Here is a 72,089-nt window from a genome sequence, read left to right on the forward strand (position 1 = left end):
CCATCACTTACGCTCTTTTTGCCCCTGCTAAGACTTTGCCCATTTCTGGATGTGAGTATGTGCTGCAAGCAAATTCAGAATTATGGACGCAAACGCTGCTACATCGAACACAAATCATTTACACATCAGATACAGTAGTTTTCCGAAATAACGAATATACGTTTCAACGAAAACCGCTTAAAACGAACAAACTAATTTGTTACATTGGGTACCTTAAATAAGGAACATCGGGGCATTGTAAGTACTCGGTTTAACGAACAACATGAAGGAGACATATGAAGAAAGAGAAAAAAATCAAATAACTTCGAACCAGAATTAAAAATAAAACTTGAAAAAACTCAAAAGAAATGTACAAACAGAAAAAATTTTGAATTTTACAAAAAATCTTAATGGAAGTATAAGTGTTAGAATTGGTCCATTTTGGAAGAATTTATTGGATTTGAATTGGTTTGTTATGGTTTTTCGTTTTTTTAATAATTAATAAAACAATTTATTAAACTGCAATTTACGAATATTTAACTCATTTTTATTGAAAAACATACCTCTAAGTGAGTACTCGAATTAGCGAAAAATTCAATGAAACGAACAAGCCTGACAATTAATGTGTTCGATATTTCGGAAAACTACTGTATTAGGTTGAATATCACATTTTTTACGTGCAATTATACCATTTGGTCAACACAAGCGCGTGAAGAATTGGAGCGACATGGTTTAGGTGCTTTTATAACCGTTTATCATCGCGACGTGTGTCAACTGTGTTTTGCCAATGAGCAACAGGGCAAAGGAGATAAAGCATTTTTGGACTTATTGGGAACTCAGTTGGTCGTACCATTAGCAGCTAAAACATAGAAATCGGAAGGTAAATTTAAGTTAATGTTTGTGCCCGTGCTAATTTAGAATTCCTGAAGTATAAGATAATTATTATCATCATTTATGTTGCGAAAATTAAAGTTTTACTCTATATTTCATAGAAACCCTCCTCCCAAAAATCGGATCCTACAAAAACTCCTAATGAAACCAAAAAAGTCCTCACATAATGCGCACACTTCCAGGACACACCTTCGTTCGATAGCAAAAATTGTTCAACTATTCAATACTATATACATGTTTAATACATACATATATAAGGTAAATATAATAATAAACACCTAAATGGCATGATATTTTCAATTAATATGTAATATAATTAATGATTTTATTATTAAATTCTCATTTGGGGTTTTGGTAGATCTAACCGAGCATAGTTGCGTAGTTGCGGGGCTTTTGTGAATGTACCAAGAATAGTACTTAAAGTGCAAATGTAGTCGCAGTTTTGTACCAAGATCATTCCACGAATTGTTAAATGATGAATGTAATGTCCAAGAAAGGGATGAACGATCACACGTACCATACGACCTGATCGCTGCGAAGTCAGCTAGCATCTGACCTAACATCGCTTCCACTGTGTAATAAAGATTGCAAGTACATGTGTTTCAATGTATGTACACAAAATACAAGGCTTTCATATATGTATATTATTTTATATTATAAGGTTTCATATATGTATGTATATTATTTTATATTATATATACTAGCAGACCCGGCCAAACGTTGTTGTGGCTAAGGTATACATTAAATTAAGTTGGTCCAATCTTGGCTTCGGCGACGATATTGATTACTCGAGGTCGATTCATGTTACGCAGCATGATGACAACTCACATTACTTTTAATTTCAAAGTGAGTGGTGATAGTACAGACAATTTTAAATAGTTTGAGATAATTGACTACGTCATCCTGGTTTGTAGCTGTGTCAACTCCGAAATTCTAAATTGTCGCATTAAGATCATCGATATCTTTGTTTTTTTTTTCACCACCAATATAGGTCATTCAATTAGTCATTTATGGTTATCATATTGAGGTTTCATGTCAGGAAAACTTCTTTTTCGAGTCAATGAAGTGACAGAAATCTGTTGGAAATGTTATTAATCCATCGAGGTGTCAACTGCGATCATACCATTTCCAACTGATTCTACAAACGCTATTTGATATTGTTGCAAAAACACTCATATGTTAGTTATTAATTGACGATTCTTTATGTTTCGCCACAAATTAAATGATTTTAGGCATGTGATTACCCCGTCAGTAACAGTTGATCCAAGAATAATTGGAAGAGTCTGGCGTAAATCACCTGCTAACCTGGCTCCACCAAAAACATTCATCGACAATCAAGATCTTTTAAAGTCATATGCAGTACCTCCAGCGACTTCTTGAATATTTGGAAAATCTTCGTTATAGCGCTATTTTTGGCGATTTTGCCGACTGGGGTTTCGTTCATTTGCAATTAAGGAGTAATTTCAAGGCCGAATGTGGTGTTTGTTTGCCTACTAACAGGTGCCAAGTTGCCCCTATTCTCGTTAACATTGGTGGTGAAAATGAGTGAAATTGGTTCTGGAATTACATCAGCCCTTATATACTATATATGATGATTTTCTATTAGTCGTTATGCCGAATATATAAGTCAAATTGTGTGTTATCTTAATAAAATTACATCAATAAATTGCGACAGTTTAAAATATTCGGTTGGTCCCGAACTTAGCCTTTCCTTATTTGTTACAAATTTTTTTGGGCTGTCGGCACAACCTTATACAATTAAACAATAACAAAAATATTTTACCAAAGCAACAATGACAACAATTTTTTTGTTTTCTCTTTTTATATTATTATTATATTCTCTTATTATTATCTTCCTCGCAATTTTTCCATATTTACTCACTATCTAATCTTTTCCTGGCCTTCCACGAATATTTCAACACTAAAATTAGCCAGATCGGTTTGGCCGTTCTCGACTTTTTGCGAGACTAACCAACAGCAATTCATTTTTATATTATACATATATATTTTAACTGTAAATTAGAAGTAAAACAAAATGTTAATTATAATTAACAAATAATAATAATAATTATTAAATGTGGAGACGAATAATTTTAATAATAACTATCCTATCATCTAAGTTGGACCAAATTACATGTATATGCCAACTTTCAAGAATATCAGTTGACTCGTTTTTGAGTTCATTCGAAACATACACACGGACACTGGATTTTTATACTCTCGCAACAAAGTTGCTACGAGAGTATTATAATTTTGCCCACATAACGGTTGGTTGTAAGTCCTAAAACTAAACGAGTTAGATATAGGGTTATATATATCAAAATAATCAGGGTGACGAGAAAAGTTCAAATTCGGATGTCTGTCTGTCCGTCCGTTTGTCCGTCCGTCCGTGCAAGCTGTAACTTGAGTAAAAACTGAGATATCTTAATGAAACTTGGAAGTCGTATTTCTTGGCCCCATAAGAAGGTTAAGATCGAAATCGGACCACTGCCACGCCCACAAAATGGCGAAAACCGAAAACACTTAAAGTGCCATAACTAAGCTATAAATAAAGCAATGGAAGTAAAATTTGGTATGTAGGATCGCACTATGAAGGGGCATATGTGGATGTAATTTTTTTTTGGGGAAGTTGGCGTGGCCCCGCCCCCTACTAAGTTTTTTATCTCGCAAACTACTAAAGCTATAACAAGGAAACTTTCTGAAGTCGTTTCTTTTAGGTACTACCTTATACAGTCCAAAAATGGAGAAAATCGGATTATAACCATGCCTACCTCCCATTCAAAGATTATGTTGAAAACTACTAAAAGTGGGTTAACTCACTAACGAAAAACGCCAGAAACACTTAATTTTACATAAGAAATGGCAGATGGAAGCTGCACTCAGATTTTTTTACAAAATTGAAAATGGGCGTGGCATTGCCCACTTATGGGTCAAAAACCATATCTCAAGAACTACTCGACCGATTTCAATGAAACTTGGTTTGTAATAGTTTCCTTACACTCCAATAATTGAAAATAGGCCAAATCACTTCACAACCACGCCTACTTCCTATATACCAGAACTTTGAAGATGATCTGAATCGTTTACTTTACAATATATAAAGAAAGCACTGGTGAAGATATCGGTGCAGAACTTTGCACAAATACTATGTTTATAGTGTGGCAGCCCCATTCTAAAAATCGCCGAAATCAGATCGTTTTTAAGGCCCCATATATCGAACACGAGGACCTCGGTGCTTCTAACCTAATATTATGGTTTCCAACTTTCAATTGACTTTATACAATATACATATATGACGAATATGTGGGTCAAATTGTGTATTATATAATATAAATAAATAAATTGCGAGAGTATAAAATGTTCGGTTACACCCGAACTTAGCCCTTCCTTACTTGTTATATATTAAGATTTTCATAAAACCACCACTATTAATTTTCCAACTCACTTCGCTATTTTAAATGTACTATAATTAAACATTGTGTTGTTTCTCTCGAAATAGCAATTGTAATGCATACGACGCCTAATAAAATTTTTGTTTTCCAATTTTCTTTATTTATTGAATCTGCTTTTACTTTAAGCCTAACAATAAGTTATAAAATCTTAAATCTATTTAAAAAACTAGACAAGCTCAAACAAGTGATTGAGCTGTATTGGTGAAACGTTGCTCTTTAGTACGCAGGCGTATCCCTTCTTTTTAGGAGTGTTTGATCGCAGGAATGTACTAAGGCATTAGCCAATGGGTTTGGGTGATCACGGAGTTTAGATATATATTTCAATTTGCTGTCCTCTACTGCTTTCTTCACCATAGGGATACCAAGATCTTTGTGGATATTTTCATGGCGAATGTACCATGGTGAGCACGTGATTGATCTAAGCAGCTCTTATCTTCATGCACGTTATTTTAATAGATATATGTTTTCTCCACGTAAGCCTTCTATCTAGATGAATACCAAGATAGGTAACTTCATTCGCTTGAGGCACTAGAATATTGTTCATTTTTACTGCCGGGCACATTTTTGGTCTTAGCGAAAATGTAACGTGCTTACACTTTTATTCATTCACATTTATACGCCAGTTGGCTAGCCATTCTTCGATAGATCTTAAGTGCACCGATAATATTCTTGATGCTATAATGTGGCATTTTTACGGCTCACTAAAGCTGTGTCATCCGCGAAAGTTGATGTCAAAACATTATTAGCTGTTGGAAGATCAGCAGTATATATGATGTACAGAGTTGGCCCTAAAACACTGCCTTGTGGTACACCAGCCCTTATTTGTCGTTCATCAGATATGAAGTCTCCCACTTTAACCGTAAATTGTCTATTTCATAAATAAGACTCCAATATTTTATACAATTCTAAAGGTAGAATGTTTTTAATCTTATATAAAAGTCCTTCATGCCACACCTTATCAAATGCCTGAGCTACGTCTAGAAATATAGCTGAACAGTACTCTCTGTGCTCGAATGCTTTTCTTATTTCGTCAGTTATTCTATTTACTTGTTCTATTGTACTATGTTTTGCACGAAACCCGAATTGGTGCGTTGGTATTACATTATTTTCGTGGAGGAAAGGAGACATCTTTGATGGTAACTCAATTAGCAATTTTGGGGTGATATTATCATGTCCTGGCGACTTTTTTGGATTAAGTTCTTTTATGATGCCAATAATTTCAGAAGGTGAAAACTTAAAGCACTCGGGCGACTCATTTGCTGTGTTAGGTAAGATTGACAATTTAAAGTTATTCTTTGGGCAATTTGGTTGAAATACCTTTTCTAGGTGATTTGCAAAACAAGTAGCCTTTTCCTCGTCACTTCGAGCCCAATTTCCACCCAAGTCTCGTATAGGCATGTTTTAGTCGACTGGTGGCTTCATGGACTTTTGGGATTTCCAAGTGAATTTTTTTTTAATTTGCGTACAGCAGATTTCAATTGAAGCTGAGTGGAAGGGGAGCGATTTATCTGCCATTCTCGTCTAGCACGTCTTTTTTATTTACAAGCTGTTCTATTTCTCTATTACTGATTTTTCTGAGGCCAAGTGGCTTATAGCTTTTCTTTGTTGTTGCTAAGACCGCTGCGTTAATAATTATATCATTGAGTTCCCTTATAGTTTCGTCAATGTCTCCTTCTGTATTTATTTTGTATTCAATATTAATGTGGCTACTCACGTATTTTTTGTATTTTAGCCTGTTCGTTTTGTGCGATGTTAGGCCCACTTTCTTTTCAACAAATATGGGTTGTTCACATAAGTTTATTAGTATAGGAGAGTGATCAGAAGATAGGTCAGTACATATATCTACTGTTATGTGCGATTTATCTATATTTTTGATTACTGCAAAATCAATTAAATCTGGTATTTTTTTACGATCTGTAGGCCAATATGTCGGCTTACCCGGGGATATTATATCAAGGTTATTGCGCCTATTTATAATAGTATGATACAGCTGTCGTCCTTTCGGATTAATAAGTCGTGAGCCCCAATACATATGTTTTGCATTGTAATCTCCACCTGCTAGAAATCTATGACCTAGCGTTTCAAAAAAGTCTTTAAATTCACTCTCTGTAATTTTAAAACTAGGTGGACAGTATATAGCCGTCAGGTTTAAGTCTCCGCAACGATTTTTTATAGATATTGTTGTTGCTTGTAACTGCGCTGTAGCATGCGATTCTAATGCGTGGTGGCTTAGTCGTTTTCTAACTAACACTGCTGTTCCACCATGTGCCTTTCCATCTGGGTAACTTGTAACATAGAGTCTATACTCCGCTAATGCTTCCATTTGGCTGGTTTTGGGGCAATTGCATTTGTGTTGTGTTGCCTTTTACCACGTTTGCATAGCTCCCTTGTGCAGCATTATTCTTAAGAATACATTGTTTTGAAATTTGGACAGGGTTTTCAATAATTTCGTTGGAAGGAATATTTATCATTTGATTACGGCGTGTTTGAATTCCAACAGTCAATTTAGTTTTTAAGTCTTTGTATACCGGGCAACCCCTATAGTTTGCAGTGCGATTTCCACCACAATTACTACATTTTTTATTTAAATCCTATTTTTTAAGAGTACATTTTGATGTAGGATGCAGATCACCACACACCACACAGACACTGCGTAGAGTGCAATATGCTTTCGTGTGCCCATACTCTTGGCAGTTGGTGCATTGGACCGGACCATTTCTTTTATGTGGTTCCTCGACGGTGATTCTGCGATGGAGCAAATATTTTAACTTGTAAATTGGATGTGTTTCATTTTTCTTTAGTTGTTCATTATTTGGCATCAATTCAATTTTGAACATTGGCTGAGGTACTTTATTTCTGTTAAATATATTTACTACTGATTTAATACTAAAAACACCTTCTTCAAGAGCTTCTTTAACGTCGTTAGAGTCTACCGACGACTCTATACCTTTTATGACTACCACTAGGCCTTTAGAGCTCTTCAATTGGTACGAGTAGTAATTCTTGTTATTATTTGATAAGAATTTCACTACATCCATGAAACTTTTTTCAGTGTACGTTTGTATTTTCGTTTCATCTATGTTACCTTTTTTTAAAGGCACTATATGAAAATTGTTCGTGCCTATTAAATTGCTCAATTTGGAGACAAGCACATATTTACGCTCACGTAAATAGATTGGAGGAGGTTTGGCATTCACTGTTGCAGTAGTACCCTTCGCATCGTCGTTAGGTTCTTTGCTCAGTAAGGCAAATCTATTGCCAATTAAAATGTCTGGCTTTTTACCATTTGGCGTGCTTGCTTGAAATTTTTTGTTAATTACCGCACCCGCCTCTGTGCAGCAAAGAATGCCCGTCAACAAACACAAGGAAGGTTCGACGTCGAAAAGCTGCAATCGCAACAGACAGCCACGAAATACTCTACTCGACTTGCACTCCTGCTCTCTGAGAGCACTCATCAGCATCTCGGTATAAGGGAACTGTGGAACGGCATCTCAAACTCACTGCGTACCGCTGCAGCCGAAACAATTGGTTTTCGGCAACGACAAAAAACAAGCTGGTACGATGAGGAGTGCCGTCTCGCAGCGGAGAGAAAACAGACTGCCTACCTCGCAACATTGCAAACGACCACAACACGTGCGGGATGGGATAGATACCGAGAGCTGAAGAGGGAAGCGAGACGCATTTGCAGACAAAAAAAGAAAGAGGCCGAAATGCTTGAGTACGAAGAGCTTGAGAAGCTGGCAGACAGAGGGAATGCTCGAAAATTTTATGAAAAAATGAAGCGACTTAACGAAGGTTTCAAGACCGGAGCATCCTCATGTAGAGACCAAGGTGGTAATCTGGTAACCGATGTCCAGGGCATACTGGGATTATGGAGGGAACACTTCTCCGACCTGCTGAATGGCAGTGAGAGTACAACACCAGGAGATGGCGAACCCGATCCCCCAATCGATGACGATGGAACAGATGTTCCATTACCCGACCATGAAGAAATTCGAATAGCAATTACCCGCTTGAAGAACAACAAAGCAGCGGGGGCCGATAGATTACCGGCAGAACTATTCAAATACGGCGGCGAAGAACTGAGGTGCATGCATCAGCTTCTTTGCAGAATATGGTCGGAAGAAAGCATGCCTGACGATTGGAATCTCAGTGTGCTCTGCCCAATCCATAAAAAGGGAGATCCCACAATCTGCGCCAATTACCGTGGGATCAGCCTCCTAAATATCGCATACAAGGTTCTATCGAGCGTACTGTGTGAAAGACTAAAGCCCACCGTCAACAAACTGATTGGACCTTATCAGTGTGGCTTTAGACCTGGAAAATCGACAACTGACCAGATATTCACCATGCGCCAAATTTTGGAGAAGACCCGAGAAAAGAGGATCGACACACACCACCTTTTTGTCGATTTTAAAGCTGCTTTCGACAGCACGAAAAGGAGTTGCCTTTACACCGCGATGTCTGAATTTGGTATCCCCGCAAAACTAATACGGCTGTGTAAATTGACGTTGAGCAACACCAAAAGCTCCGTCATGATTGGGAAGGACCTCTCCGAGCCGTTCGATACCAAACGAGGTTTCAGACAAGGTGACTCACTATCGTGCGACTTCTTTAACCTGATGCTGGAAAAAATTATAAGAGCTGCAGAGCTAAACCGAGAAGGTACAATCTTCTACAAGAGTGTACAGCTCCTGGCGTACGCCGATGATATTGATATCATCGGAAGCAACAACCGCGCCGTTTGTTCTGCTTTTTCCCGCATGGATAAGGAGGCGAAGCGAATGGGTCTGGAGGTGAATGAGGACAAGACGAAATATCTCCTGTCATCAAACAAACAGTCGGCGCATTCGCGTCTTGGCTCCCACGTCACTGTTGACAGTCATAACTTCGAGGTCGTAGATAATTTCGTATACCTGGGAACCAGTATCAACAACACGAACAATGTCAGCCTCGAAATCCAGCGCAGAATAACTCTTGCCAACAGGTGCTACTTTGGACTGAGTAGGCAATTGAACAGTAAAGTCCTCTCTCGACGAACCAAAATCAAGCTCTACAAGTCGCTTATCATTCCCGTCCTGCTTTACGGTGCAGAAGCTTGGACGATGTCAACATCAGATGAGACGACACTAGGAGTTTTCGAGAGGAAAATTTTGCGCAAGATTTATGGTCCTCAGAACATTGGCAACGGCGAATACCGCAGACGATGGAACGATGAGCTGTACGAGTTATACGACGACATTGACATAGTTCAGCGAATAAAAAGACAGCGGCTACGCTGGCTAGGTCATGTTGTCCGAATGGACGAAAACACTCCAGCCCTGAAAGTGTTCGATGCAGTACCCGCCGGAGGAAGCCGAGGAAGGGGAAGGCCTCCACTCCGTTGGAGGGACCAGGTGGAGAGCGACCTGGTTACACTTGGGATCTCCAACTGGCGCCGAACTGCGAAGGAGAGAGACAGGTGGCGCACTATCGTCGATTCGGCTATAACCGGCTAAACGGTTGCAACGCCAATCACATACATACATACCGCTGATTTAATTGGACTAGATTTCCTTTTTGTGTTTATGTAGCGGTCAATACCTGTCTGAATAGATGGTCCTTTCTTGCATTGTACATTCTCACCTTCTTTTGCTTGTTGGTACCTGCATACTTGTCGCTATCAGCGCATTTGTTGTTGCGCGATTGCTGTTTACTTCTGCTGCTGCCGACTGCGTCCTTTGCTTCGGTTCCAATTCAGCTGATCGCTGCGATGACTCATCACCGCCGTTGCTTTTTTTGTTGGCAGGAGTTGTTTTTGTTGGCTCCACAAAACTGAAGTAGGCATTTAAGGAATGCCTACGGCTTTGCTGGTGAGGCTGCGCAGCACTCATTATTGTTTGCTTGATTTTATTGTTTTTATATTTTTGTTTTGTGCACTATTTGTTTATGTTTTTTATGGTAATTTTTGTGCACAGTATTTTGATTTGATTGTTTGTTGACAATTTAACCGATGATATTTATGTTGATGTTTATTTACTTTTGTAAAAAGAAAATATAAAATTAGATTTCACGGAGCGAATTAAAAAGCACGTCCGTACACCTTGAATGCTTCAATTCAAACTTGAATTAACAGTAATTTTAACTGTACTATAATTTAATTATTTTGAAGTATTTATAGACAAAGTTGAAAATGGAAAATACAATGTATACATAAGTAAATATGCATGTGTATATTTTTATTGTAGGAAATATGGAAAATTGTATACAAATGAAGCCATACACGACATATGTACATGTGGTTTCGATCGGCCATATGTATTATATATTTCGCTGTACACTAGTGATGAGCGATATTTCACTACCGGTGATTTTTTCACTGTGATTGAAAAATCGCTTATAGCAACAGCGATCAATTTTTGTAAATATCAGTGATTTAAAATCGCTATTGCAGTAAAGTAATTTGAGTTCGATCCCAGTAGCTATAGAGAAGTTCAGTGCTTTTGTTCGATCACAGTACATATAGGTGTTCAGTAATTCTAATTCGATCACTATAGCAATAACAGTTCAATAATTCTAATTCGATCACTGTAGCAAAAGCAAAGAACGTATAATAATTCGTAATAATACGTAATTATTATACGTTCTTTGGTTCAGTGATTCCAATTCGATCACTGTAACAATATCAGTTCGAAAGTAGTAATCACTGTTCAGTACCAGTATTAGTTCGAAAGGAGCAATCACTGTTTAGTAACAATATCAGTTCGAAAGTAGCAATCACTGTTCAGTGGTCACAGTAAAAATTTTAGTTGTGATTTCGATAATTTTGGATACGGTGATTACAAAAGCAGTTAAATGTACCCAAAATGTATTAATTAGTTCATTGTGGTTAGAAAAGCAGATAAATTTTGGATATTGTTAAAATTAATAAAAATGTATATGTAAAAAATTAAAAAAAATTGGAGTACAAATTCTCATAAATTCGTTTTTTTTGTTGTGATCGCAATAGCAATAAAAAATCACAGTGATTTAAAAGTAGCAATCACTGAAATCACAGTGATTCAAAAATAGCAATATCGCTCATCACTACTGTACACCAAATACAAATCCATTTTACGCGCGTTCATCAATGAATAAACATGGGAGAGATCAAGCAGTTAATAAAGTAACCCTACTTATAATAATGATATAAATTTGTTACATTATCAATTTTATGTACTGTCTATATTTAGGCAACACATTAAAACTTTTTTCTTTTAAATATTAACTGTATGTCATATCATTATTTTCCAATTTACTGCATTTATGTAGATAAATTGCAATATATGAGATATGTTTTACCCTTACAATATCTTATTAAACAGCTAACGCTATATAATGTGATCATATAAATTAAAGATTAAACTATATTTTCAAGTTAGTACAATACATTATTTACTAGATATATGAAAATAAATTCGGTTCTTTGTGCACTTTTTCATTATTAATACGTATTTTCTGCCTCTTTATATCTCGTTCATTTTATTCTTTTGCCACACTTATCCCAATAAAGCTTTAATTATGAAAAGCAAAAAACAACAACTAGGGAAACTGTCAAATAACTTACCACACATTAGATAAAAAGAAGCCAAATAAATGCTTTCATTATTTGTTAGCTCAGGTGGTGGAGTACAATGTGCTTCACGTTTCGTATTTGTGGTTGGCCGTGGGGAAATAGAAGGCGCAAATGATTCCACATAAAGTTTTTCCAAAAAAGAACAAATATTCTTTGTAACAAATATAATTTTATTAAATTAATTGGAATTACACTTACCACGTCTGGATCGGCTGAGATGTCGCAAAGGAAGGGAGAAGTAAGAATAAGCAAAGCAAGAGCGCAACTTCAAATATTTAGTTGCGTTCGAATTAGACTTCGAAAAAGCTTCGAAGTAGTGATCTCTCTTCCGACACAGACGTGGCAGTGAAATTAGGCGGGGGCGGCGTCAACATTATTCTTAAATTTGGAAGTAGAACGTGGTATTGCAACAATTACTAAAAAGGTGAACTCTTTTTTTATCGAAAAAATATTAAATACTTTCAAATAATCGGTATTTTTTGTACAACTTTTCTATACAGTTCGCAAAAATTCTACAATGCAACCATTTACCGGTAAAAAGTCAGCCATCTTGGATGTCAAAAGAAACTCACCACGGGAACTACTTGACAGTTCTCCATGAACCCCTCTCGGCTGCGTATTGTTTACGATTTAACAGCTGATAGATAAAATAAAACAAGTAAGGAAGGGCTAAGTTTGGATGTAACCGAATATCCTCTCGCAATTTATTTCTTTCATTTTATTAAGATGAAATGCAATTTGATCCATATATTCGGCATAAAGTTAACTAGAATTACGAAAATCAGTATGTACAGTATTTGGGGGGCTGAAGTCGCCAGGAATTATACCGATTTCAACTATTTTGCCGCCATGCTACATTATATCAAGAATTTTTTATTGAATTTGGCAAGAATATATCACGTATTAACCAATATATTCTCTATAAAGTCCACCGGAAGTTTTTATTACGAAAATTAGGTATATGGGGGCTAGAGGAAATATTGGCATTAGAAGGAACTCATCTGCGTTGAAGTATTGTACCGATATTTTACCTGGTGCTTAACTTATAAATTGTAAAGTCAACGAATTTGTTTGACTTGGAAATGGTTCTAACAGAATTTCGTTTAAATTTATCGATCAGTTTCTTAGACGTGGTTTTTCACCCAAAAAGCGAAACCACGCCTATTTCAAATTTTGTATATAAATTTGAGTGCTGCCCTTTCTTACCATCTTTACAATGAAAGCACTTTTAGTAGTTTTCAATACAACCTCCATATGGGAGGTGAGCATGGTTATAATCCGCTTTCCTGACTGTGCTAAATAATTTGGTTGATATAGCTTTCGTAGTTTATGAGCAATGTACAAAAAACTTAGAAGGGGTGGTCCACTTTTCCAAATAAAAAAATATATACGAATATGCCCCTTCCTAGTACGATCCTTGGTAACAAATTTTACTTACATATCTTTATCTACGGTTTAGTTAGAGCACTGTATATTTTTTCGGGTTTCGACATTTTGTGGGCGTGGTAGGGGTCCAATTACGCCAATTTACGAAAGCAACCTTCTTATGATTCCTAGGAATACGTGTACCAAGAGCTGAAGCTACGTAGCACGCGAATGCGTGTGTTTGACAGATGAGCTTTACAGGCTTCAAAAAATCGATTTTTATACCCTGAACAGGGTCAGGGAGTTTTTAACACCCAGAAGGAAGCGTCGGAAACCCTATAAAGCATATAAATATATAAATGATCAGTATGTTGAACTGAGTCGATTTAGCCACGTCCGTCTGTCTGTCCGTCCGTCTGTCTGTCTGTATATATGTATACGAACTAGTCCTTCAGTTTTTAAGATATTGTTTTGAAATTTTGCAGATGTTATTTTCTCTTCAAGAAGCTGCTCATTTGTCGGAAATGCCGATATCGGACCACTACATTATATAGCTGCCATACAAACTGAACTATCGGAATCAAGGGCTTGTATGGAAAACTTCTGCATTTTACTACATATCTTCACGAAATATGGTGTGAATTATTGTTCATAGAAACAATTTAATCTCCGAAAAAATTGTTCAGATCGGTTCACTATAGCATATAGCTTCCGAACCGAACGATCGGAATCAATGGCTTGTATGGAACATTTTCGCATTTGACGTATTATATAAACTACTTGTTTTGCAACTTAAAGTCAATTTTTTTCTTAAAAAAGTGATTTTTTTCGGAAAAATTTGGAATTTTCTAACTTTTTCGGTGTTTTTTTAGTTCATAAACTTATAAAAATAAAAAAAAAAATGTGGTTCGACTGATTCATATGTATCGCACGACCTCCATCACCGGCACCGATCTACAATTACAGACTCCAGGCGCTCCAGAAAAATACTTACAACTTTGAAATAAATTCAATATTTTTTAATAATAAATATTGTTTTTAAGCCTTAAATATAGTACACTATCGTCTTAAAATTACCGCAATCATTTCCTTCCCTTTCAAAAAAAAAATGCTAAAAAACGCTTTTTTTCGGCTTCTAAAGCAGACTACTGCCTTAATACACATGCACTTATATTATGGACTTTAATCCGCGAAGTTTAGGCTGTTGAGTAGTTTAAATCACTAAACCGCTGGATTTAACAAGATTTCGCATTCCAAGCTGATTTTCACTACAAATTGTCAAAAAAATGTCACTGCTTCGATCAACACCTGCGAAGAGTGTTTATTTACAGCTAGTAGGCGCTGGCTGCTGCTGGCTTTCAGAAGAAGAAGAGTGTCAACCGTATTATATTTTTCAAATTTATCGATATAATGTTGAATAAATTACTTGGAAAGATATTTTAAACTTAAGCCAATGAATGACAATAAAAAAGTTATTTAATTTTTATAATAGCTGTCATCGATTGGCCAAGCGTTATAGAGAACAGACAGGCAGCAATTATGGTGTAATCTTGCGCTAAAACGTCTCCTTAATCATGCGCAATAGTGCTGAACTATTTTCTTACGTGGAGAAATACCTAAATCTTTACAAAAAGATTTTTACGTGTTATTTAATAAACTATAATGTATTTCAAAGTAAAAACAACAAACATATATATTTGTACTGTCATTTTTGTATAAAATTTGTCCTTTGAGTCGTTTTTACCATTGTGAATAGTATACATATGTAAAAGAAAATTTCGCAGCACTCAGCAAGCGGCAATAGCATTTTTAATGAGGTATCCGCATACTCTCCTGTACGAATTCAACTAGATAACTTTTTTTTTACAGACGAGCAGCGCCCAAAGATAGCGAGCAGAGATGTGACCAATCGAAAACAGGTAATAACTCATAACTTGTGTTTTCATAGTTTCACAGCAGAAACTTTGCTAGCTAACAGTACAGAAACACTCTTACGTATATGAGTCAAAAACAGCTGATTTATAAATTTTCAACCGTAGTGAGAACAGGGAAGTTTTGTGAAGTATTTAAATTTAATCTTATCATATCAAATTTTTTGTAGGAACATGATATTATGCTATAGCTTTCGAAAGTTTACGCTCCGAAATTCGAACTTGGATTCAAAGACGCAAAGAAGTTGTAAATTTTTAAACATTCGTCTGGGATACATAAACAGAACAACCGTCACATTCTTTAGAATACCTACCAACATTTCTTTATTTTTATTATTTAAGCTCGTTTTCTTCGCTGCAATATAATTACCCTGCAAGACAAGTGGAGTTACTTATCCTATGATGTATTGGTTAACAGTAAAAAAAGCTTGTATTATCTATTGGCCTCTCTTGTTCTAGCAGCAGGAAAAAAGTTACAATTTCTCCCCTTTTACGGCATGTCGATGTGATTATTTCGCTCGCTCTCTCTCATTGATTTTGGTGCAAATCTTGCATATGCAAGATAAATTGTATATTCAGCCTAATAATGGCTGCATAATGAAATCAGAAGGAAGATGTAGAACTTCGCTTGAGGCGGCGTTGTTGTTTTTAGAGCTCTGTTATTTATCCTTTGTGTAGATCCAAGGGCATCATAGGAGACACTGCCCTGCAAGACGAGTAGAGTTAATTATCTTATGGTGTATTGGTTACCAGTAAAAAAGATTGTATAATTTTATTGGTTTCTCTTGTTCTAGAGCAGGAAAAAAGTTACCATTTCTCCTCTTTTTCGGCATGTTGGCCTCTTTTACGGCATATCTTGCTCGCTCTCTCTAATTGATTTTGATGCAAATTCTGAATGTGTCTTTCTGCTCTAATTTTTCATTGTTTTGCAAAGGCATTTGTCACTCTGTGGTTAGCAGAGCTCTTTGTAATACTTTTTCTATTTAATCAGCCATCTATCAGTGAAGATTGTTCGATTTATCATTTTCAGGGTTGCCCCTTAGTCACAGGTATTGGTCATTTGTTGGGTCACCGTTTCGTTACTTAAATTTGGTTCATTGGTCTTCATTCAATAGGTCACCTACTTTTTCGTTTAAAAATGAAAAATTGAAATTGTTTTATTTTTATTTATTTAATTGTATGAGGTATTTACATTTATAAATTAGTATGGTATTATACATTTTTAATAATAATTATAGATTAATTTTTAAATACTAGCATTTCAGTAGAAAGTAAACTTTCATTTTTACAAACGTTTTTGCGGCTATAATTTATATAATATATTGACAAAATTTATATATAAAGTTAGTATTAATTATTAAATTCTTATAACTTACAATTTCTCAAAAGTTTTAATTATGGTTTTTTTTTGTGTTGTTATTAATACAAATTAACAGCCCTATTCTGAAGAAACCTCATAACTGAGTTGTGAGGAAAAATTTGTGAGGTTTCTTGTGACGTATATTTTGTGAGTCTATTCTGGCTCGGACCTCATAAGAAAAAAGCTTAAAAAAGTCACCAATTGAGAAAAAGCATTTTGCTGTCAAACAGTTGTTTCAAAAGAAATAAATTCAAAATAAATACAAATTGATGTAAAATTTGTAAACAAATGAAACAAATGAAATTGCGTACTTACAGTCGAAAGTTAAAAAACAAAAGAATTATAAAACAAGTAAGGAAGATATGGTTTTTGACCCATAAGTGGGCGGAACCACGCCCATTTAAAATTTTGTATACCATTTTGAGAGCAGCTCTTCTGTACCATCTTTACAATGAAATTTAAGGTTTCTGGTTGTTTTCCTTACTGAACTTACTGCATTTTTAGTAATTTTCAATATAACCTTTGTATGGGAGGTGGGACGTATGACCCGATTTCCTTCATTTTTGGACGGTATAAGGTAGTACCTAAAAGAAACGACTCTAGAAAGTTTCCTTGATATAGCTTAATTAGTTTGCGAGATATGTACAAAAAACATAGTAGTGGGCGGGGCCACGCCCAATTCCCCAAAAAAATTACGTCCAAATATGCCCTTTCCTAGAACAATCCTTTGTACCAAATTTTCGGTTATCGCCATTTTGTGGGAGTGGCAATGGTCCGATTACGCACATTTTCGAACTTAACCTTCTTATGGTGCCAAGAAATACGTCTTCCAATTTCATTTTCATTAAGATATCTCAATTTTTACTCAAGTTACAGCTTGCACGGACGGACGGACAGACGTCCGGATTTGAACTTTTTTCGTTACCTTATCATTTTGATATATATAACCCTATATCTAACTCGTTTAGTTTTGGAGTTGCAACCAACCGTTATGTAGACAAAACTATAATACTCTCGTAGCAACTTTGTCGCGAGAGTATAAAAATAACCTGGCTGTAAATCTTCGTCTATAGAGGCTGTGCGTCAGTGTCCTTTGCTTTACAAAAATAATGCGTCCTTATCGGATCGTAGAGTTTTAGGACTCTAGAGTTTTAGGACTTAGGCAGCAAATCGCTAACAAATGAAAATGCAAGGTACGTCCAAATTGCTCCAGATTCGGTTAAACACAATTATTCGATAACTGAACTTTTATAGAGGCCATTTTTTTAAAGAACAATTCCTCCATGCTCGTTATACCACGCAAATATTTACACATTTGTTTACAAATATTGCTCAAAACCAAAACAAACACAAATATTTTTGTATTGTGATGGCTGCTTTCACACGTCACAGATATTTGAGAAAATTGTGAGCATTTGAGCTTTTGAATTTTTTCCAGCATAAGGTAATCATCACAAAATCCAAAAACCTCACAATAGTGAGTGTGGTGATTTTTGTGAGGGCATGAGAATGTATGTATGTGGTTGGCGTTGCAACCGTTTAGCCGGTTATAGCCGAATCGAAGATAGTGCGCCCCCTCTCTCTCTCCTTCGCAGTTCGGCGCCAGTTGGAGATCCCAAGTGTAACCAGGTCGCTCTCCACCTGGTCCCTCCAACGGAGTGGAGGCCTTCCCCTTCCTCGGCTTCCTCCGGCGGGTACTGCATCGAACACTTTCAGGGCTGGAGTGTTTTCGTCCATTCGAACAACATGACCTAGCCAGCGTAGCCGCTGTCTTTTTATTCGCTGAACTATGTCAATGTCGTCGTATAACTCGTACAGCTCATCGTTCCATCGTCTGCGGTATTCGCTGTTGCCAATATTCTGAGGACCATAAATCTTGAGCAAAATTTTCCTCTCGAAAACTCGTAGTGTCTTCTCATCTGATGTTGACATCGTCCAAGCTTCTGCACCATAAAGCAGGACGGGAATGATAAGCGACTTGTAGAGTTTGATTTTGGTTCGTCGAGAGAGGACTTTATTTTTCATTTGCCTACTCAGTCCAAAGTAGCACCTGTTGGCAAGAGTGATTCTGCGCTGGATTTCGAGGCTGACATTGTTGGTGTTGTTGATGCTGGTTCCCAGGTATACGAAATTATCTACGACCTCGAAGTTATGACTGTCAACAGTGACGTGGGAGCCAAGACGCGAATGCGCCGACTGTTTGTTTGATGACAGGAGATATTTCGTCTTGTCCTCATTCACCTCCAGATCCATTCGCTTCGCCTCCTTATCCATGCGGGAAAAACAGAACAAACGGCGCGGTTGTTGCTTCCGATGATATCAATATCATCGGCGTACGCCAGGAGCTGTACACTCTTGTAGAAGATTGTACCTTCTCGGTTTAGCTCTGCAGCTCTTATAATTTGTTCCAGCATCAGGTTAAAGAAGTCGCACGATAGTGAGTCACCTTGTCTGAAACCTCGTTTGGTATCGAACGGCTCGGAGAGGTCCTTCCCAATCATGACGGAGCTTTTGGTGTTGCTCAACGTCAATTTACACAGCCGTATTAGTTTTGCGGGGATACCAAATTCAGACATCGCGGCGTAAAGGCAGCTCCTTTTCGTGCTGTCGAAAGCAGCTTTAAAATCGACAAAAAGGTGGTGTGTGTCGATCCTCTTTTCACGGGTCTTCTCCAAAATTTGGCGCATGGTGAATATCTGGTCAGTTGTCGATTTTCCAGGTCTAAAGCCACACTGATAAGGTCCAATCAGTTTGTTGACGGTGGGCTTTAGTCTTTCACACAGTACGCTCGATAGAACCTTGTATGCGATATTTAGGAGGCTGATCCCACGGTAATTGGCGCAGATTGTGGGATCTCCCTTTTTATGGATTGGCCAGAGCACGACCATATTCTGCAAAGAAGCTGATGCATGCACCTTATCAGTTCTTCGCCGCCGTATTTGAATAGTTCTGCCGGTAATCTATCGGCCGCCGCTGCTTTGTTGTTCTTCAAGCGGGTAATTGCTATTCGAATTTCTTCATGGTCGGGTTCCATCTTCATCGATTGGGGGATCGGGTTCGCCATCTCCTGGTGTTGTACTCTCACTGCCATTCAGCAAGTCGGAGAAGTGTTCCCTCCATAATCCCAGTATGCCCTGGACATCGGATACCAGATTACCACCTTGGTCTCTACATGAGGATGCTCCGGTCTTGAAACCTTCGTTAAGTCGCTTCATTTTTTCATAAAATTTTCGAGCATTCCCTCTGTCTGCCAGCTTCTCAAGCTCTTCGTACTCACGCATTTCGGCCTCTTTCTTTTTTTGTCTGCAGACGCATCTCGCTTCCCTCTTCAGCAGGGCATGAGAATAGGGCTGTAAATTTCACTACTGTTACGATTGTAACAAATATTCGTACGTTCGTTTGTATATAGATGCTAATTAACAATATTTCACATTTAGATTAATAAATTTAGTGTTATTGCGTACGTTCAAAATTTATAAATTAACAATGATAATATTGAAAATGATAAATTGTAAGTTCAGCATAGTCAAATCAGAAAAAGGATAAACCACATCTGCGTTTTTTGTTTTTTCGAGCTCTGTTATTATGTTAACTATTTATTGTGTAGATCCAAGGGCAATATAGGAGAATCTGTGTTTAGTACGTCGAAAATAAGTAGGGAAACTGCTACTCCAAAAGTCCGATGTAATTTGTTGTACTGAAAAATATTTATAGTTGGTTAGATATAATTAAAATATCTATATTCGTAGAACAAACCTTGTTATTTGCCAGTTGCGTTGTGCGATTTAGCCTTTATCTGAATTTAAATATGCATTATTTGAGTTTGCTGCAACACTTGTTACACCATGTGGCGATTATCCACCACCCTGCAAGACAGGTACCGGCGAATTCTTCGGTGAAATGCCAGGGAGAGGTACTAGCAGTTTCAATGAAAGTTTCTATGTCATTCTTAAGGGCGAATTGACAAAAGTACCCGAAACTATTGTGTACGTGTGATCGTTCATCTCTTTCTTGCACATTACATTCATCATTTAGCAATTTATATATACATCTTAAACAATTCCGTGAATGATCTTGGTACAATCACTTCCAGTACTGTTCTTGGTACTATCACGGATGAAAGACCCAAAACTGCGAACGAAAGCTGCACGTGCACTTTCAGTACTGCGACCCACAAAAGCCCAGAAACTATACCCGGTATTTTCGGTAAGTTCTACCAAAATCCCAAATGAGAATTTAATAACAAAATCTTTAATTATATTTCATATTTATTTAAAATATCATGCCATTTAGGTGTTTATTATTATATTTACTTTATAAATGTATTATCGTACTACACTATATACATATGTAAAACGTATTGAATATTTGAACAATTTTTGCTATCTGACAAAGGCTGGAGGAAGAGTGGCAAATGTCAAGTACCCCGAGCGGCCTGGAAGTGTAAGCTGCGCACATTATGTGAGAACTATTTTGGTTTCTTTAGGAGATTTGGCAGATCTGTTTTTTCATTAATTTCATTAGTACTAGATTCATCCATTTTCTGGGAGGAGGATTTCTATAAAATATAAAGTAAAATTAGAATTAGAATTAGACATAAAAGTTGGTAATAATTACCTTATGTTTCAGGAATTCTAAATCTAGCACTGGCAACGTTCTAGTCTTAACATCCATGCTCTTGCTGTAGTATTTCCTTTGAACTAATTTCGGTTAATCCATGTCCTTGTAAAGCGATACAACAACGTTATGATTGCTCAATACAAGGTGAAAATGAATCAAAAAAATCCTCATAATTGAACATACAAGAAGTTTTTAAATTTCTATGAACAAACATTCACTTAAATTTACCCTTTAATTTCTGACTTTTAGCTGCTAATGGCACGGTCAACTGAGGGGCCGGTAATTCTAAAAATTCTGCAACTGTTTTGCCCTCTAGCTCATTGGTAAAACCCAGTTTACACACGTCGCGATGATAAACGGTTACAAAAGCACCTAAGCCATGTCGTTTCAGTTCTTCCCGGGCTTGTGTTGAGCAAAAGGTTTAATTGCACGTAAAAAAGTGACATTAAACCTAATATCTGGTGTGTAAATGATTTGTGTTCGATGTAGCAGCGTTTGCATCCATAGTTCTGGATTTGCTTGTAGCACATATTCCATCGATTCGAAAGTTCTACGCTGCTGCCATAAGTGACACCAATTAGGTTTCATACCTTTAACGCGCCGTATGAGGTTTGAAATATCTGTATGGAAAATTTTAGAATTTAAGGAAAGATAATATTATTATATTCAACAATTATTTACGTATTCAATGGTTTCTCCCTTCATGTTGACCATTGTTGGCGTAGCTTCTATTGCGTGTTTCGAATTGACAATGCAATGGTATTACTGTATCACCCTCTTCAATTCCATATTTTGCGTGCTTCAATAATTTAAACTTTAATTAGGCTGCCGATCACTGATTTAAATAAAACACGCAAAATAATAATTCACAAGCAGCCATGATATAGCTCAAAACAAAACTTGATCAAAGACGAGAACTTTGTTAATGCACATTTCACCCTTTGTTGCATATGTGTGTATGTAGTGGTATTATTAAAATTTCTTTGAATGTATTGGAGTTTCAGTACCCATGACTTGCTGGGGAGATTTGCCATTTAACTTTAAAAAGTTACTATTGCGAATGTGTTGAAAAACTTTGCATGTGTAGTGATGTATGAGTTAGTTGCGTGTTGTATGGCATTTTGTTAAATACAATATTTTTTAATTTATTATTAGGTACTGGCTGATGAAATGTTAATAAACGAGGTAGGCAGTTTATATTTTCCTTCCGTTGCTTAATTCGAGTTGTTCTATGTGCACCACTTATAAAAATGAGTATAAATTTAAAATCGCCGTAAGTTTAATTTGTTTGTAAATAAAAAGTGTGTATGTTTTTCAATTTGAAATTTGTCCTGGTTCAGTTATATGTAGTTGAATCGGAACTAGTTCAGGTGCAAAACCAAATTTTTTATATGCAATTAAACCATTTGGCCATCTACATAAACTTGACATCCACGAAGTGCGAGTGCAACAAGCACGTGAAGAATTGGAACGACATGGTTTAGGTGCGTTTGCAACCGTTTATCATCGCGACGTGTGTCAACTGGGTTTTGCCAATGAGTTAGAGGGCAAAGCAGTTGCAGTATTTTTGAACTTACCGGCACCTCAGTTGGCCGTGCCATTAGCAGCTAAAACACAAATTAAGGGGTAAATTTAAGTAAATGTTTGTGATAATAGAAATTTAAAAATATCTTGTATGTTCAATTAGGAAGACTTTTTTGATTAATTTTCACCTTGTATTGAGGAATCATAACGTTGTTGTATCGCTTTACAAGGACATGGATTTGCCGAAATTAGTTCAATGGAAATTCTACAGCAAGAGCATGGATGTTAAGACTAGAACCTTACCCGTGCTAGATTTAGAATTCCTGAAGTATAAGGTAATTATTATCATCATTTATGGTGTGAAAATTAAATATTTACTTTATATTTTATAGAAACTCTCCTCACAGAAATTGGATGAATTTAGTACTAGTGAAATAAATGAAAGAACAGATCCTACAAAAACTCTTAAAGAAACCAAAACAAGGCCTCACATAATGTGCGCAGTTTACACTTCCAGGTCACACGGGGTAGCCTTGGTCCGATAGCAAAAATTGTTCAACTATTCAATACTATATACATATGTATGTAATGTAGTACGATAATATGTATGTATGTTATTGGCGTTCAACCGTTTAGCCGGTTATAGCCGAATCGATGAAAGCGCGAAACTCTTCTCTTTCCTTCGCAGTTCGGCGCCAGTTGGAGATTCCAAGTGTAACCAGGTCGCTCTCCACATGGTCCCTCCAACGGAGTGGAGTCCTTCCCCTTCCTCGGCTTCCTCCGGCGGGTACTGCATCGAACACTTTCAGGGCTGGAGTGTTTTCGTCCATTCGGACAACATGACCTAGCCAGCGTAGCCGCTGTCTTTTTATTCGCTGAACTATGTCAATGTCGTCGTATAACTCGTACAGCTCATCGTTCCATCGTCTGCGGTATTCGCTGTTGCCAATATTCTGAGGACCATAAATCTTGAGCAAAATTTTCCTCTCGAAAACTCGTAGTGTCTTCTCATCTGATGTTGACATCGTCCAAGCTTCTGCACCATAAAGCAGGACGGGAATGATAAGCGACTTGTAGAGCTTGATTTTGGTTCGTCGAGAGAGGACTTTACTGTTCAATTGCCTACTCAGTCCAAAGTAGCACCTGTTGGCAAGAGTGATTCTGCGCTGGATTTCGAGGCTGACATTGTTCGTGTTGTTGATACTGGTTCCCAGGTATACGAAATTATCTACGACTTCGAAGTTATGACTGTCAACATAGACGTGGGATCCAAGACGCGAGTGCGCTGACTGTTTGTTTGATGACAGGAGATATTTCGTCTTGTCCTCATTCACCTCCAGACCCATTCGCTTCGCCTCCTTATCCATGCGGGAAAAAGCAGAATAAACGGCGCGGTTGTTGCTTCCGATGATATCAATATCATCGGCGTACGCCAGGAGCTGTACACTCTTGTAGAAGATTGTACCTTCTCTATTTAGCTCTGCAGCTCGTATTATTTTTTCCAACATCAAGTTAAAGAAGTCGCACGATAGTGAGTCACCTTGTCTGAAACCTCGCATGGTATCGAACGGCTCGGAGAGGTCCTTCCCAATCATGACGGAGCTTTTGGTGTTGCTCAACGTCAGTTTACATAGCCGTATTTGTTTTGCGGGGATACCAAATTCAGACATCGCGGCATAAAGGCAAATCCTTTTCGTGCTGTCGAAAGCAGCTTTAAAATCGACAAAAAGGTGGTGTGTGTCGATCCTATTTTCACAGATCTTTTCCAAGATTTGGCGCATGGTGAATATCTGGTCGGTTGTTGATTTTCCAGGTCTAAAGCCACACTGATAAGGTCCAATCAGTTTGTTGATGGTGGGCTTAAGTCTTTCACACAGTACGCTCGATAGAACCTTATAGGCGATATTTAGGCTTATCCCACGGTAATTGGCACAGTTTGTGGGATCTCCCTTTTTATGGATTTGGCAGAGCACACTGAGATTCCAGTCGTCGGGCATGCTTTCTTCCGACCATATTTTGCAAAGAAGATGATGCATGCACCTTACCAGTTCTTCGCCGCCGTATTTGAATAGCTCAGCCGGTAATCAATTGGCCCCTGTTGTTGTTCTTCAGGCGGGTAATTGCTATTCGAATTTCTTCATGGTCGGGTAATGGAATATCTATGCCATCGTCATCGATTGGGGAATCGGGTTCGCCATCTCCTGGTGTTGTACTTTCACTGCCATTAAGCAGGTCGGAGAAGTGTTCCCTCCATAATCCCAGTATGCCCTGGACATAGGTTACCAGATTACCATCTTGGTCTCTACATGAGGTTGCTCCGGTCTTGAAACCTTCGTTAAGGCGCTTCATTTTTTCGTAAAATTTTCGAGCATTACCTCTGTCTGCCAGCTTCTCAAGCTCTTCGTACTCACGCATTTCGGCCTCTTTTTTTTTGTCTGCAGATGCGTCTCGCTTCCCTCTTCAGCTCTCGGTATCTATCCCATCCCGCACGTGTTGTGGTTGTTTGCAACGTTGCGAGGTAGGCAGTCTGTTTTCTCTCCGCTGCGAGACGGCATTCCTCATCGTGCCAGCTTGTTTTTTGTCATCGCCGAAATCCAATTGTTTCGGCTGCAGCGGTTCGCAGTGAGTTTGAGATGCTGTTCCACAGTTCCCTTATACCGAGATGCTGATGAGTGCTCTCAGAGAGCAGGAGTGCAAGTCGAGTAAAGTATTTCGTGGCTGTCTGTTGCGATTGCAGCTTTACGACGTCGAACCTTCCTTGTGTTTGTTGACGGGCATTCTTTGCTGCACAGAGGCGGGTGCGTATCTTCGCTGCAACCAGATAATGGTCCGAATCTATATTTGGTCCTCGGAGCGTACGCACGTCTAAAACACTGGAGACATGTCTTCCGTCTATCACAACGTGATCGATTTGGTTACGCGTGTTTCGATCAGGAGACAGCCAAGTAGCTTGGTGTATTTTCTTTTGCTGGAATCTGGTACTACAGACGACCATAATTCGGGCCCCAGCGAAGTCGATCAGCCTCAGGCCGTTTGGCGATGTTTCGTCATTGAGGCTGATTTTTCCGCCTGTTCTGCCAAAGGCACCTTCTTTACCCACCCTGGCGTTAAAATCACCAAGCACGATTTTGACATCGTGGCGGGGGAAGCGCTCGTAGGTACGTTCTAGGCGCTCATAGAAAGTATCTTTGGTCACATCGTCCTTTCTCTTCCGTTGGGGCGTGGGCGCAAATAAGCGATATGTCGAAGAACCTCGCTTTTATGCGGATTGTGGCTAGACGTTCATCCACCGGGGTGAATGCCAGGACTCGGCGACGGAGTCTCTCTCCCACCACAAATCCAACACCAAATTTGCACTCCTTTATATGGCCGCTGTAGTAGATGTCACAAGCACCCACCTTCTTCCGTCTTTGTCCCGTCCATCGCACTTCTTGGATGGCGGTGATGTCATTATCCTTAAAACGTTTGCAGGGGTCGTCATCAAAAGGGGGCTGTCTCATCCGAGGCTTTCGATTTTTCATTGATACTTCGTTTTTATGTGGTGGGTCCCAAACCCTACGCACAACCGCAGGAGCGGGTTCGCCTTCTCACTTTAGCTCGCATTCAAACGGATGTTTGTTAGCTACCCAGAGGATACTTGGTCGTGAGTTGCTTGAATCATGTGGAGAAGAATCGTTTCTGGCCACTCCCAAGTGAATGACCATCAAAAACTTTCCTCACTTAAGGTTAGTTTCCAGCTCTCAAGAAAAGCAAAAACTCCATACAAAAAAACACTAAAGAAAAGCTCAAGAAGTTTTCTTGTATTAAATTTTCTTGTGGCAACATACAGCTCTCAAGAAATTCAGTAATTATATTTTCTACTTTTATTTTATAAATTGTGGATAGGCAACACTGGTTTTGCGAAGAAACATAACAGTTTCTATATATTTCTGAAGTAAATTGAGCGGGAAGAAGAAGCAAGTTTGTGGTTTTATTTGAATTTGATTTGAATTTTATATATTCTTTGGCTTAAACATTAGAAATGGAAGACTCAATACCTACAACAAAGCGGCAAAGGCGAATTGGAAATTTCACTACAGGTGAAAAACAAAACTTAATTAAAGAAGTGGAAGATGGCCCCGAATATGGGACATTACTAACGTTTTGCATTCAAATAAAAATACTGTGGAGCAGGCCTGGGTCCACATAAGCAATTCCCTTGGCAAAACTGGTAAGTGTATATAAATTAAACTTTTATTTTATGAATCTCTTAACTTGTTTTTATTTTGTATTAGTTAGTGAGTGCAAAGCTGGGTGGATTAGCTTACGGGAGAGCTATCGCTATCACGCCAAAGTGGCCCGCAAGCACAAAAGTGGTAGCGCTGGTGGAGAAACGCTGGAGGAGCCTTTGTTTTCAGATACTGTTAATTGGGAGTTTGCTGAAGAAATGGCATTTTTGCCAAATGTATCACAGAAACGAAAGTAAGTAAATTTAATATTATTTTAAAATTTCATGAAGTTATGCATTGTTTTCGCAGAACTTTCACAAGTCCAGTTTTTGAAGATTTCGATTCATCTTCCCCCATAAATAGAGCGGATGTGGAGGAGTTAAATGTTCCGCAATATGATTATGTAAGTGTATATCATGTGTATATAATGTGCATGTAAATGAATATGTTTTATTTTTTGTTTGTGCATTTTTCAGAATCCAACACCCACCACAAGTAAGCGGAAATTTAGCGGAAGCCAAAATGATGAGGCATGGAGTCGATTCAATAACATCTTGAAGAAACAAGAGGATTTGGTAGCAGGAAAGAAGAACTCACCATATGCACAAGTCCTTGCTGGTTTTGACTGGTTGTTGAATAAGCTTCCACGGTCAGTTGGTGATGATATGTGTATGGAATTTAACAGTATGCTGTTACAGCAAGTAAATGAACTTAAAACAAAAAAATAGAATAAGGAACAGAAATAAAACTAACAATTAACTTTTTATACACTTTTACCTTATGATTAGTTATGAAATAAATAAACATGAAATTTAGAAACATTAAACTTATTTTTTAATAAAAAACATATATATTGGTATACATAAAATAAATAGTGAGTATTTTTTTATAAATAAACATGAATAATGGGAAATTCAAAGAAATGTTGCATTATTTTGCCATGGAACAGATCCAGATGTAGAATTTACATAATCTTTTATGACATTTCGTACCTATTTGCCATAATCTGATGCTCTTCCCCGGTAGGCACCTAATTCATTTAAAGGGTCTTCTTGTTGTAGAGTTTCCCATTCTCCTGATTCCCATACCCCATCGATGCCTTCGAATCCAGAGAAGGTAGGAGGATTATAAGCCGGTCGACATTTATTGATCAGGTAGTTATGTAGTAAGCAGCATGCTGAAACAATCGATTGTGCACGATCCGGATGACAAAATAATACCTTTCTCAGGCAAAGCCATTTTGCACTTAAAATTCCAAACGCGTTTTCAATACACCGTCTTGCTCTACTTAAACGATAATTTAAAATTTTTTCCTCTTTGGAAAGGTTTTTGCTATTATAAGGCTTCAGTATACGTTTACACAGTGGAAATGCGTCGTCTCCTCCAATGAAATATGGTACTTTTTTGCCATCGATAAAGCCGTCGGCCGGAAATTGGCAGCTGTCATTAAGAATGCTGATACCGAAACTTGAATTCTTCATAATATTGGAGTCTCCTTCACTTCCGTAAGCGCCAATATCCAAGTATGTGAATTTATAATTGGCATCACATATAGCCATTAACACAATGGAATGGAATCCCTATAATAAAAGCATATTAATAACAAGTAAAGAAAGTCTTAGTTCGGGTGCAACCGAACATTTTATACTCTCGCAATAAATTTTTGTAATTTTATTGAGATAACACACAATTTAACCCAGATATTCTTCATAAAGCCCAATAGAATAACGAAAATCGGCATATATAGTATGTGAGGGATGAGGTAATTCCTGAACCGATTTTACTCATTTTCATACCCTAGCGTACGAGGGTATTATAATCTATACATATACAGACATATTTACTTACTTTGTAATTATAAAACACGCTTCCACATTTTGGTGGGGCTTTGATAGATATGTGGTTTCCATCGATAGCCCCGACGCAGTTCGGAAAATTCCATTGCTTTCGGAAGCTATTAGATATTTCCAACAACGTGTGTTCAGTCCACTCTGGTATTTCATTTTTCAATACGCAGCATATTGCCTTACACACGTCGGACACGATTCTTCCAAAATGCTGCTTACTAATTCGGTAGCATTAGGCAATATGGCGTTGTAAATCTCCAGAAGCCAGGTACCTGAAAAAAGAAGGCGGTCAAATCCTATTTGTGCTAATATAATATATTATATATTTTCATAACATACTCTAGTACAATTGCAAACTTGGCTTTAGCTGGGATGAAATCCTTTGGTCTGCTATTTCGCTTTGGAAGCAGATGTGGCTCTAGCATCTCCCAGCTCATCAAAAATACATGGCGGCATGCGGAAATTTTCTACGAAACGAGCTGGATCATTCCGCAAGTTTTCGAAATCGGTGGCAAACCTCCCCTTCTCATTTCTTGCCTTGAGATAAGGGCTCACCCAATGACACATTTTCCTGCGATTTTTCATGTTGCTTCCAGATTCCATGATGGTCATGAAAGCATCACAGTTCATCAATATCATCAAATTTAGCCTAAAATATAAGAAAATATATTTGTATAAAAACTATAATTTGGTGAAATAGTGTATAAAATTTACTCATCGTCTTCCATTCTAGAAACTAAAAACCACCTGAAAAATAAATACAAATAGTTAATCACGATATTTTTAAATAAATTTAAATAACTTACCAATTACTCTTGCTTAAATAAATCTCTTTTTTGTTTGTGTTGAATTTTTCACACTCTTCTTCTTCCATTGTTTAACATTCACGGTGCAATATGAAATGTCAAAATTTCTTGCTTACTACTATTTCATACAAAAGAAACAATACCGATAATTTCTTGAGCTTTTTCTTGAGAGCTGGAAACTAACCTTTACGTGAACTTCTACACATGATCCCATCCCATGTATAAAGTAAATATAATAATAAACACCTAAATGTCATGATATTTTCAATAAATATGACATATAATTAATTATTTTGTTATTAAGTTCTCATTTGGGATTTTGGTAGAACTAACCGAAAATAGCTGAAAGTGCACGTGGAGATATGGTTCGCAGTTTTGGGTCTTTCATCCGTGATGGTACCAAGATCATTGCCCGAATTGTGCAAGAGGTATATATAAATTGCTACATGATGAATGTAATGTGCATGAAAGGGATGAACGATCACAAGTACACAAGAATTTCGTATACTTTTGTCAATTCGCCCTTAAGAATCTCATAGAAACTTTCATTGAAACTGCTACCCTGCAAGACAGGTACCGGCGAATTCTTCGGTGAAATGCCAGGGAACGGTACTAGTAGTTTCAATGAAAGTTTCTATGCCATTCTTAAGGGCGAATTGACAGAAGTACCCGAAACTATTGTGTACTTGTGATCGTTCATCCCTTTCTTGCACATTACATTCATCATTTAACAATTTATATATACCTCTTGCACAATTCGGGCAATGATCTTGGTACAATCACGGATGAAAGACCCAAAACTGCGAACCAAAACTACATGTGCACTTTCAGTACTGTTCTCGGTACTATTACGGGTGAAAGACCCAAAACTGCGAACGAAAACTCCAAGTGCACTTTCAATACTGCGACCCACAAAAGCCCAGAAACTATACCCGGTATTTTCGGTTAATTCTACCAAAATCCCAAATGAGAATTTAATAACAAAATCATTAATTATATTACATATTTATTGAAAATATAATGCCATTTAGGTGTTTATTATTATATTAACTTTATACATATATTATCGTACTACACTAGGAAGACTGGCAAATGTCAAATACCCGGTGCGGGCAGAAAGTGTAAGCTGCGCACATTATGTGAGGACTCTTTTGGTTTCTTTAGGAGTTTTTATAAGATTTGTTCTTTCATTAATTTCACTAGTACTAGATTCATCTGGGAGGAGGGTTTCTATAAAATATAAAGTAAAATTTGATTTTTTATAAAGTTTGTAATAAAAGTTGGTTATAATTACCTTATGTTTCAGGAATTCTAAATCTAGCACGGCACCGTTCAAGTCTTAGCATCCATACTCTTGCTGTAGTATTTCCATTGAACTAATTTCGGTGAATTTATGTCCTTGTAAAGAGATACAACAACGTTCCTCAATACAATGTGAAAATGAATCAAAAAAGTCTTCCTAATTAAACATACAAACAGTTTTTATATTTCTATGAGCACAAACATTCACTTAAATTGACCCTTTAATTTTTGTGTTTTAGCTGCTAATGGCACGGCCAAGTGCCGGTAAGCCCAAAAATACTGAAACTGCTTTGGCCTCTAGCTCATTGGCTAAACCCCGTTGACACACGTCGTGATAATAAACGGTTTCAAAAGCACCTAAACCATGTCGTTCCAATTCTCGTGCTTGTGTTGACCAAAAGGTTTAATGGCACGTAAAAAAGTGACGTTAAACTTAATATCTGGTGTGTAAATGATTTGAGTTCCATCTAGCAACGTTTCCATTCATAGTTCTGGATTTGCTTGCTGCACATATTCCATCGCTTCGAAAGTTCTACGCCATAAGTGACACCAATAAGTTTGCGTACCTTTAACGCGCCATAGGAGGTTTGAAATATCTGTGTGGAAAATTAATTGTTGGCGTAGCTTCTATTGCGTGCTTCGAATTGACAGTGCAATGAAGTACTACCGTATCACCCTCTTCAATTCCATATTTTGGCTTTAGAAAACTTTTATTTTATGTTTTCAATAATTACGTGCTTCAAGAATTTAAACTTTAATTAGGCTGCCGATCACTGATTAAAATAAAACATGTAAATGTTTATGCACATTTCGCCCTTTGTTGCATATGTGTGTATGTAGTGGTGTTATTAAAATTTCTTTGAATGTGTTGGAGTTTCAGTACCCATGACTTGCTGCGTAGTACCGCTCCCTGGCTTTTCACCGAAGAATTCGCCGGTACCTGTCTTGCAGGGTTGTTGCCGTACTATAACCTTTCACTTCAATAAAATTTATATATTTTATTTAAAGTGAATTGTTTTGCTCGAAAAATGTATAAATAGGTCGATTTATTTGTTTTAAATAATCTATTGTAATTACAAATGATATATCAAATGTATTTTACGCTCCTGCTAGCAAAATATTTTATGTTTGTTAGAGTTTTGAATAATTTTGCATTTCACATATTAGTGGCAGTTGTCATTGTTGTCAGTGAAATTAGAAACATTTGTAATTTGGCGGCAGCGACAACTGCAAGCTTGCTGCTATGAAGTAGTGTTGTTGTCCAAATGACGCATGTGGTTTAATATTTGACAGATACTGCACGTTGCTTGTAGTCGTCTATGTGTTCAGAGCATCACAATCATATCGATACTTTATATAAATCGACGACTGGAGCACGTTCTTTACCATCAATAAATGTTTAGTTATCGTTATTGGAATACTAATTTCGGGGAACAACAATATTCAATATTATAATTTAAGTATGTCAGATTGGGCTCAGAAAGCTGAGGATCAAGAAATATCTAGATTGGTATGAAAATCTCAATTTATTAATTCGATAGCTAAAATAATTTTTGTTTAGGTTAATAGTCTAGAAATAAAAAAGGAGGATGACAAGGATAAATTTGAAGAAAACGCTGACGTCGCCAGGTAAAACTTTAACTTTAAGAGTTCTATATTCATGAATATTAAGAGCGAGAAATTAGTTTAGATGTATTTTAGAATGGACACCCACGAATTTGGGATTTATATAAGAATTGTTTGATAGTTGAGTTCTTCGCATTACTATTTATGTTGTTAATTGGTGTTAAAGCAGTGGCAAAAAACATTTGTTTAGGGGGACTATCCTTGATATGATATAAATGCAAGGGCGCTTTCGACTGTAAATCTCTAGATTTAACATTGCAAATAAATATAGGCGGATTTGATGGAATCATTAAGATTCTCAAATTTTTAACACGTTATTTCTCACTGTATATTCATCAGGAACCACAACAGTGTCAATCTATTTAAATGTAGTTAGTAGACACTAGTTTTGTGAAATTGATTGCAACAAATAAATAAATGTTTTTGTTGCGAAATTAATTCGCTCACATAGCCATGTATGCTGAATATAATTATGTCAAATATGTTGTTTGTTTTTGGTAGTTTTTTTGTAATACGTTTAACAATTTCTCCGCTTAGGAGAACATTAATAACACTACGGAAAAATTGTATAAGCTGGACACCTGCGATTCAGCACTTTTTGCCCAAATTACGCGAGTGTCCATGTTTAAATAAATGATTTTTTTTTTTCATTTTACTGACGTTGATAAAAAACGTACATTAAATTCATAAAAATTTACAATAATCAAATAGGCATAATTGTGCCTTAGCCAATCCATGAAATTTGATACATAAAAAATTTCGCAAAAATAACGGTATTGCATCGCTTGTAAAATTTCATTGACATTTAATAACAATTGTATATGAAATATTTTTGTGAATATCAATGTTTTTATTGTTTCTGCTTATTTAATATACAGAAATTATTGGAAAAATTATGAGAAAGTTGCCCGACGCATTTTAAGAGATCGCTCAAATCTTTTAAATAGTTTAGAGTCAGTGTATGTGCATATATAGATGTACGATGCTTTTATTATTTATAATACAAATTTACGTGCACACGGCCGTCCGATTTCAAACCGGAAATAATATGAATGAATTAAAGGAGATATAACGTAACGACATATCCATAACTATAGTCATAACCGTAACAATATTTACTATAGTTGATTATTGGTTTCATAGCTATAAAAGTTTTGTTTCAATTCGAATGTGCCAAATAAATCAAATAATTTCAAAATATCAAGGAACAAATTTCTGTGGCTACAGGGAAAATCAATTTTCAATTGATAGTTATTGTTATGGGCATTGTATAGATATATGTTATTAGGTTATGGCCCTCTAATTTAACCTTTAAATTTCTGACACATGTTAAATCGTTACGGTTATATGTTAGAAAACGGAACAAAATTCAGCATATGGCATCACGATTTCGATGATATTTTCATGCAAAAACGAATTGCAGCACATGTCTGATAAGTAAATACCATTGAAATATTCATACATATTAAACTGCGGCACAAGCAGGCTTACTCCTGGTTTCAAGTCATTCTTTCATTTAACATGACAATGCAAAGTTTTGCTCTCAGCGAACAATTCTAATCAACAACACTCTCAGAGCAGCAAAACCAAATGCTTGCATGACATATTTCTCGCCAAGCATTGTTGCTTTAAAACATTACAGTCGAAGAAGGCACGAAAGGCAATGAAAATCAAGGCTATGACAACGAATACAACAAAATTTTTATGCTAAAATGTAAACTATTTTATGAAAACATTAAGTTTAAGAATATTTTTACTCAAAAATACTATTTCTTTTAGTATTAATGAATTTACAAGATTTGTTTTCATTGCCTTTCAAGTCTTAAAAAAGAGTAAGCATTGCATGGCATTGTGTTGCTTGTTTATGTCTTGTGTGCAAAGACCGTTTTCACACAGGCAATTTTTGTTGCGGCAAGAGAGAGAAATTCTCCTCTCTTCGTCGCCCCCTCTCCTATAAAACTAAGAATTGCCGCAACAAAAATTGCCAGTGTGAAATCGGTCAAAAGGTACCAAGATATAAAGACGGTTTAATGCTTGCTATTTAAAAATTAAGGCAAATTGAGACGGTGTCCAAAGTGAATATATGGATATTTTGTAATATATTAAGACGGTACAGAACATTTTGTCCAATTTTTGCGAAATTATGCGGGTGTCCAATTTTATAAGCTTTATTGTATAAATATATGATCTAATGTTCTTCTTTAAATTTAATTTACTACAATGACAAAAAATCATAATATATTTATTTAGATTTTTTTAAATAAGGAAATACAGTGGAACTTCTCTAACTCGAATCATCCTAATCCACAAACAAAAACCTTCGAGTTAGAGAGGTTTCGAGTTATAGAAATTTTCATTAAAACATACATTTTTGAAAATGCAGTGAAATATAGATCTGTACTGAGTTTTATTTATTTACTTCGCAAAAAGTTTTATGTACATACGTTAAAACATGTATTCAGAGCTGTCCATTCGGACAACATGACCTAGCCAGCGTAGCCGCTGTCTTTTTATTCGTTGAAGTATGTCAATGTCAATGATATCAATATCATCGACGTACGCCAGCAGCTGTACACTATTTAGCTCTGCATCTCGTATTATTTTCTCCAGCATCAGGTTAAAGAAGTCACACGATAGTGAGTCACCTTGTCTGAAACCTCGTTTGGTATCGATCGGCTCGGAGAGGTCCTTCCCGACCCTGACGAAGCTTTTGGTGTTGCTCAACGTCTGCTTACACAGCCGTATTAATTTTGCAGGGATACCAAATTCAGACATTGCGGCATAAAGGCAACTCCTTTTCGTGCTGTCGAAAGCAGCTTTAAAATCGAAAAAGAGATTGTGTGTGTCGATCCTCTTTTCACGGGTCTTTTCCAGGATTTTTCACATGGTGAATGTAGATATTCCAGGTCTAAAGCCACACTGATAAGACCCAATCAGTTCGTTGACGGTGGGCTTTAGTCTTTCACACAATACGCTCGACAAAACCTTGAATGCAATGTTGAGGAGGCTTATCCCACCATAATTGGCGTAGCTTGTGGGGTCTCCCTTTTTATGGATTCGGCAGAGCACACTGAGATTCCAATCGGCAGGCATGCTTTTTTCCGACCATATTCTACAAAGAAGCTGATGCATGCACCTTGTCAGTTCTTCAGTATTTGAATAGCTCGGCCGGTAATCCATCTGTCCCTCCGGTTTGTTGTTCTTCAAGCGGGAAATTGCTATTCGAATTTCTTCATGGTCGGGTAATGGAACATTAATTCCATCGTCATCGATTGGGGAATCGGGTTTGCCATATCCTGGTGTTGTACTTTCACTGCCATTTAGCAGATCGGAGAAGTGTTCCCTCCATAATCCCAGTATGCTCTGGACATCCGTTACCAGATTTCCTCCTCGGTCCCTATATGATAATGCTCCGGTCTTGAAACCTTCTGTAAATCGCCTCATCTCCTCAATAAATTACGAGCGTTACCCATGTCGGCCAGCTTTTCATACTCACTCATTTCGGCCTCTTTCTTTTTACCTCTGCATAGTAGAGTATTTCTTGGCTGTCTGTTGCGATTGCAGCTTTTCCACGTCGAACCTTCCTTGTGTTTGTTGGCGGGCGTTCTTTGCTGCACAGAGGCGAGTGCGTATCTTCGCTGCTACCAGATAATGGTCCTTGGCGTCTACGCACGTCTAAAACACTGGAGACATGTCTTCCGTCTATCACAACATGATTGATTTGATTTCGCGTGTTTCGATCAGGGGATAGGCACGTTGCTTGATGAATATTCTTGTGCTGGAATCTGGTACTACAGACAACCATATTTCGGGCCCCAGCGAAGTCGACCACCCTCAGGCCGTTTGGCGATGTTTCATCATGGAGGCTCAATTTTCCGACTGTTGTGCCAAAGATACCTTCTTTACCCACCAAGCACGATTTTGACATCGTGGCGGGGGCAGCGCTCATAGTTGCGTTCTAGGCGCTCATAGAAAACATCCTTGGTCATATCGTCCTTCTCTTCCGTTGTATGTGTGTGTAAAAATTAAAACTTTTGTTTAAACCCGTGCGAAGCCGAAACGGGTTGTGATAGTTTAAGATAATTGAAAAATTTCTGTTCGGAAGGCTATTATAAAGTCTTTTTAAGGGGCTATACCAGTGCGACATTTTCAAAAAATCGATTTTTATACTCTTGCAACAATGTTGCTACGAGGGTTGGTTATAAGTCCTAAAACTAAACGATTTAGATAAAGGGTTATGTATAGCAAAATGATCAGGGTGACGAGTAAAGTTCAAATCTGGATGTCTGTCTGTCCGTCCGTCCGTGCAAGCTGTAACTTGAGTAAAAATTGAGACATCGTCATGAAACTTGGAAGACGTATTTCTTGGCACCATAAGAGGGTTAAGTTCGTAGATGGGCGTAATCGGACACTGCCTCGCCCACAAAATGGCAATAACTGAAAACATATAAAAAGCTATAACTCAGCCATAAATTAAGCTATTGAAGAAAAAATTGATATAAAGAAATGCACTATGAGGGGGCATATGTGGATGTAATTGTTTTGGGGAAGTGGGTGTGACCCCGCCCCCTACAATGTTTTTTTGTACATATCTTGCAAACTACTAGTGCTATATCAAGGAAACTTTCTGGAGTCGTTTCTTTTAGGTACTACCGTATACAGTCCAAAAATGGCGGAAATCGGATTATAACCACGCCCACCTCCAAAGGTTATGTTGAAAACTACTATAAATGCTTTAATTCAGTAAGGAAAACAATCAGAAGCCTTAAATTTCGTTATAAAGCTGGTATAGAAGTGCTTCACTCAAAATTATATACACAATTTTAAATAGGCATGGTTCTGCCCACTTTTGGGTCAAAAAACATATCTCCGAAACTACTCGACCAATTTCAATGAAATTCGGTTCATAATATCTTCCTAGCTTCCCAATGACATGTTGTGAAAATAGCCAAAATCGGTTCACAACCACGTCAACTTCCCATATACCAGAACTTTGAAGTCGGTCTGAATAGTTTACTTTACAATTTATAAAGTTTGCATTAAGAGTGGCAACGCCCTTCTAAAAATCCCTATATATCGAATTTGAGGACCTCGGTGCTTCTTACAATTTTTTTACAGAAAATATAGGTAAGTTTCTCAGATACTTAAAAGAAATTCAGAGGGAATATGTTTCTTCTAATAATATGTCTCCCTGCCACCAATGACTAAAATCGGGTAATAACTTCATCTATCTCCCATATACTTAATATTAGGGTTTTCAAACTTTCAATGCATTTTATACCATATATATGCCGAATGACCTGAGTCAAATTGTTTGTTATATTAATAAATTTAAATAAATAAATTGCGAGAGTATAAACTTAGCCCTTCCTTACTTTAATAGTTTATGAATGGCAGCGTTCTAAAGAGCAGGTATAAGGCGCTATAGTGGAAATTTCAAACGTGTTTTTCTCGAATTGACTTTCTTCAAAATTTCTGACATCATAACTCAACGAGAAATTAACCGATCGACTTCAAATTTAAACTGAGTATTCTTGCATATATTTACTACATAAAAAAAACGACATTTTTTTCATAGCTACGCCATTTTGATAATTTTTGATATTTTTCAAAAATCATAGGTCATTGTATAGGAAATACCTTCAACTTTAATACCCTTTTGAAAGTAGCGTCAGCTACTCATTCGACCGGAATCATGTCAGCAATTTTGGAACTTTTTTAGCACTTCCCACGACAGCACATAACTCCGTTATTTTTTGATATATTTGTAAAAAAAAATCTTAAAATATAGCTGAAAATATACCTTATTATGTCCAAAAATCATATTTTAAGCAGTAATCCTAGATTTTACTACCTTGGATCGGAACCTAATCCTGTTGGTATGTCCAGAGAAAGGGTCCAAAAATATTGCAAAATGGCGGAAACGTAGAATCGAGTATTTGTAATGTGCCATAATGACATAACAATCCAGGGCAGCCCAAACCATCACACCCCCTTCGCAATTTCGGTGACGGACTATAAAAAAATCCTCTTACCTAAGGTCATGTAATTAATAATTATTGTCGTCGGGACCGTCGAAGTTTTCACCAGAAAACATGATCGATTTCCATTTTCTTTTCCAATACATATGATTGTAACAAAACTGCAGCCTTGAGTCATATTTACATATCATATGTAATATTTTGGCTACAGACTCACTCGAATTGAAAGTTTTTTTTTAAAATAGACAGAAAATTTAAGGCGGCATTTGCATTACTAATAATGTTGGATCTTAATACGTAAATGCTTCAAATTTGGTATTTTCGACTTCAAAATGGCATCTCCTTGTCTCATATTCCCTAAAAATACCTTATATTGTCTCAAAATGTTCTTAAGTACCCCAAATAACAATTTTATACATTTTGCCTAAAAGGACGTTTCACAATCCCGCAATACAATATATACCTATTCAAGTGACGCAAATTTTAAAGGAAATTTTATACTTGTTCATTAACCTTAGAACCGTGAGTTGGGCACTCAGTGCCCAATCTCATTTTTGATATTGAATTTCTGGGGATAAGGCAGTCCAATTTAGCCAAATTTTAGCATAGTGACAAACTATAATATTAGTTATAAGTTGACAAAATTTTAAGTACGTAGCTTTTATAATAAAAAAGTAACGGCATTTTATATGGCCAGTACGCTATACGTGACTTGGGGCACTCAGTGCCCATAGAATTTCTTCATGTATTTTGTATGAAGAGGCGTAATTTTCTAACGATTTTGGTGATTGTTGTGCATTTCTAATTAGTTTCGCGTAAAATTTTCTAGGAAACAGTTGATTTTTAGTTGTGACAAATATATATTTTTGAAATGAGTAAGGAATTGGCGATTTATTTGGCCAACTTGCGTCGCGAATTGACGGAAGGAGAAGAGGAGAATATTTCAAATTATTTGAATGCTAATGAAAGCAATGATGATGATGGTGGAAGATAACTTAAATTTGGTGGTGACCACGAATCGATACCCAGTGACCAATCGGACTTTGGAGATGATAATGCTGAGCCCATTAGAGATCCACGCTTCGAAGAATATATCCAGGAGGAGGTTGCTGTATATATGGACCCTGACGAAAGCAGATGTGATTTGAACTGAAAAATGGCAAGCGAAATGAATTGGCATTGGAAATGCGTAGACAATCAACGTCACTATGCACAGAAAGTTTTGGATCTAAAAGTAATGCCTTCATACGCGTTTTCCCAGCGTCTCTTGTTGAAGGTATTGCTCTTGAGACGAATAGGAAAACTGAAAGAGTAATACAGGCAAACATGCATCAAACAGTTCCAAAAAAATAGGATATTGGCAAGACACAAATGAGGAGGAACTATATGCTTTTATTGCAATAATTTTATTTTCCGGTGCTGAGAAGGCAAACATAGTTCATTTTCACAAAACGAACATGCCCTTTTATAGAGCAGTGATGTCACTGCATCGGTTTGAGCAATTGTGCCGTTTTATACGCTTTGACGATTCCCTGACTCGCGCTGAGAGACTACGATACGACAAATTGGCGCCTATTCGTCATACTTGGACATTATTCTTGGCGAATTTGCCGATACCATTCGTCCAAAGTAAATAATTAACAGTTGATGAGCAGTTGCTTTCAACAAGAAACCGATGCAGTTTCCGCCAATACATTCCCTCTAAGCCTAGAAAATATGGCATACAAATATTTTGGTTTGTTGGCGCAAAAAACCAACCACCCACTTGAGGCGAAGTATATTTGGGTGCACAGCCTAATGAACAGCGGTCGTCTGGTATTGCGCGCAATCTCGTTATGCGACTCACCAACCGATATGTGGACAGAGGTATGAATATCACGATGTACAATTTGTTGACAAACTATGACTTGGCGAAAGATTTTCATGTGCGGAATACTACATTGGTGGGCACAAAAAGAGGCAATAAGTCGCAACTGCCAAAATTATTTACATCCTCTGACATTGACCACAATGCTGAAGCCAATACGGACTCAGACAATGATGAAAATGTGGACAATACTCCAACAACGTCTACAGCCAATCAAAATGCATCAAAGAGACAGCGAAGAATTTCACCCATTTGAGCAGTTCGAAATTAAAACTTTATTTGATTTTCATATTTTTCAATAAAAATACATTTGTTTCTAACAATAAACACAAGTTTCAATAAATTATTTGCATAAACAAGCGAGATATTGACGTTTCTGTAAAAACAACGTCTAAAAAGTCTAAATTTTCAAACAAAATACATTACTGGGCACTGAGTGCCCAAATCACGAGATTAAGTTGTATAGCCATGTCACGGTTCTAAGGTTAAAACACCCCGTATAAACCAAATTATGAAAGGTATATTTTTAATTTTCGCAGCATTTGTTCAAAATAGACCTATCTTTAAAACAAAGCTTCTATGATGTCTAAATAAAGAGATGTAGGCTCGTAACTTAGAAATAAAATATGTAGCTATTCAAGTGAAGATGCCTCATCATAGGAGAGTCAAAGTCTCGGTATTCCTAATTTTTCCAACTGTATTTTGTTTATATTTTAAACAAATATGTAATTTTTCGTATTTTTATTTTTAGTGCTGCCGACACAAGTTTGCTACTTAAAATAATCCGTAAAGGTCTTGTTGAATCTAACTTGGATTTAGAAGTACAACGTAAGGACCCCAAATCTCCACTGCATTCCGTAAAAACCTTTGAGGCACTACACCTGTAAGTTTTTTTACATATTGTATAAAATTACTATTATCACTTAAACATATTACGAGTACTAAACGATTAACAATTATTCTTATAGTTTTATAAATAATTAAAACAGTAAATAAAAAAACGTACCAGCGTTGGAGGAATCCAATAGAACAAACTACTCAAATACGAGTAATAAACGATTAACAATTAGTCTTATAGTTTTATAAATATTTAAAACAGTAAACAAAAAAACATACTCATTATTGCGATAACTCGTTTATTTGAAATTAATAATTAAAATAGCATGTCAATAATATTGAAGAAAATAAGTGACATTATAACATTCGTTATTACTTGAAAAAAAAAAAACTAATTTGGTTCATGGAATCTAGAGTATATAAAACATATTTGGAAAATGCAGATTTCTTTTGACGCAAACCGGGAATTTACTTAAAACGGACACAAATTATTTATGTAATTTTATTAACATAAGACACAATTTGACCCATTTATTCGGCATAAAGTTCTCTAGAATATCTGAGAGATTTACCGATATTTCTGGTAAAAAAATTCCCATTGACATTTAGGTCTTTATAACGACATTGTCCGATTTCGATAATTTTTTTCTCATATTTTCATTGGTTATTTATGTTCATATACATACATATGTATATATTAGGGCTCTTAAATTTATTCGATTAACCTGAAAACCGATTATTCGAATATCCGGTTTGTAACCGTTCCTACGAATATTAACCGGTTAGCACTATTCGGTTATTCGAATAGTTATACTGTCACTATTCGAATAAATGAAAAAAAACATAGCGACTTTTGTTAAGGCCAAAACCAGATATATGTCCGTATTTTCCAGATATATACAATGTGCGGTATAAATCGGCTGAGAAGTGTTCGGGCAGAAAGGCACGAGCAAAACCGACCACTGACCGACCCAAAAAAACCGACTACCCACTCGTCGAAGTTTTGCCTCAAAACGCCCCAAAGCCCCACCCACCGACCGCCCACACTGCCACGAGTGTGTCCCAAAAAGTAACCGGTTACTGCAGTACTAGGCATATGCCGCAAAAAACCGAAAAAATTCGGCAGCAAGTGGGTAGGGGTATAGAATAGCGAACTCAAGAAACATACCACGCAGTGTTGTATCAGTCATATTTTAATTTTGCATGTGAAACAACAACAGTGTTGGTATGACAGTCATAAAAAAATAGCGAGTTTTTTGTTTGTTTTAATGTTTCACTTTTTTCAATAAAAATAAGAAAATTAATGAACTTGCACTATTCGAATAGTCGACAACGAACGGTTAACCGAATAGTCGAAAATGAGCGGTTAATCGAATAGTCGATGACTGATGACTATCCGAATAGTGCAAACCGAATATTATTATGCGAATAATGCCCTATTCGGTTAATTCGGTTAGTCGATTAGTCGAATACCAAGAGCTCTAGTATATATATTAAATTGCTGAACTGGTGCACTTGAAATCACTAAAGTATTGTGTGATCTATTGCATGTGATTTGAAAAGACATGAGCAAGCTACGTTTTTTAAGCTCGAAAGGCAATGCAAACAAATCGGCAAAACGAGTGCAGCATGAACTTGCAGTTAAATACTCGTTCTCTATATAGAGAAAACATGTTTATACATGCAAATAATGCATTTAAATTCAGTAATAGTATTTTTATGTTTAAAAATATTATTAAAATGTATATTTTTTGTAAAATAACTTAAGTATAAGCATAAAAATAACAATATGCGTTAATATTTACAGGAAAATTATTCATTGCACTCGTTGTCATAGGCTTGATTTTCAATGCCCTTCATTGTCATTGCCTTTCCGGCCTTCTCCGAAAGTAATGTTTTGAAGCAAAAATGTTTGGTGAGAGAAATGTCATGCAAGTATTTGCTTTTGTTTCTCTGAGTGTGTTGTTTAATTGAATTCTTCACTGAGAGCGAAACATTGCATTGTCATGTTAAATCAACAAATGACTTGAAACAAGGATTAAGCCTACTTGTGAAGCAGTTAATCTATACTACTATTATAAAGAGGAAATATTTGTATGTATGTTTGTAATGATTAAACTAAAAAACTACTGTGTCGATTTCAAAAATTCTTTCACCATTGGAAAGCTATATTCACCACGAGTAACATAGTAATTATTGCTAGAATCCCAACTTTCTGGAAATGGTTCCCAGGTGAAGGTATCAAAAAGGCCCCGTGATGGAGAATTTTAATCTGAAACTGAAATTCGTCTTGCAAGTCATTCTCTTCACATCGCAAACGCGTTACGGAGAGTCGAGTAACGAGCGCTCGCAACTGCTTGCTGAACAAAATTTAGAAACCTCCCAAGACGCTCTTGAGAGTCAAGTACGAAGCGTGTGCAGCGGCTTAAAGAACAAAATTTTAGAAATATACAAGCTCGCACTAGGGCGTAGAACTCTGAGCGTTCCCAACACCTTCATAATCAAAGAGATGTCCGTCATTCAAAGACTAGAGGTCGTAATCAAGTTTTAGCTAATTGCAAATAAAATGTAATTCCCCACGCAAGAAACGGGAAAGTACATACATATGTGTAGGAGAGTGTGTATAAGTGTGTAAAAACTTATAATATAACTTTTGAAATGTTTGTTTAAACCCGTGCGAAGCCCGAGCGGTCTGCTAGTATATACTATATTATAAAGTGAACGAATCAGATGGAATTAAAATTTTATCATATGGACGTAGAATTGGTTGTTATAAGGATGTCAATAAACGATAACCTACCAAATTTCATAGAAATCGGTTAAGTAGTTTCGGAGATATGGTTTTTGACCTATTAGTGGGCTCCACGCTCATCGTCCATTTTTAATACCAATCGTAATGCAGCTTCTTTTTTTACCATCTTTACCATAAAATCTAGATTTTCTGATTTTTTCATTAGTGTGTTAACGCATTTTTATAGTTTTCAAACTCTCCTTTGAATACGGGGTGGGCGTGGTATGCAATTATCATGATAGGACCGAGGAGGTAATCTGGTAACGGATGTCCAGAGCATACTGGGATTATGGAGGGAACACTTCTCCGACCTGCTGAATGGCAGTGAAAGTACAACACCAAGAGATGGCGAACCCCATTCCCCAATCAATGACGATGGAATAGATGTTCCATTACCCGCCCATGAAGAAATTCGAATAGCAATTGCACGCTTGAAGAACAACAAAGCGGCGGGCCGATGCATTACCGGCCGAGCTATTCAATAGTTCCCAGTCTTCCCACTCCATGAAAAGGGAGATCACACAACCTGCGCCAACTACCGTGGTATAATTCTCCTCAATATCGCATATAAGGCCCTGTCGAGCGTATTGTGTGAAAGACTAAAGCCCACCGTCAACGAACTGATTGGGCGTTATCAGTGTGGCTGTAGACCAGGAAAATCCACCATGGACCAGGTTTCAGACAGAGTGACTCACTATCGTGTGACTTCTTTAATTTGGTGCTGGGTAAAATAATACGAGATGCAGAGCTAAATAGAGAAGGTACAATCTTCTATAAGAGTGTACAGCTGCTGTCGTACGTCGATGATATTGATATCATTGACATATTTCAATGAAAAAAAGACAGCGGCTACGCTGGCTAGGTCATGTTCGAATGGATGAAAACCATGAACCACCGCTGAAAGTGTTCGATGCAGTACCCGCTGGAGGAAGCCGCGGAAGAGGACGACCTCCACTCCGTGGGAAAGACCAAGTGGAAAGTGACCTGGCGTCGCTTGGTGTTTCCAGTTGGCGCCAAAAAGCGAAAAAAAGGAATGAGTGGCGCGCTCTGGTGGATTCAGCTATAATCGCTTAAAGCGGTTCCTACGCCAAATATATAATATATATTTTATAGCTATAGTAGTTTGCGAGATATACACCACCATTCTTTTAATGGAAAACACTTAAATCTGTGCAAAAAAAGTTTTAACACTTCGTTTCTAGCTGCGCCAATTCCTTGCCTTTTATTTAAACAATTATAATTTATTTCAAGTTAAATTTTTTTGACATTAATTTGTCCTTTGAACCATTTTTACCATTCTGAATGGCCTAGATATGTAAAACGAAATTTGGAGGCACTTACGCAAGTGGCGATAGAATTTTTAATGAGGTATCCGCATACTCTCTTGCACGAATTCAACTGGTTAATTTTGTTAGTGCTTTCACATGTGAAATGTGAAAGTGAGCTGAGAAGTGACCAAACAAATACAGCTATTATGTGGTTGTTTTTTAAGAGATCATTAGGCGTGTTTTATTTGACCACCACAAGCTAATAGCTAAATCATGGATAAAACAAATTTAGCTTATTTGATATCTTTGCTTAAAATGAATTGTGTTGGCAATGCGGGTCAGAACTTTCCACTGAAATGTAATTTATTTGAAAAAAAAAACAGTTGAATTTATAAATCAAATTTCCTTTTGTTTACCGCTTTTCTATAATATTCTGATCTTTTAAGGAATCTACAATCATTATTAGATCCGGGATGGTCAAAATAAATATGGATACAGTTTTTATTTTCCATTTTGCACATCGATAGATTTAAAAATTTTGGATTTGCCAACAACTTTTTTTGGAAAAAAACCAAACTTTGTGAATGGAAAAAAGCGATGAATTGACAATGCCTCTAGTTCAATATACAAGTTATGATAACTTTAATTCTTTAAATATATGTATATATTGTTAATATTTTTAGAAAACCCGAGCTGTTAAAAGGTATATACGCTATGGGGTTTAATGCACCTTCTAAGATTCAAGAAACAGCACTTCCAACATTACTTGCGGACCCTCCCCAAAATATGATAGCCCAAAGTCAGTCTGGAACCGGCAAAACGGCCGCATTTGTTTTAGCTATGTTGAGTCGGGTTGACACCAAATTGGATTTTCCACAGGTATAAATATTTTTATATATAGCATAAAAAACAGAGTAATATAAACTTTAAACATTAACTCATATATGTAATAAACTTTTAGAATTAATATATACGTTGTTGTAAGTACCTTGATTTTTATTTAATATTTAATATATAATATTTATTTTTTTTAGATGTGAGACCTATGTAGCATGTTCTATCTATTTCAAATATTCAGTTTAATTTTTCATTCGTGCTTCGAACAACCGACCTTCTTTGAAATTATAGGTTAACTAACCCAAATGAACAAATCTGAAACAACTGTTACTAGTAGCAATATAAAGTAACATCTGGTAAAATTTTTATTATAACACATAACACGAAAGTTTGTGCAAGTTGTATTTTATTATAATAAATAGTTTTGGTCACCAGAGTATATTAGAATTTAAGTGTTCTTTAAGGGTGGAACGCACAGGATAAGAGTTGTTCTGATAAGGCCGGAGAATATCGGGTTGTATGGCGCATGACAAGGACCTTAACGAAATGTGCGAATGTTCCAGCAAATCCTGATATTTGACATTTTTCCGTTTGTCAGACCGAAATTCGTGTTAGTATAACAGGTCCTATTCCCGAAAATGTCTCATATATGGAAACCGTAGATGCTGCTTTCTTGGGTCTTTCGTTATTTCGTGAAATATGTGATTAAAAATGACAATTTACTGCGTCCAATTCGATTTTCCCTATAGTTTTATACAGTTTTTTGGTAAATTTAATTAATTTGAATAGGTAGCTGTAATACAATATTATTATCATTTAAATTTTTACCAAATTAATTTCTATGTTACTCTATGAGTATTTTCAACAATTCTACGTATTATTAGTTATTAATACTTCATTATTATATGTTTTTATGAAAGTTATTTTACTCTAACTTTAGGTGCTTTGTATTTCACCTACTTATGAGCTTGCAATACAAACCGGTGAGGTAGCTGCTCGAATGGCGCAATTTTGTCCAGAAATAAAATTGAAATTTGCTGTACGTGGTGAAGAAGGTTAGAGAGTCTTGTCAAAAATTGAAATATGTACAATGAAATTAATTCCATTTAAGTTACTCCAAACACCAAACTAAGGGACCATATAATAATTGGAACACCAGGAAAAATTTTGGACTGGGGATTAAAATATCGTGTTTTTGATTTAAAAAAAATACGAGTATTTGTTCTCGACGAAGCAGACGTAATGATTGCCACACAAGGCCATCATGATCAATGCATTCGGATTCATAAGTAAGTGGTATTAAAGAAATTTTTCATATATGCATAAAAACTCATATTTTATCAACATCGTGTGCAGCTTGTAATATTTATTCTAAACGAAGAGTCACCAAGTTTTTAAATTAAAGTAGTGTATATGTGTTCTATAAAAGTATTAATCATCCGAAATGGATAAATATCTGTTATAACGATTATCCAGCGCTGGTAGAAGGGAAAATTTAAATCTCGCCGTGGCTTTAGCAGGAGAGAGTGTCAGGCTCCTCGCACAGAATACGCAAGAATGTTCAAGGATGTAGTCGTTCACTGTTGAATATTTGACATCAATTCCAGTGCCCGACGTCATTATCGTGCAATCATGCGCGGTGGTTGACGTTAAGTGCTGTGATGGTACTGTGCAATTTACGGAAGCCGTGTTGATTTTCCGTTAGGTTCAGATGGTCAGAGGTCGAGGGTAAGAAAGCTCCAAGGTTCTTCACTACTGGAGAAATGACATTTATGGGACGATAAAATTCCCCTTGGTTGGCCTGTTTCCTAGATTTCAGCAGAGGGACCACGCTTCCAATTATCCACATTTCTGGTATTTTAAGAGTGGTCAGCCACAGGAAGAGTACTTTGGTATGGAATTCTACTCCCATTGAACCTACATAGGTATTTTAAAATCAGATTATTAATTCCGTCTTGTCCAATGGCTTTGGAGGACTTGGCCTTCCTGATGGCATCTTGAACCTCCCCGCTGGTGAAAGTAAGTGGCGCGCAGTTGTTTGGCATTTTGCGCAGCCGTCTGGTGACACGTCTTTTAGCCTTGACATCCGGAGGGTGTAGTATGAATTGCCCACTATAATAGCTCGCGTATCTCTCCAGTTAAATTGTAGAAGTCAAGTGTGTCTTGGTGTAGCTGTCGTGACCCTGGATTGTAGCTGTGTTAACCGCAGAGGAGGTTGTCGCACTTCGGTGTTGTTAGGCGACTTCGATGCTGTCCACTAACGTGTAGTGCGCAGGCCGGAACACGTCGGAAAATGAGACCAACCGGTGCAATAATGGCGTCTGACAGGTCACGTTCCAACGTATTACGGTTTGACACACTGAACAGACTGTGCGATGGGCCTGGGGTTGCTCTTTGGCAAAACATATTAGAGGGCTGTGCCACGCCACTAGTGTGATCCTCTATACCAATTTTTTTAGATTTCCATTTCGCCCATTGTTATACCAAGCATCCCATAGTATCAATGAATTCATGTGCCTAGTTTCAATTTCAACATTAACATTTGCACGGACAGACAGATGTCCGGATTTCAACTTGTCTCGTCAACTTGATTATTTTCATATACATAATTCTATATGTGACTCCTTTAGTTTTAGGTGTTACAACCAACCGTTATGTGAACAAAACTATTATACTCTGTGTATCATGATGCTAGAGAATAAAAATTAACCAATTACGATTTTAATACATTCACAATTTCGGCGAATAACAAATATTGAATTTATATCCTATATTTTCATGTTGTAAAGTTTTGTTAACACCTGGAAATTCTTCCTCACCTGATCGCGAGATTATAAACTGTTTTTTGTACCGTTTTGCAGGCATCTCAAAATGTTTCACTCTTTCTAGACTCTTACGATTTGTGTTAGTCTTCGCTCGAACGTATCCTTTTTTACTTGGTATTTATATTACTTTTACAATTTTTTATTCCCTTTATTATATATGTATATGTTTTAAATAGACAGCTTTTTCCGAAATGCCAGATGTTGTTTTTCTCCGCAACGTACGATAAGGAAGTTATGAATTTTGCCCAGCATATAGTACCTGATCCTACCATTATACGGTATGTATAAAAAAGTAGACGTAACCGTATATATTGTTTGACTTTTTTCAGACTTATGAGAGAGCAAGAGTCGCTTGAAAATATAAAGCAATATTATGTCAAATGTATGAATGAAGAAGACAAATATAATGCAATACAAAATATTTATGCCGGAATAACAATAGGCCAGGCTATCATATTCTGTCATGTATGTATAAAAAAAATAAACCTTAGAAGAAAATAACCAAATTTTTTTAGACTCGTAAGACTGCTGGATGGCTCGCAGGAAAAATGTCCTCGGATGGTCATTCCGTTGCAGTACTTTCCGGAGATTTAACGGTGGAACAAAGGCTTGCTGTACTGGATCGATTCAGGGCTGGTCTTGAAAAAGTTCTCATAACAACAAACGTACTCTCAAGAGGTTAGTTTTCATCCGTTTATTTTATGTGAAATGTGAAAACATGTTAATAATATGTATATGTACTTTAATATAGTGTTAAGTTTAGTTAATAGTATTTATTGTTTTTCGTTCTAGGTATTGACATTGAACAGGTTACGATTGTAGTTAATTTCGATTTACCAATGGATGCAAAGGGAAACGCTGATTGCGAGACATATTTACATAGAATCGGTCGTACTGGAAGATTTGGTAAATATAACAATTTTATAAACAGCGCTATTTTTCATGATATTCATTTTAGGAAAAAACGGTATAGCAATTAACCTTGTTGATGGAGAGAAGTCTATGACTATTTGCAAGTACATTGAAAACCATTTTAAGAAAACTATTCAACTTTTAGATACAGGCAACTCAGATGAAATTGAAAAAATTGGATATTAATAAAATGTTATAATATATAGTTTTGTTCATATGTATCAGTTCAGCCATTCTTGAGTTATAAGTAGTGAAAGTAACACGACTTTCATTTATAGATATAGAAAAAATATTGGGCCTAATCATTGAATCAAAGTTTTCGATTTTGCGGATTCATTGATTTTGTAATTAGCGACAATAATTCAATGAAAAATATTAGTCGAAACGTCTATTTGATAAAAAACAAAACACAACGGATAAAAAAAGATAATGTGTCCGTGGTTGTTTATCATGGTTCAATTTGGTAAGTAAGCAAATTTCTCACTCTTTTTGTGAGTTAATGTTTTTCTCTAAATAGTATATTCACACCCCTATTGTGTGTCTATTAGCCTGACTATAGGCGCCTTCAGGCTACCGTAGACCAAAAAATACATTAAGAGACAGATTTTTTTTGCATATTATCTATTACTATCAACGCTCATTATAGTATCCAAATATGTCAAGAAACGGTACTAATCAAGACCAGTTTCTTCATTATAGATTGTAGTGAATAAAGAGATACAGTAGATTCCGGTTATAACGACTTTCAAGGGACCGACGATTTTACGTCGTTATACCCGGAGGACGCAATAACCAGAAGGTGCAAAAATATATTTTTTGTTTATTTTATGGTTGCCATGTTCGTAATAGGCTTTTAAAATAAAACAAATTAATTTTTAAATCAAAACAAAAAATTTAATTCAATAACCTTGGTTTTTCAAAATATTATTGCGCATTAACTGACATTTGGCGAATTTACGCATTCAAAAAAATGGAAAATTGGAAAAAAGCAGAAAAAAACTTGAAATATAACGGGACATCCTATCGAATAGGCTATGTGGTCTGCACACGAACGCTGTAAACATTTGTGTGACGTCAGCATTGCACTTCGACTATCTCTCTCTAGTAGCAGCGTTGCTAAGGCGACGGCTAAAACTGACAGAGAGTAGTGAGAGTGTAAGAGCCTTCGTGGTGCTACAGCGCACACAAGCAAGGGTGCCGATCACTGATAAATACAGTAGTTTTCCGAAATAACGAACACATTTATTGTCAGGCATGTTCGTTATATCGAATTTTTCGTTAATTCGAGTACTCACTTAGAGGTATGTTTTTCAATAAAAATGAGATAAATATCCGTAAATTGCAGTTTAATAAATTGTTTAATTAATTATTTGTTAAAAATATGAAAAACCATAACAAAACAATTCAAATCCAATAAATTCTTCCAAAATGGACCAATTCTGACACTCATACTTCTATTTGGTGGTGATCAATAATTTTAAGCGGATATTTTCTGTTGCCCCAATGCGGTCACTTCTGTAAGAATCACTGACATTGTATTTAGGTTGTGAAATTCCATTGTATTTAGGTTGTCATTTCCTTGGCAATTCTGATAGCTACCTTCAGCAAAGATTCGTATCGCTGCCCAAATCTTCAGAATTGGAGGGCAAGAATTGATCGATTGATGTTTTTAAATGCGGCTAACATGTATGAAAATGCTTTGTTTGATATACAGTACTTTTCGTTTAATTGACCCTATGGTTAATTGGTTTCCCCTTTTAATTGAACCGTGTGAAAATGTTTTGTATGATTTACAGTACTTTTCGTTTAATTGACCCTTTGGTTAATTGGTTTTCCCGTTTAATTGAACCGTGTGAAAATGTTTTGTATGATTTACAGTACTTTTCGGTTAATTGACCCTATGGTTAATTGGTTTTTCCGTTTAATTCAACCGTGTGGTTGGACAAAAGCATATAGCATATGAAAGCACATATAAATTTCTCCGGATAATTGAACTCGGTTAATTGATTTTCCCTCTTAGTTGGTTCAAAATATATATCGTCAAAGATAATTTTCCTTTTATGTTCCCCGATTAATTAAATAAATTTGTTCAAAAAACTAATTAATTTTGTTTTTTTTTTTTGCAACACTGTATAATTTTTTTATAATAAATTTGAAAAACAAATACATGCATATGTACATTAATTGCCTATAACCTATGTAAGTACATATACATTGTTTCTGTTATTGAAATTTTTTCCTTTAATGGTAAAAAAAGATTCAAATACAGTGGAACTTCTCTAGCTCGAATCACCATAATCCACAAGAAAAACTTCGAGTTATAGAATTTTCATTAAAACATAAATTTTTTCAAAAAGCTGGTAAAATGTAGGTTTATACCCAGCCTAATTTATTAACTTCGCATTAAGTTTTATTTAAAGAGTTTAAAACATGTATTCTGCAATTTTGTTTGTTACAGTTTGCTATTATTGGCTTTTGACGTCTATCTATATCTCATGCCTTTGTTAGATGATTTATGGAATCCATAATTGTATTTTGTTCGCCTCCGTACAATATAGAGGGACTCTTAAAATTCTGCCTCGATGGTAAAATTTTAAATTTTGTATTATGTCCTGACCAAAAAGTTCGATTTATGGAAGGAAATTTGTATGAAAGTTGCCTTCTATTGCCTCTTCAAAAGTTCGAGTTAGGGAAGGAAATTTGGCCTCTAAACGCTATTGCCAATTTAAGTGTTCGAGTTATGGAGATCTTCGAGTTACAGAAGTTCGAGTTATGAAAGTTCCACTGGTCCACTACCATGGCAAAAGGTCCAAAAAAGGTTCTTGCCGTGTACATTACTAATGTACATTAAAATGCAACACTGCTGATCTATTACATTATTAATGTACACAAAAACGCGACCTTGTAGATCAGTGCTTTTCAATCTTTTTGATTTCGCGACCCCTTTATAGGTTGAAATTTCTGGCGACCCCCTTTTGTCATAGTAAGTCAAAGAAATAATTTAATTTTAATTAAAAGACTACATACGTTAGGTAATAAGTTTTTCCTATTTTGGCAAATTTATCTATTACTCGCGCGGGTCATACTGCGTCGGCGACGGCGACGTTGCCACACCGCACGGCATGATTGTCGTTGCGGTAACAGTAAGCGCCTCTCGACTTTTCTCTTTTGTCGTAGTGAACGGGTTTTTAAAAAATAATAAAAATCAATTTCAATTGCAACGAGCTGACGTTGACATCCAAGAACAGACTACTTTATTTAATGTTATTCACTTAAAATCAAACTTAGTTTAATTACAATTAGCTTATTAATTAATTTTAACATATTGTATTTATGAAATTGTTGATTAAGCATATTACTGTTAATTTGGATAATTCTTAAGAAATTTATTGTCTTTTTCATTTTCAACTACTTTATTTGTTTAGCATTTTAGTAAAAGGCCGGAAATGGAATTATGTTACAATTTGCTTAACAGTTCATCGTATTTATCAATAGCACCGTCAGGTGTCTTTACGTAATTATTTGTGTATGTAACTCGCGCGCGCCTGCCGCAATGTTCTTTTGTTTCAACTCTCATCACTCAGTTAAGCGTAGTCGCCGATGAGTTCAGACGTCATTCTTTTGTTTTTTCGCTTGCTCTGCGCGTTTATAAAATTGATAAATTTCTCAAAAGATCGCAGCCTTCAACATCTGGTATGAGTATCAATAGCGGTGGTGGTGAATCGAACCTAAAAAAATAGACATTACGATGACAGTTGTTTGAAATACGGGTCATAAATAATAAACCTCAATGTCTAATTTGCGGCGATGTTTTATCACGTGAGAGTATGAAACCGCCAAAGCTTATGCGGCATCTCACAACCAAGCTTCAAAAAGAAGCTGATAAGCCGTTGGATTTCTTTGAACGAAAGTTGAAAGCTCTTAGTGAGCAGCAAAATACTATAATTCAGGTAAGTAAGAAAATAATGAAACGGAAGAAATCTTATTTTGCAAAGCACTTCCTGCAAACACTACTGGCCAGTGTTTGTACGATATGTTTTTAGAAAGCACTTGCGACTACAATATTGATTGGAAAAAATGTATCGCTATTTGTAGCGATGGCGCTAAAGCTATGACTGGCCAAAATAGCGGACTCATTGCAAAATTAAAATCGATAATACAAAACATATCCTGGACACACTGTTTTCTTCATCAACAGGCTCTAGCTGCTAAGGTAGTAGTATCAAAATCTCCTTTATCACACAGAGGTCAGGTGACTATCCAAAGGAAAGGTATTGACAAGAGTTCTCGAACTGAGAGCTGAATTGTTAATGTTCTTACAAGATGCAAAATCAGAATATGCTTACCGTTTTTCTGACCCTATTTGGCTCTTGAAATTAGCATTTTTGGCAGATCTTTTTAGCCATCTTAACAATTTGAACAAGAACCTTCAAGGAAGAAAATATTTTTACAGCTAAAGATAAAGTAAAAGCATTTCACGCAAAACTTCGTTCGTGGTCGACCTCTCTGCAAAACAAAATGTTTGAGTCTTTTCCGTGTGTTCAGAAGATTGTTGAAGATAATGCATCAGACCAAAGTTTTGCAGTATCGGCTCATATCCCTTGCATGATACAAAGCTTGCATAATCTCTGAAGCTGACAATGGGCGTAGATGGATTTTAAACCCTTTTTTTGGACAAATCAATAGATCTGGCTGATGTCAACACAAAAATGAAAGAATGTCTTCTAGAATTAGCTACTGATGGCATGCTTAAAATGGAATTTTATTCGCAAAGTGTCGACGTATTTTGGATGAAAAGAAAACACGCTGGAAAGGGAAGTTCTTAAATTATTAGTGCCATTCGCCACTTCACACTTGTGTGAACTGACATTTTCTTCAATGGTAGACATTAAAACTAAAAAGAGAAATAGACTGCAATTAGAAAATGATTTAATTATTAATGTTTCAAAAATAACACCACAATTTGATAAACTAATGAAAAATAAACAAGCACATCTTTCTCATTAAAATTGTATTGTTGTTGTGTAAGAACCTCGACTTTTTCTTTCAGCTGGCGACCCCCCGAGTAATGGGGTCGCGACCCAAAGATTTTAAAACACTGTTGTAGATGTATGTCCCGCTATTCATAGTAAGTTCGAGTCCGCCTTTGGCTTGCCCTTTTGCATTGTCGCATTCCTTTTTAATTCGTTGGCGGAGTGGTACATACGACTACAAGAAGCACAGTTATTTTAGCGCGTCAATTTATATATTGTATTTGAACTAAAATTGTAATTGAAATTAAATATAATACGAAACCGCTTAAAATACGTATTTAACTCTGCCACCCGCCAACATTCTAAAATAATTGTGCACAATCATAAAATAATAGTGTATAAAACAAGTGTGAACAATTCTTGGAATAATTGTTCTGAAATCGTGAAAATTGACGCTTCAAATAATTAACACATACTTATTCGTGGAGTACGGAGTACCATTTGCTGACCCGTTATGCCTGACTTACGGAATTTGGATGGTGCCGTTATTGAAGGGAGCTTGCCCCCATTTACCGGTGCACACGACAGTTATATGGAAGCACCGCTACGTGCGGGTAACGCACTAACTGGGACACAGTCATCAAGATTAAGTATAGCAAATATTGATACGACGCAAATTAATTTTTCACCTATTTTTTCACACAACTGCTGCTGCGACTTCGGTGGTCACAAGGTCTATATCAAGCGTCGTCACATACATCGCCACCATTTGGGTCCGGAGGTGTGGGCTTGGCCATGAATCAGCCATACGCATATTTGAGCATACCTACCGGACGTAACCACTCTGGGTCTTATGACAAGATGGCCTCAATTATCGGTGGACCCCAAATGAACTCAACGTTTTCTCATCCATCTGCCTGCGTGTTCTGTCAGAGCCAACACGTACCGATAAGCTCATCATTGACTCATCCATCTGCCTGCGTGTTCGGTCAGAGCCACCACGCACCGATGAGCTCCGTTCATACGTCCACTTATGGAGGCATGGTCTTTCAAACCGCACAATTACCTCCTATCTCTCTCTAGAAGGGGGTGCAGTGCTGCCGCACTACATACACCATTCGTCCTTGCACACAACTGTTTCAGGCAAGCACAGTACATTGAGACATGGACGGAACAGTTCTGATTCGAGTTTGAGCCCATCACATATAGCGACAAGACAGGCGATAAGCAAATATCTGCCACAGTTCTCTGGAAGACCAGGGGAGTGGCCGCTGTTTATAACAAACTACGAGCAGTCAATCTAACCCAGTCAAAGTAATTCGACTACAAAAGCCACTACGAGGAGCTGCATTGGAACCAGTCCGAGGGATGCTGATGATGCCATCTACAGTTCATCCAGCCATCGAAACCCTTCGTATGCTTTTCGGTCGACCAGATATTATTCATAACACGCTACAACAAAAACTGAGACAGATGCCAGCAGTAAGAACCGATCGACTGAATAACTTGATCGATCTTGCATTGGCTGTGCAAAATTATAGAGCCACAATGCAGGCGTTAGGCCTTAGTGACTATCTTAACGATCCTATGCTAATTAACGAGTTCTTGAGGAAACTCCCAGTTGATATGAGGTTGGACTGGGGTCGTCGACGAATATCTACATCTCGCGTGGATATTGTGTCCTTTGATGATTGGTTATTTGGGCTCGCATCGTGCGCAAGCCAAGTAACACCTTTAAACGAAAAACCCACTGTCTTAGAAGAAAGAGTGGGAGGAAAGGGCAACGGGCAGAGAATTCTCGTACACGACGAGATACCGAAGGCGCGAGAAATAGAAAAAATGCCTAATGAGGTAACTGATCATACCACAGCTTGTCCTCTGTGCAAAGAGTCGAAATGAACGCTGGCAGTTAAGATAAAGCATTCTGCATCCGATGTTTTAAACCCCACATTGTAAGACGGTGCACATCCAAGCAAGTCATGGTCAGTATACGGTCAAGACAAATCCTGTTATCCACCAGACGAAAATTTGCTCAGTGTCTGCACCTGCACCAAATATGATGATATGGACAAATTAGTGCGAGCCTATTTCTATTTTCTATAGACTCAGTGGGTATCACTCCTATCCTCAAACCACTTAGATCAAGAGCAGATGAGCGTGCATACGAAATTATGGAGAAAACGGTTTCATATGATGCCAGTCTAAAGAAATGGGAAACAGGCCTTCTGTGGAAATATAAACACATTGATTTGCCCAACTCATATCGAATGGCATACAACCGTCTACAATGTCTGGAGAGGAAAATGGAAAGAAACGCAGAGCTGAAACAATTTCTCGTTGGGAAAATAGATGACTACATCGAGAAGGGTTACGTCAGAAAACTAAATGTCGATGAGATATCGAAAGGAGGCAAATCATGGTTCATTCCGATATTCACAGTTATGAACATCAACAAAACCAAATTGAGGATCGTATGGGACGCAGCCGCTAAAGTGCGTGATACCAGTCTGAACGACGTATTGCTGAAAGGTCCCGATCTCCTACGATCATTGGCGGGTGTTCTATTGAGATTTCGTGTACGTCCTGTGGCTATATGTAGTGACATACGCGAAATATTTCACCAGATTAAGGTGAGAAAAGAGGACCAGGTAGCGCAACAGTTCCTCTGGCGGAACGGCGATACTAATATTAGTCCTGATGTATTCGCTAAGACTGTTATGACGTTTGGCGCATAGTGTTCTCCATCTATGGCAAATTACATAAAGGATAAGAATGCTCAACGATTCGAGAAGACTCTTCCGCGAGCCGTAGTAACAATTGTCCAAAATACATTTGTGGACAACTGGTTGCACAGTATGGATGATGAGGACGAAATGATTCGATTTGCTACCAACGTTCGCTTCATCCACAGTGAAGGCGGTTTCGAGATGCGGAATTGGTTGTCTAATTCTAAGCGAGTCTTGGGAGCGCTTTCAAGCCATCCCAAGTTAGCCAACAAATGCTTCGTTGAGCCAGGATCCGAGCTCCAGAAGGTTCTCGGTATGTGGTGGTTGCCTACCAGCGATGAGCTAACCTTTGTTCAAAAGTTCAAGCCTGAGGTCTTCGACGAGTCCAGCTTTCCAATAAAGCGACAAATACTTCGAGTGGTGATGACTATATTCGACCCTCTCGGTCTATTGGGGTTTATTGTAGTAAAGGCCAAGATGATACTACAAGATGTATGGCGATCGGGCGTAACTTGGAATGAACCTGTACACGACGGGAACGGTTAGAATGGTGGCAATGACTGCGAAAGCTACGTTGTATCGACAAAGTTCGAATTCCACGAATTCGAAGCCACTATCGGTGCCGAGGCTTGAGCTGATGGCAGCCATGTTATGACTTCGTCTATCTAAGTTTATTGAACACGATCTCTCCATATGCGTTAACCGTCGGATCTTTTGGTGTGATTCGAAGGACGTACTATATTGGATAAGGTCAGACGCCCGAATGTTTAACCAGTTCATAGCCGTACGCATTGGTGAAATCTTAGAGGATTCGCAAATCAACGAGTGGCGGTATGTGCCGACGAAGGACAACGTAGCTGATGACGGCACCAAGTGACACAACAATTTTGAATTTAACAACTCAGAGAGATGGTTCACGGGGCCTGAGTTTCTAAACCTATCAGAAACCCACTGGCCAACATCAGGATTCAAAGAGCCACAAACTGTAACGGAAATAATACAACACGTAGCAATGGATCAAAACAAAATTAATGATTCCCAACCAGATCCTAAACGAGTTAGTAAGTGGGAAAAACTGCGCTCTGTACAGATGCGCATTCTTCGGTTTTTTCGCTTAATTATGAAAACTACAGCAAGAAACCCAATTACTCAGACATTTCTTCTCGATGACACCTGTACAAGCGCTGAATTTCTTCTTTTTCGTAAATGTCAAGAAGAATGCTACGGTGCAGAATTCGATCAACTAAGAAAAGGCTTGGTAAGTCGGAAAAGCTCAATCTATAAACTTTCTCCATTTATAGACAAATTCGGGCTGTTGCGCGTAAAGGGCCGGATTGAAGAAGACAGAGGAGTAACAACAGATCTTAAACAACCGATAATTCTTCCCCGCAACAACAATGTGACTCATCTGATTACAGACTTCTACCACCGCAAGTTTCATCACCATCATAATGAGATAGTGGTGAATGGGATGAGACAGCGATTTTGTATAAGTGGTCTACGTGCTTTGGATATGTCAACAATGTCGTAATCGGCGGTCCACGCCGACTCCACCAGAGATGGGAAAGTTACCCGCGGAGCGTCTGGCGGCATTTACTCATCCCTTTGCTTACACTGGAGTCGATTATTTTGGACCCTTTGACGTGATGGTTGGCAGAAGACATAAGAAGGGGTGGGGAGTTCTTTTTACCTGCATGAATATACGTGCAGTACATATTGAGATATCACCATCACTATCGACAGATTCGATATTCGGGATTTTAGAGGCGCTAGTCGTATACTACCTGAGGAAAACTGAAAAGATATCATCTGACACGCTGATGGAAAAATATCCCAACATCGAGTGGACTTTCATACCACCGGCATCACCGCATATGGGCGGAGCGTGGGAGCGTATGGTCCGATTGATAAAATCGGTATAAATAAACGGTCTCAGAAAATAAGTACTGAGAGCCACATTAGCCGACGTCGAAAATATCATTAACATGGGTCCGCTCACTTATGTCCCGCTGGAGTCGCATGACAATGAGGCTTTAACACCTAATCATTTTCTTCTCGGAAATTCGAGCGATATAAGAGAAAAGGACGGTCGCGATGTGGATCATCCTTCTTTACTGAATAAACAATTTCGTATGTCCTGCGAGTTGGCCGATCGATTTTGGAGGCGATGGATTCGCGAATACTTGCCAGGGCTGACAAGACGCGCAAAATGGTTCGAAAATGCACCAGAACCAATCGCTCCAAAAAAAAAAAACATTGTAATAATTGTTGATGAAAATACTAAGCGAAACACTTGGACAAAAGGAAGAGTGCTGGATATCATCAAAGGAAGTGACGCACAGATAAGAAGCGCTGTAGTGGAAACTTCCAGCGGCTTGATAACACAACCAGTAGTAAAACTTGCTTCAAAGCATTTTATTTACTAAAATGCAACTTTGTCAATTTATTAAAAATTACATATGTACATTAAAATGCAGCACTGCTGATCCTGTGATGTATGTCTCGCTATTCATAGTACGTTCGAGTCCGCCTTTGGCTTGCTCTTTTGCGTTGTCTCATTCCTTTTTAATTCGTTGGCGGAGTGGTACATACGACTACAAGAAGCACAATTATTTTAGCGCGTCAATTTATATATTTTATTTAAACTAAAATTGTAATTGAAATTAAATATAATACGAAACCCCTTAAAATACACCCCGCCAACACTGTCATTGAACAAAATGTTTATTTTAACGGGATTCTTGTAATTGAACATATTGTCCAATTAAGCGAGTATCTGTTAATTGATTCCGCGGTTAATTGAAATTTTGATGTGCAATTAAGCGAAAAGTACTGTACTGATATCTTTTAGATCTTTTTGAAAATATACTAAATATAGTAAACCTACCAAATAACAACATTTTAATTTTAAGCGTACTTCACAAGTGGAAGATCCAAAGGATTGGAACGATCTCTAATTAGCCGTCGAATTAATGAGACATTCAAACTTTCCTCGCGACTCATGAAAAATAATTTATAACGCTCTATAGTTCCTTTTCACATTTTAATTAAAATAAATTATTTTTGTTCACCTATTTGTATTTTTAACTGCACAAATTGACACTCACATTTGAACAATGCTGCCAAGTACTTAAACAAATTTGTAATGAGATCGAGTACTTAAGCAAACGTAATATGAAATCTAGTTTCAGTAGCCAGGGCAACTACACTGGCGACTATTCTCCAGTAGCCTTACACATTTGGGGTGTCAGAAAACTGTTCAGCAATTTTTATAAATTAGCATATATTAACAGTAATCGATTGGCTGAGGATTATAGAGAAGCTAATAGAACGCACTATCCCGTAATTCAAAGAGATAGGCAGCACTTATAGTGCAGGCCTGCGCTAAAATGTCCTCTTAAATATGCACAATACCTAAATCTGCCCAAAAATATTTTTTATCTCTTTGTTTCGAGCTGCGGCTATGATTTGTATTTTATTTACCCAATTAAAATGTATTTCCAAGTAAAAACTACAAAAGCATATATTTGTATTGTAATTATTTCTTAAAAATATGTCCTTTGAGTCGTTTTTATCATTGTGAATAGTCTACATTTGTAAAACAAAATTTGGTAGCGCTCAGCAAACGGCGAAAGCATTTTTAATGAGGTATCCGAAAACTCTCCTGCTCGAATTCAACTAGATAACTTTGATGTTGCTGTCACACGTAAAATTTTTGACAGGCGAGCAGCGCCCAAAGATAGCGAACAGAGGAGTGACCAATCGATTACAGCTATTATTCACCAATACCAGGGTAGTCAATACTGCTTAATTTTTATGTTTTTTTCTATTTTTAATGAATAATTGGGTGAAAAATAGTTCGCTGAAATTAAATGTTTATGTAAAACTCTTGCAACCGTTTCTTTAATTATCGTATTGAGTTGTATATATTGAGATGCTGATTTCTTTATTTCACGTAATGGATTTCAAACATGTATGATTGAAGAAAATTAAGCTACCGTCCAAAAGAAAATCTAAGAAAAAGTTTAAGAATTCTAAATAAAACTGTTGTAGTAAATAATCGGTCGAAGTCATCGTAAATGTTTGCTATTTAAGAAGGAAATTTCAAGGAAGGATTTCAAACATGTATGATTGAAGAAAATTAAGCTACCGTCCAAAAAAAAATCCAAGAACATGTTTAAAAATACCAAATAAAACTGTTGTAGTAAATAATCGTTCGAAGTCATCGTAAATGTTTGCTATTTAAGAAGGAAATAATATCTTGAACTCTCCCTGCAAGACAGGTACCGGTGAATTCTTCAATGAAAGTTTCTATGCCATTCTTAAGGGCGAATTGACAAAAGTACCCGAAACTATTGTGTACGCGTGATCGTTCATCCCTTTCTTGCACATTACATTCATCATTTAGCAATGTATATACCTCTTGCACAATTTGGGGAATGGTCTTGGTACAATCACGGATGAAAGACCCAAAACTGCGAACCAAAACTGCACGTGCACTTTCAGTACCAGCCCAGAAACTATACCCGGTATTTTCGGTTAGTTCTACCAAAATTCCAACTGAGAATTTAATAACAAAATCATTAATTATATTTCATATCTATTGAAAAAATCATGCCATTTAGGTGTTTATTATTATATTTACTTTATACATGGATTATCGTACTACACTATATACATACGTAAAACGTATTGAATAGTTGAACAATTTTTGCTATCTGACAAAGGCTGGAGGAAGAGTGGCAAATGTCAAATACCCCGAGCGGCCTGGAAGTGTAAGCTGTGCACATTATGTGAGGTCTCTTTTGGTTTCTTTAGGAGTTTTTGTAAGATCTGTTCTTTCATTCATTTCACTAGTACTAGATTCATCCAATTTCTGGGAGGAAACAACATAAAAGTTGGAAATAATTACCTTATGTTTCAGGAATTCTAAATCTAGCACGGGCAACGTTCTAGTCTTAACATCCATACTCTTGCTGTTGTGTTTCCACTGAACTAATTTCGTTGAATCCAACAACAACGTTATGATTCCTCAATACATGGTGAAAATTAATCAAAAAAGTCCTCCTAATTAAACATACAAGAAGTTTTTAAATTTTTATGATCACAAACAATCACTTAAATTTACCCTTAAATTTCTGTGTTTTAGCTGCTAATGGCACGGCCAACTGAGGTGCCGGTAAGTCCAAAAATACTGCATTTGCTTTGCCCTCTAGCTCATTGGCAAAACCCAGTTGACACACGTCGCGATGATAAACGGTTAAAAAATCACCTAAATTCCTCGTGCCTTGCTTTCTTCCAATTCTCGTGCTTGTGTTGAGCAAAAGGTTTGATTGCACGTAAAAAAGTGACATTAAACCTAATATCTGGTGTGTAAATGATTTGTGTTCGATGTAGCAGCGTTTGCATCCACAGTTCTGGATTTGCTTGCAGCACATATTCCATCAATTCGAAAATTCTACGCTGCTACCATAAGTGACACCAATTAGTTTGCGTACCTTTAACGCGCCGTATGAGGTATGAAATATCTGTATGAAAAATTAATTAGAATTTAAGGTAAGACAATATTATTATATTCAACAATTCTTTATGTATTCAATGGTTTCGCCATTGATGTTGACCATTGTTGGCGTAGCTTCTATTGCGTGCTTCGAATTGACAGTGCAATGAAGTATTACTGTATCACCCTCTTCAATTCCATATTTTGGCTTTAGAAAACTTTTATTTTACGTTTTACTTATTTAAAAATGCGTGCTTCAATAATTTAAACTTTAATTAGGCTGCAGATCACTGATTTAAATAAAACATGCAAAATAATAATTCACAAGCAGCCATGATATAGCTCAAAACAAAACTTGATTAAAGACGAGAACTTTGGTTGTTTCTTTCTATCATTCAGAGTGCTGTACGAGAGAAGAGTTGAGTTAAATGTTTATGCATATTTTGCCCTTTGTTGCGTATGTGTGTATGTAGTGGTGTTATTAAAATTTCTTTGAATGTGTTGGAGTTTCAGTACCCATGACTTGCTGGGCTGGTTCTCAATCAAAATTATTTTCCATTGACCGAAGATTCGTTGCCCTTTGAAGCGAAAGGATAATGCTTAGGCCTATTTCTGCCAGACCAATCGGTAGATATGTAAAAGTTTTCCGAAAATAAAATAAAATGTTTGATTCATGGATTCTCCATGATTACAATAAACGGTAAAACCACTTTTTTATTGGGTATTGGACCAATATTCGAATCAGATGTGTGAATATTTATCCATGAAGCAAAATAACAAGAAATTTTTTTGGAATTTTTATCACATAATTACATCAAACTAATCTTTATACCCGTAAAATGAAATTGAAATGAGAATTTTTTTTTTCATATATTTCTTTATTTATTGAATCTGCTCTTTGGAGCCTAACAATAAGTTATAAAATCTTAATTCTAATTAAAACTAGACAAGCTCATCCAATTGATTGAGTTGTTTTGGTGAAACGTTGCTCCTCAGTGTGCTGGCATATCTCTTCTTTTTAGACGTGATTAATTACAAGAATGTAATAAAGCATTAGCCAATGGGTTTGGGTGATCTCGGAGTTTGGATAAATATTTATTTCTGCTGTTCTCTACTTCTTTCTTTACCATGAGAATACCAAGATTTTTATGGATATTTTCATTACACATATACCATGGTGAGCACGTGATTGTTCTAAGCATTTTTGATTGGAATCTCTGAATTATATCGATATTGGTTGCACAGGTCGTACCCCACAGTTGGATGCCGTACATCCAAATCGGCTTTATGACCGCGTTGTATAATGGAACTTTGTTGTCTAGGCTAAGTTTTGAATTTTTATTTAAAAGCCATTTTAAATGTGCTGCTCTTATCTTCATATTTTGCTCGATATGTGTTTTCTCCACGTGAGCCTTCTATCCAAGTGAATACCAAGATATGTTACTTCAGACGCTTGGGGTAATAAAACATTGTTCATTTTAACTTCCGGTCACGGTTTTAGTCTTAGAGAAAATGTAACATGCTTGCACTTTTGTTCATTTACATTTATACGCCAGTTTGCTAGCCATTCTTCGACAAAGATCAAATGCTCTCCTAATACTTTTGATGCTATAATTGGGCATTTGTTTCGGCTCACTAAAGCTGTGTCATCCGCAAAAGTTGATGTCAAAATATTACTAGCTGTTGGAAGGTCTGCTGTATATAAGTTAACACAACATAAATTCGCTGACAACAATGTCTGCATAATTTTGAGTCAACTTACAGTTGAGACTCCTATTGCACTGAATGCGCTACAAGTTAACACAACATAAATTTGCTGACAATAATATCTGCATAATTTGGAGTCAACTTACAGTTGAGACTCCTATTGCACTTTTAGCTTAACGGAATGCGCTACACGCGCATCCGCTCTCCCAATTATTAGGTAGTTGAGCGAAACACGCGCAAACCTAATTCTGATGACTAGGCAATTATAGGACTCTGGCTTTGCTTCATTATTACTAACAGTAGAATTAAGTTTTCAGTTTGGAAATAAAACTCAGCAGAAGCACATAGTGCTGAAAACAAAAACTCATTGTTTTAATTTATGTGGCGCCCGAGCAGGGACCGCGAAAAGTTAGCTTAAAAGTCGTGAATGATTTACATGTGAACAATTTTGAGTTAACTCGCGTCACCTAATTAAATTTTCTGGTAGTTGGCCCCTTAGTAGTATCGTAATCAAAAAGGACGGTCCGTATAGACCCGCCAACCGGAATAATAAAATATTTTTAATGTCGAACTAACGATTTAAACAAACTACAAAACAGGGGATGGGATCATGTGTAGAAGTTCACGCAAGTGAGGAAAGTTTTTGATTGTCATTCACTTGGGAGTGGCCAGAAACGATTCTTCTCCACATGGTTCAAGCAGCTCACGACTTCCGGTTTTAGACCAAGTATTCTCTGGGTAGCCAACAGACATCCGTTTGAAGGCGAGCTAAAGTGAGAAGGCGAAGCCCGCTTATGCGGTTGTGCGTAGGGCTTGGGACCCACCACATAAAAACACCCCCCAATGAAAAATCTACGAAAGCCTCGGATGAGACACCCCCCTTTTGATGACGACCCCTGCAAACGTTTTAAGGACAATGATATAAGGGCATGCACCTGGAATGTCCGGACCCTTAATTGGGAAGGTGCCTCTGCCCAGCTGGTTGATGTCCTCATACGACTCAAGGCTGACATCACCGCCATCCAAGAAGTGCGATGGACGGGACAAGGACGGAAGAAGGTGGGTCCTTGTGACATCTACTACAGCGGCCATATAAAGGAGCGCAAATTTGGTGTTGGATTTGTGGTGGGAGAGAGACTCCGTCGCAGAGTCCTGGCATTCACCCCGGTGGATGAACGTCTAGCCACAATCCGCATCAAAGCGAGGTTCTTCAACATATCGCTGATTTGCGCCCACGCCCCAACGGAAGAGAAGGACGATGTGACCAAAGATGCTTTCTATGAGCGCCTAGAACGTACCTATGAGCGCTGCCCCCGCTCGACGCACGACGATGTAAAAGTCGTGCTTGGCGATTTTAACGCCAGGGTGGGTAAAGAAGGTGTCTTTGGCACAACAGTCGGAAAATTCAGCCTCCATGACGAAACATCGCCAAACGGCCTGAGGCTGATCGACTTCGCTGGGGCCCGAAATATGGTCGTCTGTAGTACCAGATTCCAGCATAAGAAAATACATCAAGCTACTTGGCTGTCTCCTGATCGAAACACGCGGAACCAAATCGATCACGTTGTGATAGACGGAAGACATGTCTCCTGTGTTTTAGACGTGCGTACGCTCCGAGTACCAAATATAGACTCGGACCACTATCTGGTCGCAGCGAAGATACGCACCCGCCTCTGTGCAGCAAAGAACGCCCGTCAACAAACACAAGGAAGGTTCGACGTCGAAAAGCTGCAATCGCAACAGACAGCCACGAAATACTCTACTCGACTTGCACTCCTGCTCTCTGAGAGCACTCATCAGCATCTCGGTATAAGGGAACTATGGAACGGCATCTCAAACTCACTGCGTACCGCTGCAGCCGAAACAATTGGTTTTCGGCAACGACAAAAAACAAGCTGGTACGATGAGGAGTGCCGTCTCGCAACGGAGAGAAAACAGACTGCCTACCTCGCAACGTTGCAAACGACCACAACACGTGCGGGATGGGATAGATACCGAGAGCTGAAGAGGGAAGCGAGACGCATCTGCAGACAAAAAAAGAAAGAGGCCAAAATGCGTGAGTACGAAGAGCTTGAGAAGCTGGCAGACAGAGGGAATGCTCGAAAATTTTATGAAAAAATGAAGCGACTTAACGAAGGTTTCAAGACCGGAGCATCCTCATGTAGAGACCAAGGTGGTAATCTGGTAAACGATGTCCAGGGCATACTGGGATTATGGAGGGAACGCTTCTCCGATCTGCTGAATGGCAGTGAGAGTACAACACCAGGAGATGGCGAACCCGATCCCCCAATCGATGACGATGGAACAGATGTTCCATTACCCGACCATGAAGAAATTCGAATAGCAATTACCCGCTTGAAGAACAACAAAGCAGCGGGGGCCGATAGATTACCGGCAGAACTATTCAAATACGGCGGCGAAGAACTGATAAGGTGCATGCATCAGCTTCTTTGCAGAATATGGTCGGAAGAAAGCATGCCTGACGATTGGAATCTCAGTGTGCTCTGCCCAATCCATAAAAAGGGAGATCCCACAATCTGCGCCAATTACCGTGGGATCAGCCTCCTAAATATCGCATACAAGGTTCTATCGAGCGTACTGTGTGAAAGACTAAAGCCCACCGTCAATAAACTGATTGGACCTTATCAGTGTGGCTTTAGACCTGGAAAATCGACAACTGACCAGATATTCACCATGCGCCAAATTTTGGAGAAGACCCGTGAAAAGAGGATCGACACACACCACCTTTTTGTCGATTTTAAAGCTGCTTTCGACAGCACGAAAAGGAGCTGCCTTTACGCCGCGATGTCTGAATTTGGTATCCCCGCAAAACTAATACGGCTGTGTAAATTGACGCTGAGCAACACCAAAAGCTCCGTCATGATTGGGAAGGACCTCTCCGAGCCGTTCGATACCAAACGAGGTTTCAGACAAGGTGACTCACTATCGTGCGACTTCTTTAACCTGATGCTGGAAAAAATTATAAGAGCTGCAGAGCTAAACCGAGAAGGTACAATCTTCTACAAGAGTGTACAGCTCCTGGCGTACGCCGATGATATTGATATCATCGGAAGCAACAACCGCGCCGTTTGTTCTGCTTTTTCCCGCATGGATAAGGAGGCGAAGCGAATGGGTCTGGAGGTGAATGAGGACAAGACGAAATATCTCCTGTCATCAAGCAAACAGTCGGCGCATTCGCGTCTTGGCTCCCACGTCACTGTTGACAGTCATAACTTCGAGGTCGAAGATAATTTCGTATACCTGGGAACCAGCATCAACAACACGAACAATGTCAGCCTCGAAATCCAGCGCAGAATAACTCTTGCCAACAGGTGCTACTTTGGACTGAGTAGGCAATTGAACAGTAAAGTCCTCTCTCGACGAACCAAAATCAAGCTCTACAAGTCGCTTATCATTCCCGTCCTGCTCTACGGTGCAGAAGCTTGGACGATGTCAACATCAGATGAGACGACACTAGGAGTTTTCGAGAGGAAAATTTTGCGCAAGATTTATGGTCCTCAGAACATTGGCAACGGCGAATACCGCAGACGATGGAACGATGAGCTGTACGAGTTATACGACGACATTGACATAGTTCAGCGAATAAAAAGACAGCGGCTACGCTGGCTAGGTCATGTTGTCCGAATGGACGAAAACACTCCAGCACTGAAAGTGTTCGATGCAGTACCCGCCGGAGGAAGCCGAGGAAGGGGAAGGCCTCCACTCCGTTGGAGGGACCAGGTGGAGAGCGACCTGGTTAAACTTGGGATCTCCAACTGGCGCCGAACTGCGAAGGAGAGAGAGAGGTGGCGCACTATCGTCGATTCGGCTATAACCGGCTAAACGGTTGCAACGCCAAACACATACATACAAAACAGTGCTAAAATAATCAACAAGTGCCAAGAGCAAATAAATAGAAAATAATAAAAATTTAAAACTAAAGAGCAACAAAAAAATATCTTTAATGTCGAACTAACAATTTAAACAAACTACAAAACAGTGCTGAAATAATCAACAAGTGCCAAGAGCAAATAAATAGAAAATAATAAAAATTTAAAACTAAAGAGCAACGAAAAAAATATTTTTGAGACTGTAAATGTCTAAAAAACAGTCCTAAATCAACAAATAAGTGCAAAGAGCAAATAAGTTTAAAAGAAAAAAAAATCTAAAATTTAAGAGCAACGAATAACACTGGATCACAAATTTGTTTTTGTTCCACGGATGCCACTATCCAATTTTGTAATCAACATTCATCGACCCAGTGGAGACAACAAATTTTACAACTTATCAACCTCAACAGCATTGCTAACCAGCAACCAACACTTCAGCAATTTATGGACACAATGCAGCGGCTAGTATTAATGTAAGTCAGTGTTCAATAAAATGATTTGTACTAAATAGATAAAATAAGGAAAAATTATTAAAAATAAAATTTTTTATACAATAAGGCTTACTTAAGTTTGTAAACAAGTGAAAAACTTTAAAAGAAATAATATTAAAATTAATAAATTATAAAGAAAAGGTTCATATTTTTCATCTTTCAAACGTAAAAGCAAAGTAGTGAATCAAAAATGAGTCAGGAAGAACAAATAGCATCGACATTGTCGAGATTAAATCTGCACTCATCCAGCACTAACGTTTCCCCTCCTAACATCCCTTCCACTTTCACTACTAATCAGAAAAGAGAACTCGTTTCATTAATATCGGAAACAGTTTCGGCCATACTGCACCCACAAACAGAAGAAGAAGCTGAACATCCTGTAGATTTTAGCGTTAACGTGGACGCATCCGAAAGAGTTCCGGATGTGGTAAAATGTCTAAGAGAATTTTCGGGTAAAAATGGAGAATTCAGTTCATGGCGAAAATCGGTAGATAGAATATTATTGATGTACGGACAGAATAAGAACACCCCAAAATATTTTGCTATCCTGCATACGATAAGACGCAAGATAGTTGGTGAAGCTGACACAGCCCTTGAGTCTTACCGCACCCCATTAAATTGGAGTAAGATAAAAAAATGTCTGATGCTACATTACTCAGACAAAAGAGACGTTAGCACTTTGGAATATCAAATGACAACACTTGCTCAACGGAATAGCTCTGTTGAAGAATTTTACCAACAAGTTTATCAATATCTCTCGCTTATCCTAGACAAAATCGATTGCCTGGAGTTAAGTGAAGAAGCTTTGTATGTCATGACAACAACATATAGAGAAAAGGCACTTGACACGTTTATAAGAGGTCTGAATGGTACCTTACCCAGTCTGTTAAGTGTAAAAGAACCAACCAGTTTACCACAGGCTCTCCACATGTGTCTCAAATTAGGCAACATGAATTACAGGACGAAACATGCAAATAGTATCAGTCGCTTGCCGAACAATACCAAACCTATTAACTACAATCAACCAAGGTCATACTCATTCAAACCCCAAGTAAGACCCTTTTATCCAGAACTTACAAATGTTCACAACCAATCCCCTAGACCAAGTTCGTATCAACAGTACAGACCAAACCGCCACTACGTCGCAATGCAACCAAATTTTAGACCACCTCTTCCTCCAAAACCTCCTACACCAATGGACGTTGACCGCTCTCTTCAAACTAGGCAAATAAATTATCAGAATAGGCCTCAGTATCAACAAAATCAAACATTTAATAATAGGCAGCAAACATTCAGTAACAAACCACAGGCATTTAATAATGAAATAGCGCAGGCTAGTAATAACCAAGCTAGCAAGAGACCACCATCACAGATAATACAGACTCCTAATAAAATACAACGGATCTACAATACAGAAGTCACTGAGACTGACCCAATAGAATATCCTGAAGGGTACTACGAGTCCTCGCATGACTACCAACCCGAATACAACGAAGAACAAGAAGAGATCGAAACAACCCCTACTGACAATATCAATTTTTTAGATTAAACTCCTCATTGCCATACTATCGTTTCAAAATGAAAAATGGCAATGAGCTAAACTTTTTATTAGATACCGGATCGAACAAAAATTATATTAGTCCAACTTATATTAGAAATCCCATTCCGAATAAACCCTTCATTGCAAATTCTGTTGGTGGACCCGTCAAAATTACCCATCATGCTAATATCAGTATTTTCGGTGATAAAATAGGTAATTTAAAATTTCACATTTTGCCCAAATTAAGAACCTTTGATGCCATAATAGGCAACGATACAATGAAAAGTTTAAACGCAGTAATTTTTATTAAAGATAACTATTTTACATTACTCAATAAATACGAATACCCCATCCACCAGTTAGTAATTAATTCTATTGCGCACACTACATTAAGGCTAAATCATTTGAGTTCCGAAGATAACGAAAAATTAAAACAACTCTTTAACTCTTGTCCAACACTATTTGCTGAACCAGATAAAAAATTAACATATGTCACGAACGTTAGAGCCGAAATTAGGACTAAAAGCGATAGGCCAATATATCCCAAAACTTACCCGTATCCAATGAATTTAAAAAAAGAAATAGACAAACAAATTGAATTACTGAAAGATGGCATTATTCGACCATCTAAATCTCCCTACAATTCTCCGGTATGGGTCGTACCGAAGAAAGAAGACGCCTCAGGATTGAAAAAATTCCGTATGGTAATGGACTATCGTAAATTGAACGAGGATACCATACCAGATAAATAACCCATTCCAGATATTACCACTATTCTAACTAATCTAGGATCAAATAAATATTTTTCTACAATTGACCTTAAGAGTGGATTCCATCAGATTGCTCTTAACGAAGCAGATATTGAGAAGACCGCTTTCTCCATTGCCAATGGGAAATTTGAATTTACTCGACTTCCATTCGGCTTAAGAAACATCGGCGTGCGGTGCTACGTTTATGTCGACGACATAATTATCTTTAGCAAAAGTAAAGAAGATCATTTTAGAAGTCTTAAAATTATATTTGACACTCTCGAAAAAGCGCATTTAAAGGTACAGTTCGATAAATGTGAATTTATCAAAAATGAAATCGAATTCCTCGGCATAATAGTTGGCCAAAATGGAATTCGCACAACACAAAAAAAGATAGAAGCTATAATAAATTTTCCGCGGCCCAAAACTGTCCATGATTTACGCTCCTTTTTAGGAATGACCGGACATTATCGCAGATTTATAAAAGCGTACGCACAAATTGCAAAACCCTTGACTGAAATACTGAGAGGAGAGCTGGGAAGAGCTTCCAAAAATCAGTCTAAGAAGACACTTTTAAATTTAACAACACAACAAGTAGAAGCTTTTAAAGACCTGAAAAATTGCTTGACATCAGACGATGTTATACTTCACTATCCAGATTTCGAAAAAGCTTTTGAGCTTACCACGGAT

At 37.3% G+C, this 72,089-nt stretch overlaps 3 protein-coding genes and 2 pseudogenes across 5 annotated transcripts; 3 read left to right on the forward strand and 2 right to left on the reverse strand.

Moving 5' to 3' along the window:
- Positions 1 to 21,040: 21,040 nt before the first annotated feature.
- Positions 21,041 to 21,976, reverse strand: LOC128921991 (tRNA (adenine(58)-N(1))-methyltransferase catalytic subunit TRMT61A-like; annotated as a pseudogene).
- Positions 21,977 to 22,546: 570 nt separating this feature from the next.
- On the forward strand, positions 22,547 to 23,606 carry LOC128921992 (tRNA (adenine(58)-N(1))-methyltransferase catalytic subunit TRMT61A-like; the record flags this gene model as incomplete). The annotated part of the gene is made up of 3 exons (XM_054231155.1): positions 22,547 to 22,818; positions 22,880 to 23,051; positions 23,109 to 23,606. Coding segments are annotated over 3 exons (597 nt in total), but the record flags the coding sequence as incomplete, so codon positions are not given.
- A 1,803-nt stretch (positions 23,607 to 25,409) lies between these two features.
- On the forward strand, positions 25,410 to 27,734 carry LOC128922296 (uncharacterized). Of its 3 annotated transcripts, XM_054232254.1 has the most exons (5): positions 25,410 to 26,560; positions 26,736 to 26,926; positions 26,991 to 27,177; positions 27,234 to 27,327; positions 27,401 to 27,734. In XM_054232254.1, the coding sequence occupies exons 3-5, from the start codon at positions 27,143 to 27,145 to the stop codon at positions 27,650 to 27,652; spliced, it is 381 nt and encodes a 126-aa protein (XP_054088229.1). In that variant the 5' UTR covers positions 25,410 to 26,560; positions 26,736 to 26,926; positions 26,991 to 27,142; the 3' UTR covers positions 27,653 to 27,734. The 3 variants fall into 3 exon arrangements, with proteins under 3 accessions (XP_054088229.1, XP_054088230.1, XP_054088228.1); XM_054232255.1 differs by having other exon boundaries at positions 25,410 to 26,926; positions 26,991 to 27,181; XM_054232253.1 differs by having other exon boundaries at positions 25,410 to 26,926.
- Position 27,735: 1 nt separating this feature from the next.
- LOC105220211 (putative nuclease HARBI1) lies at positions 27,736 to 29,910 on the reverse strand (annotated as a pseudogene).
- A 2,321-nt stretch (positions 29,911 to 32,231) lies between these two features.
- Dbp80 (DEAD-box helicase Dbp80) lies at positions 32,232 to 50,044 on the forward strand. The gene is made up of 11 exons (XM_011196568.3): positions 32,232 to 32,389; positions 32,441 to 32,508; positions 41,105 to 41,236; positions 45,933 to 46,128; positions 47,027 to 47,141; positions 47,198 to 47,375; positions 49,088 to 49,189; positions 49,241 to 49,376; positions 49,427 to 49,589; positions 49,704 to 49,817; positions 49,870 to 50,044. Exons 1-11 carry the CDS (start codon positions 32,342 to 32,344, stop codon positions 50,007 to 50,009), a joined length of 1,392 nt encoding a protein of 463 aa, XP_011194870.1. The 5' UTR covers positions 32,232 to 32,341; the 3' UTR covers positions 50,010 to 50,044.
- The last annotated feature ends 22,045 nt before the right edge of the window (positions 50,045 to 72,089 follow it).

This window comes from Zeugodacus cucurbitae, chromosome 5 (genome assembly GCF_028554725.1).
Source record: "Zeugodacus cucurbitae isolate PBARC_wt_2022May chromosome 5, idZeuCucr1.2, whole genome shotgun sequence".
Taxonomy (NCBI): domain Eukaryota; kingdom Metazoa; phylum Arthropoda; class Insecta; order Diptera; family Tephritidae; genus Zeugodacus; species Zeugodacus cucurbitae.

What these genes read in the sequence shown, in the direction of transcription:
- LOC128922296 (XM_054232253.1), top strand. Translation starts at nt 27,143, where the DNA reads ATGGCATTTTTGCCAAATGTATCACAGAAACGAAA. An exon ending in AATGTATCACAGAAACGAAA is followed by an intron (nt 27,178 to 27,233) that starts GTAAGTAAATTT and finishes TTGTTTTCGCAG; the next exon opens with AACTTTCACAAGTCCAGTTT. An exon ending in ATGTTCCGCAATATGATTAT is followed by an intron (nt 27,328 to 27,400) that starts GTAAGTGTATAT and finishes TGCATTTTTCAG; the next exon opens with AATCCAACACCCACCACAAG.
- Dbp80 (XM_011196568.3), top strand. Translation starts at nt 32,342, where the DNA reads ATGTCAGATTGGGCTCAGAAAGCTGAGGATCAAGAAATATCTAGATTG. An exon ending in CAATGCATTCGGATTCATAA is followed by an intron (nt 47,376 to 49,087) that starts GTAAGTGGTATT and finishes TGTTTTAAATAG; the next exon opens with ACAGCTTTTTCCGAAATGCC. An exon ending in AACAAACGTACTCTCAAGAG is followed by an intron (nt 49,590 to 49,703) that starts GTTAGTTTTCAT and finishes TTTTCGTTCTAG; the next exon opens with GTATTGACATTGAACAGGTT.